Below are 72,089 nucleotides of genomic sequence, written 5' to 3'. Positions count from 1 at the left end.
CGTCGTGTTCATTGGGACACAATCATATTGGCTAGGTCAGAGTGCTTCCTATTCATAGGGAGCCAACCGGCTTAGACGGAACAAAAACAAAACGGGGTCCTATTCATCGACCCCCCACAGGGTTGGGGTGTGGCATACCACAAAAGGGACAAAACAGAATTATGTTCAACGGCCTAGGTTGAAATGGGGTCCTGTTCATTGGGAGGGGTGTGGCATACCGCAAAACAGGGTTCTGTTCAACCACCTACGGTCGAACCAGGTCCTATTCATCGATGGGTGTGGCATACCGCAAAACAGGGTTGTGTTCAACCACCTACGGTCGAACCGGGTCCTATTCATCGGGGGGTGTGGCATACTACAAAACGAAGGAAACGGGCTATTGTTCATCCACTTTAAACTTTCTCTAGCCTCCATGGGCTACTGTTCATCCACCGCCAACTGCCTACGGCCTCCACGGGGTCTTGTTCATCCACCCCAACCGGCTGGGTTGTGGCATACGGTGACATGGCTTTCTACGGGTCATGTTCATCCAGTGCCAACTTCCTACTACCACGGGGTCCTATTCATCCAAACCCAGCCCACTATGGTGGGGCATAGGAGTCGCGGCAGCAACGGGAACTGTTCATCCACAGCCAATCAACCGGCTTGGTCAACTCACCACGTCTCCTTCAAGGGGCTCGATCGATGCAAGACTCAACTCAATCTAGATATCGCGTGCCCTACAACAACATGCACTATTCATCTAAAGGGAACCAACCAGAAGCTAGATAGGTCAACTCACATCTGATGCGAGGGCTCGATACAACGCATCGATCAATCGGGCCAGCACATAAGCGCATGAGTTTAGATCGGGTTCAGTAAGAAGGGAAGGGAATGATCGGCTTCAGCAAGCAGGGCAAGGATCACTCGGGTTTAGTAAATGGTGAAGGGATTGCTTGGGTTCAGTAAGTAGCGAGCTTGATCTCTCAGGTTCAGTAGTAGTGTGAGGGATCGCTCGGGTTCAGTGCATAGTGCAAGGGATCGGTCGCTCGGGTTCAGTAAGCGAACTCCTCGCTCGGTTCAGTTAGTGAACGTCTCTCTCAGGTTCGGTTAGCGAACGCCTCACACACAGGCGCGTACGAGAGAAACGCACGAACCACACTACATCGCTCGGGCCCGACCACCCACTGATTGCTCATCGTAACCTGGAAATCCCCGAAAGATTTCTCGCCCTCACTTCTACCATGATTTTTAAAGTCATGGATGGGCCAAAGTATGTCATGCAAGTGCGCCTCTAGCCCGCCCAGGACAAAAAGCCAATTTTTGTCATAATTTTTTGGCATAGAAGTAGGATCCCACCGCATCTATGATGATACGTGTTTTTGTCACAATTATCGTCATGGAAGTGTCACATGCATGATAGAAGAAGTCTTTGTTCGGACCATAATGTCATGGAAGTGTCTTTTTTGTATTGTACGTACGTGATACAGTAAGTAAACTGACTCCAAGAATTCCATAAAAAATTATTTTTGATAGTTTTGGAATAAATAATGATGTTAGGAAGAAAGAAACAATCGAGGCGGTGCCTGAGGGACCCACGAGGGCAGGGGCATGGCCTACTCCCTGGCCACGCCACCTGGGATTGGGGGAGCCTCGTACACTGTCCTGACTGCGGACTACCCCCTATCGCACCACTTGGGCTTGTGGGAGCCTCGTACACCATGCCAACTCTGTTTTCCTCCCGTCTACTTGTTTCGCGAGGTAAAAAATCCTATAAAATCTGCATGATGTTCTGCCCTCCATATCACAAGTTTTCCTCATGTTTTTGTTTTGAGGTGTTCCCTGCTAGGGTTCTCGAGATTTAGATTGCTATGATGTCATCAAGCTCCTCCAAGGATCAATTCTTTGAGAAGGTCATCAAACCCTATCTCCGTGGGGTCATGAAGCATCCCCAAACCATGGAGTACCGGGATGGGTGTTTCGCATCAAGGATCTCGAAGGGCCCAGGAAGGAGGGAGACGAGACGGCCACACTCAAGTACGTGGAGCAAGAACTCTTCAAGTGCCAGAGGATAGTGGAGCGTGGGCTTGATGCTAACCACTCTATGATCAGGGATTTCATTCATGAGCAGAAGTGGGATAGTGACAAGATCTGGGACGCTATTGATTGTCTCCATGTCAGGATTGAGTATCTCCAAGAACAAGTTTATGACCTGCAGAACCAAAACTACGAGTATAAAACAAAGTTCAAAAGGATGAGTTTAGCTGCGGATTTCAGGATGTTGACGACCACCTCTTCTTTTGTAGATGGACAACCTATGCCTTCGATAAAGATGACACGTGTCTTGCTTCATCACCATCATCACCAAAGAAGGAGACTTGAATATTTGGGTATGGGCACCACCCTTGGCTTGTTCCGAGCTTGGGGGAGGTGCCCCGGTATCGTATCACCATCACTTTTACCATTACCATCTATTAAGTTTGATCCTTAGTTATTTCATGGTTTTGACAAAGTATGAGTATGAATTAGTTTTGCAAGTGTTTGTTTCGTCCCCGTGCTACCAGTGTAACCGTGCATGAGAGTTTCTATAAATAAATTTATTACGGTATCTTTTACTTTTTTTATGCATATCATCATTGCGAAATAAATTTCATATGTCTATCCCATGAGGAGTAGTAACTTCACATAGGGGTATAGAAATAAAATTTATTGGAATTTAACAATCATAGCATTGGTCACTAAAACAATTCATGAAAGAATAGTCAAGGAAGAGAAATTTCACATGCAAATATACTATCTTGGATATCTTTTCTTATTGTGAACTCTTATTAATTATTTTCACACTTGATAAAATAGTTGATGTTGGACAATGAGGACAACATAATGGATTATGTTTATGTACATTTGCATAAAACTTATATTGTCATGGATCCTTCAACATGTGATGCTTGTTTATAATCTTTGCTAGCCAAACTTTCCACGCTAAGTAGAGTTACTACTTGTGCATCCAAAAACCCTTAAACCTCTCCTCTTTCCATGAGAGTCCACTATAACTACCTATGGATTGAGTAAGATCCATGAAGTAAGTTGTGAAATATACTATCTTGGCATCTTTTGTTATTGTGAACTCTCATTAATTATTTTCACACTTCATAAAATAGTTGATGTTGGACAATGAAGACAGCATACTGGATTATGTTTATGTACATTTGCATAAAACTTATATTGTCATGGATCCTTCAGCATGTGATGCTTGTTTATAATCTTTGCTAGCCAAACTTTCCACAATAAGAGAGATACAACTTGTGCATCCAAAAACCCTTAAACCTCTCCTCTTTCCTTGAGAGTCCACTATAACTCCCTATGGATTGAGTAAGATCCATCAAGTAAGTTGTCATCGGTGCCTGCAATAAAAATTGCCTCCAAATAGGTGTGATCTTTTATTGTAAAGGAAATAAGCTTGGTACGAACATGTGGTTGTGGAGTAATAAAAGTGAAAAATGCTCAATAAAGGCCACTATCACAAGGGGCAATATTTAAGTGACGTTCTTTCATTAAATATTCAGACATCCAACTTGAAAGTGCATGACAACCTCTGCTTCCCTCTACGAAGGGCATGTCTTTTACTTTTTCTATCAACTTTACTTTCATGCTGCGTCAATTATCTCTAGCCTATTTCAACCTCAAATATTCTCCACCTGGCAAGCATTGTATGTTGGGGAGATAAATACACATATATCCAGTTGAATATATACGATCATGAGTTATTATTGTTGACGATTATCCCCATGGTAAATGAGTTGGGAGGTAAAACATTAAACCCACATCTTCCTTTGTGTCTAGTAGAAACCTTTTGCTCTTAACATATGCTTTGAGTGCCAAAAATCATTAGAAGACTATATGGTAGTTGAGTATGTGAAGTTTACTAAATAAAATCTCTTACATAGACTCCTTCGGAAAATATGATGGATTGCAATTATTTTGATAACTGAGAACATAGTTTATTGGATTTCATGAGAGTTTATTGTTTATACCTAGACTTGTGGATAGATTGTTACTTGATCATGAGAAGTTTTATGAATAATAATTGTTATTTATGATATAATGATGCTAATAAATATGATTTTTTCCATGTTCCTCTTCTTCATTATCGACACCTCTCTCCTTAAACATGTCATTACTGGAATCAGGGAATTTGCCATTAGCTAGTTCTTTGCCGTCCTCTAGCTGACGGCAAAGAAGGTCTTTGTCGTCTGCTTACAAAAAACAGACGGCAAAGAACAGGCCGATGGCAAAGATACTATTTGCCATCAGCCAGTTCTTTGCCGCCAGCTAGCAGACGACAGAGAGCTGGGTGGGGTCTACTGGACGACACTGCTGTAACGGCCCACCACCCACACCTCTTTGTCGTCTGCTCGTAGACGACAAAGCATCTTTGTCGTCCGTTAGCGGATGAGAAAGAGTTTAATACCTAACAGCTAATAACGGCGCACCCCCACGCCTCTCTCTCTTCTCTCTCTCCTCCCCCGACCCAACCGCACCGAGCCCCACCACCGACCATCGCCCCGCCCCCGACCCCCACCACACCCTCGCCGCAGGTGACTCCCCGCCCCCGACCCCCACTGTGCCCCCTCCGCCCCGCCCCCGACCCCCACCGCACCCCCGCCACCCCGACCCGCCGCCCGCCGTCCTGCTCCCCACCCCCACCGCGCCCCCGCCGCCCCAGCAACGTCGCCCCGGCCATGTCACCCTGCCACCCCGGCCACGACGCCCCTCCCCTGCGGCGGCCACCCGAGCCCCGCCGTGAGGAAGGCCGCGGCGCTCCCCCCATCCCTGCGGCGGACATCCTCCACCGGGCCACCCCCAACCCCTCCTCCACCGGCTGGCCCCTCCACTGCGGTGAGCTCCTCCTCCTCCTCTTTTTTCTGTATTTTTTAGTTTTAGGGTTATGTTTAGTTTATATTTAGTTTTAGTTTTAATTTTAGGTTTCCATTTAGTTTAGTTTAGTTTTAGGTTTTGGTTTAGTTCTGAAAAAAGAAGAAGAAAACAAGAATAATTAGAAAAAGAAGAAGAAGAAGAAGAAGAAGAAGAAGAAGAAGAAGGAGAAGGAGAAGGAGGAGAAGAAGAAGAAGGAGAAGGAGAAGAGGAAGAAGGAGGAGGATAAGAAGGAGGAGGAGAAGAAGGAGGAGGAGAAGGAGGAGGAGGAGAAGGAGGAGGAGGAGGAGGAGGAGGAGGAGGAGAAGGAGGAGGAGGAGAAGGAGGAGGAGAAGAAGAAGCAGGAGGAGAAGAAGCAGGAGGAGAAGAAGGAGGAGGAGAAGAAGAAGAAGGAGAAGAGAAGAAGAAGATGAAGAGAAGAAGAAGATGAAAAAGGAAAATTGGGTCGAGGATCACCGACGGAACCGGGTCGAGGAGCGCCGGTCGCCGAGGGGTCGGGGCAGAGGGTCGAGGATCGCCGGTCGCCGAGGGGAACCGGGTCCAGGCCGAGAATCCCCCAGTCCGAGTGCTGACCCGTCGACCGTGCGTCGCCATACCTGAGGGCGCCCGGGGATGAGCGGGTTAGGGGGTTCCTCAGCGTCGTTGAACCCTAAATGACGGCTATTTAAGTTAGGGGGTGCCTTGCCGTCGACGAAATCCTAAATGACATCTATATAGGTTAGGGGTACCTCATCATCGACGGAACCCTGAATGACATACATTTCGGTGGCATATTGTTGTAAATACTCGGGTGGGATTAGGACCTATATTTACCTATTAGAGTGTAGGCTGCATGTACATAACAAAATTGACAAACTAGATAAAAGCCAAGTGTTGAAACTTGAAACACCCAAACTCACTCATGATAAAAAATCAAAGCGTAGAAAAAGAAATCAAAGACGAAACAATACGTAGTGAGAGGTTGTGCAACTAGAATGATATTCTGTAATAGTTTCTTTAACGAATTTGAGAGGATGATGGTGAAGAACTTGAAAGCCATTGGTGTCTTGCGGTCGTTTCCATACATTCTGCTACAACACAATAACCCTTCTTCTGACCACCATTGGTGTCTTGCGGTCATAAGAAGGGTTGTTGCGCCATAGCAGAATGTATGGAAATGACCATAACACACCAATGGCTTTCGAGTTCTTCGTCATCGTCCTCTCCAATTAATTGAAAAAGTTGGTACAGAAAATCATCCTAGTTGCACAACCTCTCACTATGTACTATTTCGTCTTTTGTTTCTCTTTCTACGCTCTGATTTTTTTTCATGAGTCAGTTTGGTTGTTTGAAGTTTCAAAATTTACAAACTAGATTAACTGATGAATATACATGCTGATGGACCTATCTTTACCTATTAACTAATGAATTTACATTTTATTATTCATGTCGGTATTCAATTTTTTTATGTTGTACTAATTCTGTTTACTCTTCTGTCATGGCAGGTGTTGAAAGATGGTGTGCGCGGGTCCGGAGCATGGTGGGAGGGGCTCTTCCATTCCACCCACACCACTTCGGAGAGTGTTGTTAGACAGTTTGGGGACACTGCCGGGCGCTTCTTCGTCGGCGTCATTGCCCACCAGGAGAGAAGGTCAGGAGGGAAGAAGAGACGAGGTAGATCAGGACATGGCCGTGGGAGAGGTAGGCAGGCTCCTAGGCCTTCCTCGCCGCCACCCCTAGATGAGTCACCCGAGCACATGACTTCTAGGGGGGACCAGTCTAAGCAGGAGGCTATGTGGACTCCGGTCCACGAGCCTCGTGTCGACGGGGCTTCGTCCCACGAGACTCGGGTCAATGGGCCTTCGGCCCACGAGACTTCGGGCCAGGAGACTTCGGCCCATGTGACTCTAGACCAGGCTACGTCCCAGGAGACATCCGAATGGGGTACCTGGCAGGATCCACCTGAGGAGCCGAGTGGCCATGCTAATGGTGGCGGGCATCAGATTTCTGATAGCAGTTAGGGCGAGGTGGTTGAGGGGGCCACTGTCTACCAGCGTGGTAGTACACGGCTCCCGTCCCTGACGGCGACCCGGGAGCAGAGGTGGTTGATTTGGCCTGATGAGTAGAGATAAGTGCATTTACTCTTTTTGTACCTTTTGCCATCATGTTTCTTCAAATATCTAATGCGTGGCCTCGTCATACTGCAGGGGTTGGGAGCACGGTCAGGATGTCCGCAGGCCCAACCAAGTCCTTGGTGTGATTTGCCGGCAAAAGTTCATGGGTTTGTCACATTGCCCAGTGAGGGTCAGCTTCCACAGCTAGGATTGATCTGGGAGCACTACTTGGCTGCCCCGGCCCCGCCGGAGGAGATGATTGACGGTGTCTTGTGACACACGAGGGCCGACATAGTGATCAGAATATTTTGGGAAATTTCCCCTTTACACAATTAAAAATCTTCAAATAGCTAGTTATTGTACTAATCAATGTTGTCTCGTTTGATTGCAGACCTTCTACAGGTGTGAGGAGGGATACGAGGAGGCCTGTGCACATGTTATCGATGCCGAGTGCAGCGCCTACTATAAAACTGACAGCACGAGGCTCGAGTGTAGGCTGTTCGAGACTACTTCGCCTCGCGTGGTGTTAGGAGGGCCAAGAAGAAGTGCCGCGGAAAGTTTCTGAACAAGGAGCAGTACACGATGGTAATTTCCTATATTCTTAAGGCCTTGTTCTTAGTTTCGTTGATTTGATTCATAGACGTAGCGCTCAAGTTTCTCTTTACCAACTTAGGTGCCCCCGAGATGGTGTGTGGATAAGATGGATTGTTGGGAGGCGTTGGTGGATGAGTGGTGCTCAGACGCATGGATAGCCGTCCACATCAATGCCAAGGACCGGCGTGCCCAAATGAGAGGTGTGCCACACCATCAAGGAAGCACCAACTTATATCAGTACGGGCGGAACTGGGTATGTGGTTTGCTTCATGATTCATGCAATTCATTCTGTCATGCTAGCTTGAGCCCTTTAATTACTAATACTATGTTCCTCTCTTTTAGGCGGGATACAATATGGCACCGGTTCCAGAGGAGTTAGACCTCTATGCCATGGCCCATACTGCCCCATACAAGAAGGCCAAGGCACTCTCTACGTCTGACCTCGTTCATCCAGAGAACTTCACCAACATCTCCTCCCACAACAAGCTCGTGAGGTACAGAGATGTGGGGAAGGCGAGGAAAGGGGAGGACTTTAACTCGAGCGGGCAGTTTGATCTGGAGCTGGTGATGATATCTGGTGGCGGGAGGTCCGATGGCTCGATAGCCATTGGTGATGGACTTATACGTTGTACTCGCACTCTCCCAGAGATCAAGGCGCGCCAAACGAGCTCAGATCCTGAGATAAGGCCTCGTCCACGGCCAATCGAACTCGCCTTCGAGGTTAGTTATACAGACTCCAATTTCTTTCATGCATTACATTGTGTGTGCTACCATCAATGATTATAATGCTAACGAGGAGTGGTGTTGCAGGCTGCTCTTGAGAGAGATAGAAATACAACCAAGGCGCTTCTGGCGGAGAGGGACCGGCAGGCGGCGAAGAAGAGCGGGAGTTGGAGGAGAGGACGGCTAGGATGTTGGAGGAGGAGTGGGCATGGAATGACGTGCAAAACCGGGCCATGTACGAGCACCTCGTGGTAAGTTTCTTCTGCATATTATCCAAATCATGCACGTAATGTTTGTTTCATACTAATTAATATGACTGACTCGACAAAACCAAATGTACAGTCTGTGTGCCAGAAGAGCGGTCAGACCCCTCCACCGATGCCAGTCATTGCTTCGGGGACCACGGTGAGTTTCATTTGAATGGTCATTAGTTACTAGTCTTAACATTTCAGTGTCATCGTGCTAACGAGACATTGCAAATGATCATTGGTGCAGCGTAACTCCAGACAAGCATCGCACGATCCTTCTCCAGATGGTGCCAGCACGAGCAACCCCGATGCTTAAGCTCTGTGATGACGGTGTGTTTTCTCTAGTGTTTTGCTTAACAAATGCATAATGACCTAGACTTAGCTTTACTTCCTCCAAAATGATCCATTTTACCTAAGTTAGCTCATAAATGATCCATTTTACCTAGGTTAGCTCATAAATGATCCATTTTACCTAGGCTAGCTCCAAAATGATCCATTTTACCTAAGTTAGCTAAAAAATGATCCATTTTACCTAGTTTAGCTCCAAAATGATCCATTCTACCTAAGTTAGCTCAAAATGATCCATTTTAGCTAAGGAATAGGAAGAAGAAAAACAAGGAAGAGGAGAAAAAGAAAGAATAGAAGAAGAAAGAGAGGAAAAAGAAAGAATAAAAGAAGAAGAATGAGAATGAGAAGGAAAAGGATAAAAAGATATATAGAAGAGAAGAAGAAAGATGAGGAAAGAAGAAGAATAAAATATCTTCTTATTCTTCCTTTTTCTCTTCTTTCTTTTTCTCCATCTTCTACTCCTTAGTCTTATTCTTCTTCTTTCTTCTTCTTCTTCTTCTTCTTTCTTCTTCTTCTTCTTCTTCTTCTTCTTAGTCTTCTTCTTCTTCTAGTCTTCTTCTTCTTCTAATGTTCTTCTTCTTCATTTATGACATAATTAGCTTATTCGTTTCAAAAATGGCATAATAACCTTGGTTAGCTCATAATTGTCATATACTTAGCTTATTTTCCTCCAATATGGCATAATTACCTAAGTTAGCTCTAAAATGACCTATACTTACATAAGTTAGCTCAAAAATGGCATAATTACTTAGGTTAGCACAAAAATGACCTATACTTAGCTTATTTTCCTCCAAATTGCATAATAAGCTTAGTTAGCTCAAAAATGGCATAATTACCTATGTTAGCTCTAAAATGACACAAATAAGGAATAAGAAGAAGAAAAACAAGGAAGAGGAGAAAAAGAAAGAACGGAAGAAGAAAGAGAAGAAAAAGAAAGAATAAAAGAAGAAGAATGAGAAGGAAAATGGTAAAATCCTTCTTTTTCTTCTTCTAGTCTTCTTCTTCTTCTAGTCTTCTTCTTCATTTTCTTCTTATTTAGTCTTCTTCTTCTAGTCTTCTTCTTCATTTTCTTCTTCTTCTAGTCTTCTTTTAACTTTCTGGTTTCCCATTTTGCAGATTTCATTCACTTCACGGAAGCTTGCATTGATGGAGTGCTTGTTTTCCCTTTCTGTTTTTCTTTTGTATCGATGAACAATGTGAACTTTCTATATGAATGAACAATGTGAAACTATTGTAATATGTATGGATGGAACTATGTGTTGGATATGTCATATGTTTGCTGTGAAATTGCCCTGTGAATAATATATATATATATCATATATTTGCTGTGAAAATGCTTGGGTATAAGAAAAAACAGAAGAAAAGAAGAGGCAATGCGGCCTCTTTGCCGTCTGCCACCGACGGCAAAGAGCTCTTTATCGTTTGCCACAGACGGCAAAGAGGCCACATGGCAGCAACCTGTGCAACCTGGGAGCTGATACATCTCCAACGTATCTATAATTGTTGACTGTTCCATGCTATTATATTATCTATTTGGGATGTTTTATATGCATTAATATGCTATTTTATATTATTTTTGAGACTAACCTATTAACCTAGAGCCCAGTGTCGGTTTCTGTTTTTTCCTGTTTTTGAGCTTCGCAGAAAAGGAATACCAAACGGATTCCAAACGGAATAAAACTTTCGCGATGATTTTTCTTGGACCAGAAGACACCCAGGAGACTTGGAGTTCAAGTCAGAAGAGCCACGAGGAGGCGGCAAGGGTGGAGGGCACGCCCAGGGGGGTAGGGCGCACCCCTACCTTGTGGGCCCCTCGTGACTCCCCTGGCCTAGTTCTTCCTCCTATATATTCACATATATTCCCAAACCACCAGAAGCATCCATGAAAACACTTTTCCACCGCAGCAACCTTATGTTCCCGTGAGATCCCATCTTGGGGCCTTTTCCGGCATCCTGCTGGAGGGGGAATCGATCATGGAGGGCATCTACATCAACCCTATTGCCCTTCTGATGAAGCATGAGTAGCTTACCTCAGACCTACGGCTCCATAGCTAGTAGTTAGATGGCCTCTCCTCTCTTTTTGGTTCTCAATACCATGTTCTTGTCGATGTTCTTGGAGATCTATCCGATGTAATCTTCTTTTGCGGTGTCTTTGTCGAGATCCGATGAATTGTGGATTTATGATCAGCTTATCTGTCAATATTATTTGAATCTTCTCTGAATTCTTATATGCATGATTTGATATCTTTGTATTTCTCTTCGAACTATCGGTTTGGTTTGGCCAACTAGATTGGTTTTCTTGCAATGGGAGAGGTGCTTAGCTTTGGGTTCAATCTTGTGTGATTTCACCTAGTGACAAAGTAGCGGTAGCGAGACACGTATTGAATTGTTGCTATCGAGGATAAAAATATGGGGTTTACATCATATTCCATGAGTTTATTCCTCTACATCATGTCATCTTACTTAAGGCGTTACTCCGTTCTTTATGAACTTAATACTCTAGATGCATGCTGGATAGCGGTCGATGTGTGGAGTAATAGTAGTAGATGCAGGCAGGAGTCGGTCTACTTGACATGGGCGCGATGCCTATATTACATAATCATTGCCTTGGATATTGTCATAACTTTGCGCTTCTCTACCAATTGCTCGACAGTAATTTGTTCACCCATCGTATTATTTGCCTTCAAGAGAAATGCCTCTAGTGAAACCTATAGGCCGCGGGTCTATTTTCCATCATCACTACAGGAATTAGGAACTTTGCCGTCTGCCATGGCGGACGGCAAAGGCATGCCTGGCGGACGGCAAAGGCCTTTGCCGTCCGCAAGCAGACGGCAACAGGTCCGGCTGAACAAGCTACGGCATAGGCATCTTTGTCGTCCGCCAGCAGACGGCAAAGGACCTGGATGGTAGACGTGTCAGCTATAGGCCGTTAGTGGGTTAACGGCATGCTTTGCCGTCTGCTGGCAGACGGCAAAGACATTTGCATATTTGCCATCTGCTGGCAGGCGGCAAAGACCTTTGCATATTTGTCGTCTGTCGGCAGACGGTGTAGCTGTCCATGTGGCAGCACCTGGGGGGCTGGCCTATTTGATTTCTTTGTTGTCCGCTGGTTGATGGCAAGGATGCAATGGTCTTTGTCGTCTTCCCGCAAACGTCAAAGCATCCAAATAGCCAGCCTATTGCCCCAGGTTGAACAGGTAGCTGACACGTGGCATATTTGCTGTCTGCTGGTTGATGGCAAAGCTCTTTGCCGTCCGCCAGCAGACGGCAAAGAGCCTGTATAGCCCCTGTTTTTCTGTTTTTTCTTAAATTCATTCAATTTCACAGATATATATATATACACATATGAAAATACTTTCGACAAGCATACCAACACATATACGTACCAAATCATATCCCTGCCATATGGATATGATCATCCAACACATATATATAGCAAATCAAAAGTCCATATGCAACATATATAGCTAGCCAACATATCCAACAACAAGCATACAATGGTTTCATCCACACATAAATATATAGGTAGCAAGTTTCACATTGTTCATCCTACAAAATCAAAACAAGAAGGAAGCATTAAGAGAAGAGTAGACTCCATCAACGCAAGCGTCCTCATCTAAAGCAAATCTGCAAATTGGGAAAGAAGAAAGGAAGAAGAAGAATAAGAAGAAGAACAAGAACAAGAAGAAGAAGAAGAAGAAGAAGAAGAAGAAGATTTTTTTCTTCTCTTTCTTTTTCTCATCTCTTCTTCTTTATCTTCTTCTTCTCTAACTAAGGTAGGTAAAAATGACATTTTATTGCTAAGCTTGGTAAAAATGCCAAGTGTAGGTCATTTTAGAGCTAAGCTAGGTAAATATGTCATTTTGGAGCTTAGTAAGGCTATTATGTCACTTTCGAGGAAAATAAGCTAAGTCTATATCATTTTGGAGGTAACAAAGATTATCATGCCATTTTTGACCTACGTATGCTAAGTATGTCATAAATGAACTGAAGAAGCTAAGTATAGCTCATTTTTTTATCTAACTTAGGTAATTATGCCATTTAGGAGGAAAATGAGCTAAGTATCCATTTGTAAAGCAAAACACTAGAGAAAACTTACCCTCATCACAATAAATGTGATGAAGATCGCAACTAAGGTAACAATTGCTTCAATGGCATAATGATACCAAGCCTCATTATCAATGGCATATTTTCTAATCTTCTTAAGCTTCAGGTGCATTGCATCCATCTTCAAGCGCATTGCATTCATCTTCATCTTGTGATCATCGACGACATCGGCAACATACAACTCCATTGTCATCTTCTCTTCTTCAATTCTTTTAATTTTTTCTTTCACATACTCATTTTCTTTTTCAACTAAATTTAACTTCTCCACAAGAGGGTCGGTTTCAAATTCCGGTTAACATACCTCCTAGATTAAAAATGATCTCTATGTCAACTTGATGGCCATAATTGTCATAAATGTGAAATGCAACAAATAGTTATGAAAGAGAATTTACCACATCCAAATCATAAAGCGGGCGAGGGCCGACGGGGACGAACATCAAGACCATGGCACTATGTATAAGAAACAATCATACAAAGTAAGAAAATTATACATACCAACTATATAAATCATACAATCATACAAGTAACTATATAAATCAAGTACAACATAAAAAATTGAATACCTAATAATAATCTGGATCGTCGGGTTCAATAAATGCTTCGGGATCAATAAATGCATCATCATCATCACTATCGGTAATGACGTTCTCATCATCATCATTAATAAATGCATCATCATGTGGAAGGCCACCTTTACGTAACCGGTAAAGCATTGACAGGTCATCCGCAGCAGTAACTGCTTCTAGTTCAGGCTCTTCTTGTTCCGGCTCAGGGGTGAAGTCGGGTTCACTGTCGCTGTCTACTTCAATGTTCTGGGGTGAAGTAGAGCAGTTCTTGAAACGTTTTTTGGAAACACATGTTTCTTGGAAGAATTATCCTTCATATGTGTCTGGGTTAATGTGAGGTTCATAATCCTCTTCATTGGGGGGAGGTGGTCTAACACGTGGCGACACTTCATAAACGACGTCCCAACCATTGAGATTTGGATCACTTTGATAGGCCCACGGTAGATAGAAAACTTGGGTTGCCGTTTGAGCCATAATATAGACATCGGGAACATCCAAATGGGTGTTTTGTTTTGTTTCCACTAGCCCTAAGTGTTCATGAGTCCATCTAGTCTCCTTCGGCTGGAACCAATAACATTTGAAGACTACGACGTTTGGTGGGTTTGCACCATAGAATTGAAGTTCATAAATTGCTTCAACTCTTCCATAACACTCGGTATCTCCTTCGCCGATAGCAGAGACACAACAATTTGTAGACTTTCGGTCGGCCATAGATAGCTCTTTGCCATAGGTACGAAAGCGATACCCATCGATGTCGTATTTTGTGGACCTTAAAGTCAAAACCATTAGCGACTTGTCTCAATTCGGCGTCCATTAACTCTAAATTAGCCTACAAGGTTAATACAAAAGGGATTGTTGCATTAGCCACAAATTAGATGAAGAAATGAAATGGTCTAATGAAATTACCGTTTGTTTGAACCAAGAGATGAAACCGGGATAGCCGCCTCCATGCTTTGCCAGAAGATCATACTCTTCGACGGAATCCTTTTGGATCACCGCTCCATACGAGAATTTGGCAACGTATCGACTGTATCAAATTTATCTGGGAATAAGAGCAGTTCAAATGAATTAGAAGTTGTGAAACAATGTACCGAGCACTTACTCGATGTACGGCCACACTTCTTTTAGGTTGGTGAAGATATACCGAAATGATCTGCCATTCTTCGAAATCCAACGTTAAGGAATTAGAAGCACCGGCTGGTGCGAGATCCCCTTTGAATAGGCTGAGGTTGGATCCACCCTTTTTAGGGTCATAAACATTGTACCGAGGCTTCGGATTATGCAAATGACGAGTTTTGGCTTCGTAGTGTGCTGTCACAAAGTTTGCCGCCTCCTCAGTAATGAATGCCTCAGCCATCGATCCTTCAATTCTAGGTTTATTTTTACATTTTTCTCGTAGCGTCTTCTGCATCCTCTCAGTGGCGTAGCACCAACGTTTTTGCACGCCCCCCCAATCTTTCCTCGGTTGGGAGATGCAAAAGCAAGTGCTGCATTGGACTAAAGAAGCCCGGCGAAAAGATCTTCTCTAACTTGCAGATCAACTCTTGCGCCAACTCTTCCATTTCTTCTAGCAGGCCAAGCGATAGTTCTTTCACACAAAGAACACGGAAGAAATAGCTCACCTCTGCCAGTACTAGCCATTCATCCTCAGGGATGAAGCCATGCAACATCACCGGCATTACCTGCTCAACCCATATGTGCCAATCATGACTCTTGAGACCAAATATCTTCAATTTATCAAGACTCGCTCCCCTCTTTAGATTCGCTGCATACCCATCGGGGAACATCAACTGCTGTTGCACCCATAAGATAATTTCCCTCATAGTTGGCCTTCCAAGACTGAACCATGCCTTTGGCTTCGTCCAGTTCTGCTTTCCTTTCGGTTCTTTCATGTTTTGTAATGGCCTATCACATAGCGCCTCCAAATCGACTCTAGCCTTAGTATTATCCTTTGACTTCCATCTATGCCGAACAATGTACCAAAAAGTGCATCGGCGATATTCTTATCAGTGTGCATCACGTCGATGTTGTGTGGGCAAAGGAGGTCTTTGAAGTAAGGCAGATCCCACGAGCATGTCTTGTGAGTCCAGGCGTGTTTCGAATTATACCCCTTGAAATACCCTGGACGCTCTGGATCTGGCTCGAGAGCGTTTAACTGATCCAGGGTCTCTTGGCCTGCCAATGCAGGTGGTACAGAGTTTTTGATAACTCTACCTCTGATAAAGTTCTTCTTGTCTATCCTGAACTTATGGCGAGGATCCAGGAACTGTCTATGCATGTCGAAGCAAGAAAACACGTGACCGGCCTAAAGACAACGAAACTCAAGAGCTCCCTTGCATGTGGGCCACAGGAACCTTCAATGCACACACCATCCAACGAATAGCGCATACTAGTCATGCGTCCAGTACATGTACCAGACACGCATTATGAAGTTTTGTTTGCTAAAGGCGCCGTATCTCTTCAACCCATTATCCCAGGCTTCTTGCAATTCGTTCTTCAGCGGCTGCATGTACACATTCGTATTCTTCCCCGGATAGTTGGGCCCTGGAATTATCAACGTCAGGAAAATGTTCTTTCTTTGCGTAATCTGTCCGGGGGGAGATTGAGTGGAAAGACAAATACGGGCCAACAACTGTATTGGGCTGCCGTCAGACCAAACACACTGAACCCATCCGTGTTGATGCCGACTCGAGGATGCCTCGGATCTGCCGCTTTGTCATCATGTAATGCATCGAATCTCTTCCATGCTTCACCGTCCGATGTTTGCACCATCATCAGCTTCCCATCTGCATCTAGTTGGGTTCTTTTGCCCGTTTTGTGCCATGTCATCTGTCTCGCCGTCTCTTCGACCATGAAAATACGTTGAAGTTTTGGTACGATTGGCATATACCAAAGAACATTTTCGGGGATTTTGGTCTGCGTCTTCTCACCCATACTGTTGTCTACCACATCATACCTAGATGACTTCCAAATGGGACAATAGTTCAAGTCCGCATAATGAAGCCTAAATAAGGCACATCCTTTCTCACAGGCATGTATCTTCTCATAGGGCATCTTAAGAGCACGGAGGATTTTGTCTGACTGGTACAGATTTGCTAGTAGTACATGGCATGTGGGTAGAAAGCATCCAAATACTGTCATCATTGCATCGTAGCATTCTCTGCCCAAGTTGAATTGAGCCTTCAGAGCCATTATTTGTGAGATGGCATCCAGCTGACAAAGCTTAGTGTGCTCGTGGAGAGGACGTTTTGAAGACTCCAACATTTCATTGAAGGCCTTTGCAGATTCCTCCATCTCATCTTCCGAGTCCCGAGCATCATCAAAGTCTTGCACCATGTCTTGCATCCCGGTACCATGCTCGTCGGTGCGACGACGAAGCACCTCAGCTCTGGCATATTGGGCAGACTCGCCATGAAATGTCCACACTGTAGAATCTGGCGTAAAACCCCACTTTCTGCAGGTGTTTGCCCACTTCATCATCTGTCCTCTTGTGCCAATCGTCGCACCCGGCATAGGGGCACCATGTTGTCCTCTGGCCATTTGCAAATGCGGCTCTTAGAAACCCCTTGGTTTTTGTTAACCATTCAATGGTCATGTCTTTCTGACTAGTGTGACCGGTGTACATCCATGCACGATCAGTCATCTTGCCTAGCTACTGGACACATAAGAAATATATATATATATATATATATCAGCATGTATATATTCATTAGTTAATGGAGTTTGTCACTTTTATTACGTCAATGGAACCTAGACGCTAATAGGTAAAGATAGGTCCTAATCCCACCCGAGTATGTGTAGATTGGGTTCGTTTTCCCATGCTCTGCTCCGAATCCGACGCAAAATTTCGGCAACACCTCCCCGATGTTCTCCTAATACATGTCTCGGCAATAAGCAGAGAGGATGTGTACCCGGAGAACAACAGGGAGGCACTGACAAAATTCTGCATCAGATCCAGAGCAGAGCATATGGGAAAACGAACCCAATCTACGCATATACTCGGGCTGTCCATGGATAACATTGGACAATTCGAAAGAATCACAGTTATAAATATGCAAATGCATGCATATTTATAGACGTAACCCTTTCGAATAGGAGACACATAGTTGTCACGCATACTGATGATTGAAGACACCTATAGCTAGCAAGTTCCATAGGCACGAAGACCAGAACAGAGAAAATGAAGGGGGGGAGGAGATGTCATTTGTGCTCACCCACGAACGCAGGGGCAGAGCTCATCGAACACTAGAGCCTTGCAGCAACGAAAAAACTGCACATTTAAATCGAAAGATGAATAACATAGCAATTTTGTTTTTTTCGTCGACCTAACTAAATATTTACAACAGCACGAGCGGGTTAGGGGGTTCCTTGGTGTCGATGGAACCCAAAATAGCAAGTGTCATCAGTGCGAGATACATGTGGCACTCAGCGTTGAACACTAGATCCGCATCCCACAAGTGAAGCCGGCGCCCGGCATCCCATAACAATAGTTCTGGTGGCCGATGATGGTCAAGCACTTTGGCGAATTTGTTTGGGAGCCTTTGCGATGAGGATTAAAGCCAAGTTTTGAAATTTCAAACAACCAAACTGACTTGAGTCAGTTTGGGTGTTTCAAGTTTCAACACTTGCCTTTTAATCTTCATCGCAGAGGCTGCCAGACAAATTCGCTATGGTGTTCGACCGCCATCGACGCCGAGAACTGTTGTTGTGGGATGCCGGACGCCGAGAACACTTGCTTTTCAAGTTTCCGGTCTACTATTTTGCAATCTTTTACTTTCAGATCTACAAACCAAAAAACCAAAAAATATTTTCTTTTATTTAGTTTTGTTTATCTATCTCTATCAGATCTCACCTTTGCAAGTGACCGTGAAGGGAATGGCAACCCCTTTATCATGTTGGGTGCTAGTGTTTGATTGTTTGTGCAGGTATTGGTGATTTGCACGTTCTTCTCCTACTGGATTGATACCTTGGTTCTTAACTGAGGGAAATACTTATCTCTACATTGCTGCATCACCCTTTCCTCTTCAAATGAAAAACCAACGCAAGCTCAAGAAGTAGCAGGAAGAATTTCTGGCACCGTTGCTAGGGAGATCTACGCCAGGTCAAGATCTACATCAAGCCTACCAAGTACCCATCATAAACTCTCATCTCTTGCATTAGATTATTCGCCATTTTCCTCTCGTTTTCCTCTCCCCCACTTCTAAAATGATTTTCAAAAATATTTGCCCTTTTCTTCGCCCTTCTCTCGTTCGTCTTTCGTTTGATTTTCATTTGTTTTTCATTTGCCCGTGTGTTGGTGTGCTTGCCTGCCTTTATGGCTCAACCAAAGAATGTTGATCCTTACTATAGGAGGTTGGAAGAAATTGAAAATAATGTTAGGAGCTTCATGTCTTTACAATTTGAGCATAATAATTTCTTTAGAAACGAGCTTAAGGAGGAGAAAACTTTTATGGAGTATATGAATAAAGAGCTCGATGATATGTCTAAGGAATTTAATGGGTTGAAATCTCAGTTTTCTCATCTTGAAAATTTAGTAGGCCAAATTTCTGATAAACAAGCTACCTTAGTAAACAAGATGGCCGCAAAACTGGAGTCTTTAAATATTGATGAAGATCTTAAAGTGATTGATGTGAGTCCTATTGAATCTTTGTTTTCTAAAATAAATTTTGATAAAGATGGGACTGGAGATGAGTCAACTTTAGTTAAAAGGCGTCCCAATGATTTGGAGTTTATAGATCTTGATGCAAAAATTGATAAAAGTGGAATTGGAGAGGTCAAAAATTTAACTAGAATGAACCCACTCTTTTGGATTTCAAGGAATTTAATTATGATAATTGTTCTTTAATAGATTGTATTTCCTTGTTGCAATCCATGTTGAATTCTCCTCATGCTTATAATCAAAATAAAGCTTTTACTAAACATATCGTTGATGCTATGATGAAATATTTTGAAGAAAAGCTTGAATTGGAAGTTACTACTCCTAGAAATCTTTATGATGAGTGGGAACCTACTATTAAGATTAAGATTAAACATTATCAGTGCCATGCTTTCTGTGATTTAGGTGCTAGCGTTTCCATGATTCCAAAAACTTTATGTGATGTGTTAGGTTTTCGTGAATTTGATGATTGTTCTTTAAATTTGCATCTTGCGGATTCCACTATTAAGAAACCTGTGGGAATGATTAATGATGTTCTTATTGCTACGAATAGGAATTATGTGCCCGTAGATTTCATTGTTCTTGATATAGATTGCAAACCTACATGTCCTATTATTCTTGGTAGACCTTTACTTAGAACGATTGGTGCAATTATTGATATGAAAGAAGGAAACTTTAGATATCAATTTCCGTTGAGGAAGGGCATGGAATACTTTCCTAGAAAGAAAACTAAGTTTCTATTGAGGAAGGGCATGGTTTATTTATTGATTGTCTTCCTTATGAGTGGCGGTCGGGGACGAGCGTTGGTCTTTTCCTACCAATCTATCCCCCTAGGAGCATGTGTGTAGTACTTTGTTTTGATGACTAATAGATTTTTGCAATAAGTATGTGAGTTCTTTATGACTAATGTTGAGTCCATGGATTATACGCACTCTCACCCTTCCACCATTGCTAGCCTCTCTAGTACCACGCAAATTTCACCGGTACCATACACCCACCATATACCTTCCTCAAAACAGCCACCATACCTACCTATTATGTCATTTCCATAGCCATTCTGAGATATATTGCCATGCAACTTTCCACGTTCCATTTATTATGACACGCTTCATCATTGTCATATTGCTTTACATGATCATGTAGTTGACATCGTATTTTTGGCAAAGCCACCGTTCATCATTTTTATACATGTCGCTCTTGAGTCATTGCACATCCCGGTACACCACCAGAGGCATTTATATAGAGTCGTATTTTGTTCTAAGTATCTAGTTGTAATTCTTGAGTTGTAAGTAAATAAAAGTGTGATGATCATCATTATTAGAGCATTGTCCCATGTGAGAGGAAGATGGAAGCTATGATTCCACCACAAGTCGGGATGAGTCTTCGGACTTTACAAAAAAAAAGAGGCCAAAGAAGCCCACCAAAAAATGAGAGAATAGAGAGAAGGGGCAATGTTACTATCATTTTTCCACACTTGTGCTTCAAAGTATCACTATGATCTTCATGATAGAGAGTCTCCTATGTTGTCACTTTCATATACTAGTCGGTATTTTTCATTACAGAACTTGTCTTGTATATTCCAATGATGGGCTTCCTCAAATTGCCCTAGGTCTTCGTGAGCAAGCAAGTTGGATGCACACCCACTTAGTTTCTTTTTGAGCTTTCATAAATTTATAGCTCTAGTGCATGCATTTCATGGCAATCCCTACTCACTCACATTGATATCTATTGATGGGCATCTCCATAGCCCGTTGATACGCCTAGTTGACATGAGACTATCTCCTTCTTTTTGTCTTCTCCACAACCACCATATTCTATTCCACCAATCGTGCTATGTCCATGGCTCACGCTCATGTATTGCATGAAAATTGAAAAGGTTTGAGAACATCAAAAGTATGAAACAATTTCTTGGCTTGTCATCGGGGTTGTGCCTGATTTGAATATTTTGTGTGATGAAGATGGAGCATAGCCAGACTATGTGATTTTGTAGGGATAGCTTTCTTTGGCCATGTTATTTTGAGAATACATTATTGCTTTGTTAGTATGCTTGAAGTATTATCGTTTTTATGTCAATATTAAACTTTTGTTTTGAATCTTATGGATCTGAATATTCATGCCACAATAAAGAAAATTACATGGATAATATGTTAGGTAGCATTCCACATCAAAAAATTTGTTTTTATCATTTACCTACTCGAGGACGAGCAGGAATTAAGCTTGGGGATGCTTGATACGTCTCCAACGTATCTATATTTTTTGATTGTTCCATGCTATTATATTATCTATTTTGGATGTTTTATATGCATTAATATGCTATTTTATAGGACTAACCTGTTAACCTAGAACCGAGTGCCAGTTTCTGATTTTTTCCTTGTTTTTGAGCTTCGTAGAAAAGGAATACCAAACAGAGTCCAAACGGAATAAAACTTTCGCGATGATTTTTCTTGGACCAGAAGACACCCAGGAGACTTGGAGTTCAAGTCAGAAGAGCCACGAGGCGGCGGCAAGGGTGGGGGGCACGCCCAGGGGGGTAGGGCGCGCCCCCTACCTTGTGGGCCCCTCATGACTCCCCTGACCTAGTTCTTCCTCCTATATATTCACATATATTCCCAAACCACCAGAAGTATCCACGAAAACACTTTTCCACCACCGCAACCTTCTGTTCCTGTGAGATCCCATCTTGGGGCCTTTTTGGCATCCTGCTTGAGGGGGATTCGCTCACAGAGGGCATCTACATCAACACTATTGCCCTTCCGATGAAGCGTGAGTAGTTTACCTTAGACCTACGGGCCATAGCTAGTAGCTAGATGGCTTCTTCTCTCTCTTTGATTCTCAATACCATGTTCTCCTCGATGTTCTTGGAGATATATCCAATGTAATCTTCTTTTGCGGTGTGTTTGTCAAGATCCGATGAATTGTGGATTTATGATCAGCTTATCTATGAATATTATTTGAATCTTCTCTGAATTTTTATATGCATGATTTGATATCTTTGTATTTCTCTTAGAACTATCGGTTTGGTTGGCCAACTAGATTGGTTTTTATTTCAATGGGAGAGGTGCTTAGCTTTGGGTTCAATCTTGCGTGATTTCACCCAGTGACAAAGTAGGGGTAGCGAGACACGTATTGAATTGTTGTCGTCAAGGATAAAAAGATGGGGTTTACATCATATTGCATGAGTTTATTCCTCCACATCATGTCATCTTACTTAAGGCGTTACTCTGTTCTTTATGAACTTAATACTCTCGATGCATGCTGGATAGCGGCCGATGTGTGGAGTAATAGTAGTAGATGCAGGCAGGTAGGAGTCGGTCTACTTGACACGGACGTGATGCCTATATTACATAATCATTGCCTTGGATATTGTCATAACTGTGCACTTTTCTATCAATTGCTCAACAGTAATTTGTTCACCCACCGTTTTATTTGCCTTCAAGAGAGAAGCCTCTAGTGAAACCTATGGCCCCTGGTTTATTTTCCATCATATTAGTTTCCGATCTACTATTTTGCAATCTTTTACTTTCAGATCTATAAACCAAAAAACCCAAAAATATTTTACCTTTTGTTTAGTTTTATTTATCTATCTCTATCAGATCTCACCTTTCCAAGTGACCGTGAAGGGATTGACAACCCCTTTATCGCGTTGGGTGCAAGTGTTTGATTGTTTGTCCAGGTATTGGTGATTTGGGCGTTCTTCTCCTACTGGATTGATACCTTGGTTCTTAACTGATGGAAATACTTATCTCTACTTTGCTGCATCACCCTTTCCTCTTCAAGGGAAAAACCAACGCAAGCTTAAGAAGTAGCAGGAGTTGGCCCATTTGGTCACTTTGCCGGCTGTGGCAGACAGCAAAGACCTGGGTTGTTTGCCATCGATGGCGGGCAGCAAAGACCTGGGTGAAATGACGTGCCTCCTGACATCACAAGGTAGATGACAAAGCCTCCCATTAGCCATGTAACGTGGCTAACGGCCGTTTTCTACTCTCCACAATCATTGCCGTCTGCCACCGACGTTAAAATGTCTTTGTCGTCCGCTGTCGGAAAGCAGACGGCAAAGAAGCTCTTTGCCAGAGTTTACCGCGCCTGACACGTTTGCCGTCCGTGGCTGACGGCAAAGACCTTTGCTGTCCGCTGACTGGTCATTTGCCGTCTTCCCTGGCAGATGGCAAAACAGCTAATTCCTGTAGTGTGTGGTCATGTTTACTGAGTTCGGTACTCGCTTCGGGACAAGCAAAGTCTAAGCTTGGGGGAGCAGATGCGTCCATTTGGCATCATTATTTCCTACTGGTATTTATCTTGTTTCAATGTTATATTTCACTTTATGATGCAATTCTAATGCATTTTGTCTCTTAAAATGCAAGATACATCAAGAGAGAGGGATTACAGGCAGCTGGAACTTTGACCTGAAAAAGCTACAATGCATATAGCAATTCTCCGGAGCTAAAATTGCAACGAGATTCTTTGGAGAATTATTCTAAAATATATTAAAAATACAGGAGAAATAATGGACCAGAGGGGGGCACAACAACAGCCCACAAGGGCAGGTAGCGTGACCACCCCCAAGGCCGCACCACCTGGGCTTGCGGGCCCCCTGAGCCTCCTCTCCCGATGTCCTTGGGTCATATATCTCCATTTTCCCTAAAAAAAATTAAGAGAACACTTTTAGGACTTTCCACTGCCATCTCAGGGCAGAACCTGCCAAGGAGCACTTTGGCTCTCCGGCCGAGCAATTCCGCCGAGGAAACATTCCTCTGGGAGGGGGAAATAAAAGCCTTCATCATCACCAATGCTCCTATCATCGTGGGAATCATCATCTGCATCAACAACTTCATCAGTACCATCTCATCTCAAAACCCTAGTTGATCTCTTGTGTTCAATCTTTTTATCAAACCTCAGATTGGTACCTGGGGGTGCTAGTACTGTTGATTACATCTTGTAGTTAATGCTCAATAGTTTAATTTGTGGAAGACTATTATGTTTAGACTGTTAAATATATATTTATATCATCTAATTATAAGCAATATGATGAGTTGTGAGTTCTTCTATTTGTTCTTGAGGACATGGGAGAAGTCTTGTTATTAGTAATCATGTCAAGTTTATCACTGTTCAATGTTTTGGTATTATGGCGTGTTATTCTTCCTCTACTGGTGTTATGTGAACCTCGACTACATGACACTTCACCATCCTTGGGCCTAGGGGAAGGTGCTACATGTGAGTTGCGTTGGGATTTCCCGGAAGAGGAGAGGAGGAAGCAATACGGTAGAGATAAGTATTTTCTTCAGTTAAGAACCAAGGTTATCAATCTAGTAGGAGAACCAAGCGACACCTTGTTAGCAGTACCTACACACAAAATAGCAATCCCTCGGTGGTTAATTCCAAGGATCAAATCTCGTAGTGATAGATAGATAAATAAAACACAAAATAAAATAAAGTAAATAAAATTGCAGCAAAGTACTTTTGGATTTTAATATATTATAAAAGTATATACCCGGGGGCATAGTTTTACTAGAGGCTTCTCTCTTGAAAATAGCATATTGTGGGTAAACAAATTACTATTGGGCAATTGATAGAGAAGTGAATAATCATGATGATATACAAGGCAATGATCATGTATATAGGCATCACGTGAGAGACAAATAGACCGACTCCTGCCTGCATCTACTACTATTACTCCACACATTGACCGCTATCCAGCATGCATCTAGAGTATTAAGTTCATAAAGAACGGAGTAACACCTTAAGCAAGATGACATGATGTAGACAAAGTAAACTCATGCATGAATAAACCCCATCTTTTTATCCTTAATGGCAGCAATATAAATATGTGTCTTGTCCCTTTCAGTCACTGGGATATAGATCATCGCAAGATTGAACCCATTCCAAAGCACCTCTCCCATTGCAAGAAAAATCAATCTAGTTGGCCAAACCAAATCAATAGATCAGAGACAAATACAAAGCTATAATAATCATGCATAAAAGAGTTCAAAGAAGACTCAAATAATATTCAAGGATAATCTGATCATAAACTCACAATTCATCAGATCCCAACAAACATACCACAAAAAGTTATTACATCGAAAAGATCACCAAGAACATCGAAGAGACCAAAGAGAGAGAGAAGAAGCCATCCAGCTACTAGCTATGGAACCGTAGGTCCGTGGTAAACTACTCACACGTCATCGGAAGGGTGGCAAGGGTGATGTAGATCCCCTGTGTGGTTGATTCCCCCTCCGGCAGAGTACCAGAAAAGGCCCCCAGATGGGATCTTGCGAGAACAGAAGCTTGTTGGGTGGGAAAGTGTTTTGGGTAGCTTTTCGTTGGTTTCCTTATTTTAGAGAATTTATAGAGGCGGAATTAGGTCAAACTGAGCAACGAGGGCCCCACAAGGCACTAGGGCACGCCTACCCCCTAGGTGCACCCTGGTGGCTTGTGGGCCACCCCTTCATCTTCTGACCTCTCCCGAAGCTTCTAGGGACTGTTATGTCCAGAAAAAATCGTTAAAAAGTTTCGTGGCATTTGGAATTCGTGTGTTACTGATATCCTAGAAAACCAAAAACAAGCAAAAACAATAACTGGCACTTGGCACTAAGTTAATAGGTCAGTCCCAAAAAGTGATATATAATGGCATATAATTGCATAGAAGACATCCAAGATTAATACTATAATAGCATGGAACAATCAAAAATTATAGATACCTTGGAGATGTATAAGCATCCCCAAGCTTAATTCATGCTCATCCTCTGGTAGGTAAATGATAAAAATGGAATTTTTGATGTGGAATGCTACGTAACACGTCCATCATGTAATCTCTATTTTGTGGCATGAATGATAAGATCTGAATGATTCAAAGCAATAGTCTATAGTTTGACATAATAATAATAATAATAATAATAATAATAAGGCATACCAACAAACAATCATGTCTTTCAAAATATCAATGCTAAAGAATGTGATCCCTACAAAATCGTATAGCCTTGTCATGCTCCATCTTTTTAACACGAAGTATTTATCATGCACAACCCCAATGACGAGCCGAGCAATTAGTTCATACTTTTTAATGTGCTACAGCTTATTCAACTCTCACGCAATACATGAGTGCAAGCCATGGATATAGCACTATGGGTGGAATAGAGTATGGTAATGGAGATAATGTGGAGAAGACAAAAAGGGAGAAAGACTTGTATTGACGAGGCTAATCAACGGGCTATGGAGATGCCCATCAAGTGATGTCAATGCAAGGTGTCAGGAATGCCATGCAACGGATGCACTAAGAGCTATAAGTGTATGAAAGCTCAAAAGTAAAACTAAGTGGGTGTGCATCCAACTTGCTTGCTCGTGAAGGCCTCGGGCATTTGAGGAAGCCCATCATTGGAATATACAAGCCAAGTTCTATAATGAAAAATTCCCACCAGTTATATGAAAGTGAAAGCATAAGAGACTCTCTATATGAAAAACTTGGTGCTACTTTGAAGCACAAGTGTGGAAAGGATAGTAGCATTGCCCCTTCTCTCTTTTTCTCTCATTTTTTCTTTTATATTTTTTTGTTGGGCTCTTTTTGGCCTCTTTTTTTGTGGGCTCTTTTTGGCCTCTTTTTTCATCCGGAGTCTCATCCCGACTTGTGGGGGAATCATAGCCTCCATCATCCTTTCCTCACTTGGGACAATACTCTAATAATGAATATGATGATCATCACACTTCTTTTTACTTAAAACTCAAAAAACTACAAATTGATACTAGAACAAAATATGACTCTATATGAATGCCTTTGGTGGTGTACCAGGATGTGCAATGATCTAGCGTAACATGTATAAAAATGATGAACGGTGGCTGAGCCACAAATACTATGTCAGCTATGTGATCATGCAAAGCAATATGACAATGATGATGTGTGTCATAAAAATGGAACAGTGGAAGTTGCATGGCAATATATCTTGGAAAGGCAATGGAAATGCCATAATAGGTAGGTATGGTGGTTGTTTTGAGGAAGATATATGGAGGATTATGTCTGCTAGAGCGTATCATATCACAGGATTTGGATGCACAGGTGAAGTTGGCACCACATCTCAAGGTGAGAAAGGGCAATGCACGGTACTGAAGAGGCTAGCAAATTGCGGAAAGGTGAGAGTGTGTATAATCCATGGACTCACATTAGTCATAAAGAACTCACATACTTATTGCAGAAGTTTATTAGCCCTCGAAGCAAAGTACTACTATGCATGCCCCTAGGGGGATAGATTGGTAGGAAATGACCATCGCTCGTCCCCGACTGCCACTCATAAGGAAGACAAACAATAATAAATCATGCTCCAACTTCATAGCATAACAAGAGACTATACGTGCATGCTTCGGAAATTCCCAAATCTGAACACCAATATTCTTACTAAACCACAATTACTCACTAGCAGAACCCACATATTACCACCTTTATATCGCAAAACTACCGCAAGGAATCAAACTTATCATATTTAGTGATCTGCATGAATTTTTTTTATTATATCCCTCTTGAATACCTACTATATTAGGATCAAATTCATAACTTGTAGTAATTGCCATTACTATTATCAACTCCCAGAAATATATAAGTGAAGCATGCACTCTCTATTTCTTTAAAATAAAACCACCGCCGTGCTCTAAAACATATAAGGGAAGCACTAGAGCAACTACCTAGTTCAAAAGATATAAGTGAAGCACATAGAGTATTCTAACAAATCATGAATAATGTGCGTGTACCTCTCAAAAAGGTGTGTCCAGCAAAGATGATTGTGAAAAACTAAAAGAAAACAAAGCAAAGACTCATATAATACATGACGCTCCAAGCAAAACTCATATCATGTGATGAATAAAAATATAGCTCCAAGTAAAATTACTGATAGTTGGTAGAAGAAAGAGGGATGTCTTCCGGGGCATCCCCGAGCTTAGATGCTTGGGAGCCCTTGAATATTACCTTGGGGTGCCTCAGTCATCCCCAAGCATAGGCTCCTGCCACTCCTTATTCCTTCATCCATCATGATCTCACTCAAAACTTGAAAACTTCAGCACACAAAACTCAACCAAAACCTTCGTGAGATCCGTTAGTATAACAAAGCAAATCACTACTTTAGGTACTATTGTAAACCCATTCATATTTTATTATTTCAATATACCTATTGTATTCTAACTTCACCATGTCTTATACCCCCTGATACAATCCATATATTCATCAAAACAAGCAAACAACCCAACGAAAACAGAATCTGTCGAAAAAACAGTCTATAATAATTTGAACAATGACCATTCTTATGTAACTCCAAAATTTCTGAAAAGTTAGTACAATGTGTGAAATTTGTATATGAATCATGTGTAAAAAATTCAGAGTGTTATCACACACCAGCAAAGTTCAACAATTCTGCTACTGGACGCAAAAGTCTCTGTTTTTGCACAGAATCAAAGCAACAATCATCCAAATCATCCCAAAGGCTTTACTTGGCACAAAAACACAAAAACACAACCATAACAGTAATATAATTGTATGCACACAAAAAAACTAGAAAAAGAAATAAGAAAATTAAGATAACTATTGGGTCGCCTTCCAACTAGCCCTATTGTTTTACGCCCCTAGCTAGGTGTAATGAATAGTGATATGTCTCCAACGTATCTACAATTTTATATTGTTCCATGCTGTTATATTATCATTTTTGGATGTTTTACAATCATTTTATAGCAATTTTATATCATTTTTTGGGACTAACCTATTGACATAGTGCCTAGTGCCAGTTGTTGTTTTCTGCTTGCTTTTTACATTGCAGGAAATCAATACGAAACGGAGTCCAAACGCAGCGAAACTTTTTGTGGCTTTTTTCTGGACCAAAAGACACGAGATGGGCCAAGAAACTACCTGAGGGGCGCGCCCTGGTGGGTTGTGCCCACCTCGGTGGCCTCCCGCACCGCCTCTTTACTCTATAAATACCCCAATATTCCAGAAACTCTAGGGGAGTTAACGAAAATCAATTACAGCCGCCGCAAGTTCCAGAACCACCAGATCCAATCTAGACACCATAACGGAGGGGTTCATCATCCTCATTGGTGCCTCCCTGATGATGCGTGAGTAGTTCATTGTAGACCTACGGGTCCGTATTTAGTAGCTAGATGGCTTCCTCTCTCTCTTTTGATTCTCAATACAATGATCTCTTGGAGATCTATTTGATGTAACTCTTTTTGCGGTGTGTTTGTTGGGATTTATGATCAAATCTATGTTTTTATCCATGAAAGTTATTTGAGTCTTTTGATCTCTTATATGCATGATTACTTTTAGCATCGTATTTCTTCTTCGAATCTTTGGTTTAGTCAGGCCGACTAGATCGATTTTTCTTGCCATGGGAAGAGGTGCTTTGCGATGGGTTCGGTCTTACGGTGCTTGACCCATTGATAGAAGGAGAACCGACACGTATGCATCGTTTCTATTAAGGATAACAAGTGGGGTCTTTTTCTACATAAATAGATCTTGTCTACATCATGTCATCATTCTTATTGCATTACTCCGTTTCTCCATGAACTTAATACACTAGATGCATACTGGGTAGCGGTCGATGTGTGGAGTAAAAGTAGTAGATGCAGGTAGGAGTCGGTCTACTAATCTTGGACGTGATGCCTATATAATGATCATTGCCTGGATATCATCATGATTATTTGAGTTTCTATCAATTGCCCAATAGTAATTTGTTCACCCACCGTTTGCTATATTTCTCGAGGGAAGCCACTAGTGAAATCTACAGCCGCCGGGTCTCTTGTTTATTATATTTGCCTTCGCGATCTATTTTTAATTGCTTTTATTTTTAGATCTATTAATCCAAAAATACCTTGCTGCAATTTTTATTTATTTATTTTATCTCGCGTTCCCGCAAGATCTATTTATCCTATCTACTACAAGTTTACCTATCTTTTTACCCGTGAGGGATTGACAACCCCTCTCTTACGTCGGGTTGCAAGTATTTTTTTTCTTTGTGTGTAGGAGTTGTTTATGTGGTGTTGCATGATTCTCTTACTGGTTCAATAACCTTGGTCTCATCACTGAGGGAAATACCTACCGTAGCTATGCTGCATCATCCCTTCCCCTTTGGGGAAGTACCGACGTAGTTCAAGCCACATCAGAAGGAATTTCTGGCGCCGTTGCCAGGGAGACATCATCAACATCTACCAGGTTCCTAATCACAAATCTCATCTCCTTGCAATTTACATTATTCGCCATTTACCTCTCATTTTTCTATCCCCCACTTCACAAAAATTTGTCGTTTTATTCACCCCCTTTTTCATTCGCCGTTTTCTCGGCACATCTGTTTTTGAGTGCAATCTTGTTGAGTAGTCACAATGACTCGAGAGAACACCAAGTTGTGTGTTTTCTCCAATACCAACAACAATGATTTTATTAGCACTCTGATTGCTCCTCCCGCCACTAGTGCGGAGTCTTGTGATATTAATGCCGCTTTGTTGAATCTTGTTATGAAAGATCAATTTTTCGGTACTCCTAATAAGGATGTCGTGTCCCATCTTAACACATTCGTGGAATTATGCGATATGCAACAGAAAAAAGATGTGGACAATGATATTGTGAAGTTGAAATTATTTCCGTTTTCTTTGCGAGATCATGCAAAAAAATGGTTCTCTTCTTTGCCTCGCAATAGTATCAATTCTTGGGATAAGTGCACAGATGTTTTTATTACTAAATATGTTTAAAAAACTATTTTAAAAAACTTGAGCATGAACATGTTGCGAAAATCTTGGGAAAGAATGAAATTGATGCTTAGAAATTGTCCTACTCATGGTTTAAATATTTGGATGATCATACAAAAAAATTATGCGGGGTTGAATTTTGTTTCTCGAAATCTTTTGGACTCCGCCGCGAGTGGTACTTTTATGGAAACTAGATGATACCCCACGCGTTGCTGCGGGACTTCTAACTTTCACTTTTTTGCAAAAACAGCTTGAAAGAAAAACATACAATACTTGAAAGGAAAGAAGCAAAGTTGACGTCAGATAACGATTTGGTGGAACATTGATATTTGCATTTGAAATGTTGACTGAATACATGATATGGACATGGACTTAACACTAACATGACATAGTAATGTATTTTTGTCCTAGTTAGTGGCCGGCTTGTAACAGCATTGAGACAATTGAAGTTCATAAGTGGTACAGTTCAAAAGAAGCATTTAAGTTTACTTGTACCCAAATGTTTAATGTTGTATAATTAATCATGATTGATTAAAGAATAAAGTAGAGCGATATGAAATTGGAGATTGCGTTTTTGCTTTTGTCCCTTTCAGTTAAAAAATCAAATGGCCAAAAAATGCGAAGAATTCACACATGTAAATATTTCAATACCATGTTCACAAACAAATCGGACCACTTCTATTTGGTATTTAGCTCGGTCTTTTTTCTGCAAGCCACAGACGAATACATACTTAAAAAACAAATATATGGTTTCTTTTGCTTGAAAACACATCTCAGATGAGCAGCCACATGATATGATTTAAAAAGCTGAAGGCATCAATATGTAGCTAAGCTATTTACCTCTTAAAATTTGAAAGCAAGTGTGATATGAAACCTACATAATTTGTCGACTTACTCTATAGGAAGCAACGATTGGATATCAGAATTAGTACACAATGGAATTCAATGTTTACTGTAAATTCAGTTAGCTGATCCAAGATTACGATGACAGGATTGGGGTAGCAGCCTAGTACTTCAGGTTTACAAATAGCTAAAAAAACAATTGTCTGCTATGTACTTGGCTGCGCTTGAGGAGAAAATGCAGGTGCACCTTGAAACTGAAATAAGAGTAAACTCAAAAAGTAGGAGGGATATACCAACATGACACAATAGGAAAACGAGATCTTTGTGTTCACTTTAGGTACGAATTTGCCGCTGAATCTGCATTGAATATTGCAACATCTGATTTTCCATGCAGTATTGGATTCCTCTAAAAAGATTCCCTGTCTTCAAAAATGTGGAGAACTAATAAACCAAAAGATGGATGAATCATAATTATTGGTCCCTGTATAACAAATCATCAGTCCTCACAAATAAAAATAATAAACCAAATCATGGATACATGACCGCTCTAACTAAGAATTCTATTGATCATAATCAGTTAACCACCTCATCAAAGTTACCAACACGCATGCAGGCTTAAGCCACGATGATGAGGCAATAGGTGGTGCATGCAGGAGCATTTTACCATTCGCATGCTTAGAGGAGAAAAAAATCTAAGGGTTCAAGAGTAGGCACATATAACGACATATATAATCTGATGTACACTTACATAGAAACACCCGCACAAGGAATTTGGGCTGGCATACCTGTAACATCCCAAAATTCTAAATTTTGGAATGTTATATTAAATAAATAGTTTTTATTGATTGTGATTGTGGTGTGGTTTCTTGTGTGAAATTCAGTGAAATTTGAAACTTTTGAAAGTTAAATGAGAGGGAATAAAAGAACTTTCCCAAACTTTCACCTTGCATTTATGATCTTCATGAATTCAAATTCATTTCATCACAAAACCCTGGAGTGAAGATGATATGACTTCTTCCATTTAAATAAATGAAAAGGGTTTTTGAAAAGATTTGAATCTCATTTGAAAATGTTTCAGATTCAGAAACTTTATGCAACTTAATGAGTTTCATGAGAGAGGATAAAATGACTTCTTCAAATGCTAAGAAAGAGAGTTGCAAGTTTCAAAGAATCAAATTGAAAGTCCCTTTGAAGTTATTTCGAAACCCACTTTCAATTTGGAGTTATTTGGTTTATTCAAATTATTTTCCTCCGAAAATAAAATATATGGAAAATAGGGTAGAATGATTCCCTACAATAGAAAAATGGAGAGAAATAAATTTGAAATTATTTTGGTATTTTAAAATATTTTATTTGGTTTTTAAATAAACCAGTAGCACTGTTTGTTTTATTTAATTTTTTGGGATTTTATTTGACGCTAGAAAAATGTTCATGTTATAGAAAATATTTTTCCAAAATTTTTGATGTATAATAGGCCTATGTGAATTTTTCCGTTATTATACATATATATTTATTCTGGAAAATGTTTTAAAAAAATCTCATCTGGACCGAACTGGGCCGAAGCCCAGCCGGCCCTGCCGCAGCGCCGCCTTCCTCCTCCCGTGCGCGACCCCTTTCCCAAGGAAGCGCCCGCCCCCTTGCCTTTAAAAGGCGGGCCACGGACCCGACCCCCTCCACTCCTCACCAGTTCGCCGCCGCCCGAGCCTGCCGATCCCCCCGCCAGCGCCGTCGAAGCCGCCGGTGCACACTGCCGCCAGCATTGCCGCCTCCCGCCGCCTCTCCTGCTAGCTCGCGCCGCCACCGCAAGCCACCAGGGCCGCCGTCGATCCTGCCGTCGCCGCCCGATCTCCCCGCCGATGCTGGGGCCGCCGCCGTCGTCCGCCTCGCCGACGTCGAACCGCCGTGGACCGGTAAAAACCGCCCCCGGTCCGATCCGGTTTTGTTTTTCAGCTTTCGGTTTTCTTTTAAAGCTAGTTTATTTATTTAGTTAGGTTATGTAGCAAACATTCGCTTGTTAAGCTTCTGTAGAGGATGATTTCGTTCGTTAGTTTCCCATAGCGAACCATCGTCCAATAGGTTTTTTCTTTTTCTGTTTATTTTCGGCCAGGGACCCATCCGTAATTATTTTCCATTGTAGTTTAGTCCGTGTTCTTCAAACGGTCAAAACTTTAAACCGTTTGTCCAAATCCAATGAAAGCAACGCCAAATTCTTCGTTATGATCCCCTCTACCAGATAACCAACTCAAACATATTTTTGAAAGTATAAAATTTGGTTTGAAACAGGTTTGAATTTGAACTTCTTTTGTGCATAACTTGAGTTTTATAACTCCGATTTAATTGATTCTTTTTGCAAATCGTAGCTCCTGACATGTACTTTCTGTTAAGATCAAAATTACACAATTTTTCTACTACTAAAAATATGTTTCTATTTAGAAGCTTTATATGTTGGTTTTGAAGTTTTTCGAAGTGTTTTCTTCGTTTCTTTTTTATCTTTGAGTGATTGCTTATGTGTGGTTATAATTGCTTGCTTACGATAGATTGAACGGAGTGTGACGAGTAGGACTATTAGGAATTATGAGTGTGAAGAATCTTCATCAACAGTACAAGGCAAGTTCACAATTTGATCATATTTTTCATACCCAGTATTTATGCATTAGTTTCACCCTCAAAGATTTGTATGAGTAGGATTGGGAATTGGGGCATTGCTATGTAGTTCATGAGGTAGGAACCTATTACCTTTGATCAACCCGAGAATATATACGCTTTGTTACTTATTGCTTAGCCATGCTCGTAGACGTGGATTGGTATGTGAGATTCATGAAAGTTGCGAGAGTAATATTAACTAAGGAAAACTTAAGGTGGCTACTTTAATACACATCTGGGCGGAATGGTTGGGGCACCCTAGAGCACCCAGTGGTTTTCCCGGGCACCTGGAGAACCCAGTGCTTACCCAAGGGGATCCCGGAGTACCCGTGTGATCATCCTATGGAATGCCACCCAGGCTCAAAGGGACCATAAGATTATTCATGCTAGAAACTTCCGTGTGCAGCCACAAGCCATTATAGGCTCTGGCATAGTTGAGTAAGTTGTGTGACCTCTTTCAGTGGTAGGCTAGCAGATGTAGGGGAAAGTAGGTGTAACTGTCTACCCAGAGTAAAGAGTTAATGCTTCAGAAAGACTGTGTCTCGATCATCCGTTTCTCAAACATCATGTAGTGCGAGAAATTCAACGGAGGAGGTCGAGTCTTGTGGGTAAAAGTGCGCAAACCTATGTAGAGTGTACAAACTAATCATGATTAGCCGTGTCCCCGGTTATGGACATCTTGAGTATCTGGTATTTGAATTATTGGTTGATCTCATCATGTTACTTAATTAATATATTAGGTTATTAATAATTTGCGAATTTTTGGATTTGAGTTGGAGGAACCTTCTCAATAAAGGCATAAACTTGGTAGTGAATAAAATTTATTCGTTTGTTGTAGGGAAAAATTAGCTTTATGCAAAATTTAAACTTAGAGCCTCCACCAGCCAAATATGCATATAGAGATAGTCATGATTCATCATTGTTCTATGGTGTGAATTTGCAAGTACATTCAATGTACTGACCTACATGGTTGCAATGTCTCATGTTGTAGGATTCTTACGACGAGTAAGTGATACGTTAGGGTTATCATGTCTACACTCAACTTTGCCATTAGCGTTGTTGGGAACTCCACAACTTTATTGTTACTTCCACTATTTGGATTGAGGTAATAGTATTTATGTTACTTTATACATGTGATTTACCTCTGTTATAAATCCTCAAGTATTGTGTGTGTCAGCATACCGATCCAGGGATGACACTTAAGCACAGAGACTTCGATCCATTCGGGTCGGGTGGCTACAAGATGGTATCAGAGCACAAGTTGACTGTAGGATGTGACCCCTAGAAACTGGCAAGCCCATAGGAAAGTTTTTTCTCTAAAACTTTATTTCCAAAGGATCTTTTACCTCTCTTCTTTTCCGGGCTTTATCAAATATTCTATTTTAGTTAGACTATACCCCTTTCCCCTTTTGACCACACGAAGATTCGACTGATGAGACCACTCCAAGAAGTACAAGATATCGGACAACTAAGACCACTTCGGAATGAAGGGGATTTTACCGTGCATTATAATAATGGAAACTACAACGGTTGAAGACTCCGAAGACTAGGAGAATTTGAAGGCTCTGAAGAATTTCCATATTGGTATGACCTAGGAAGGCTACCTGTATGGAATTTCTCAGACTATTGAAAGCTATCAATACCCGAGATAAGGTGTGTCGGAGAAAGACCGGAACATCGAGCGTTAAAACTCAAAGTTTTTGTTAAGAAAACCCTAAGGCAGGAGATATCAACTATGGAATGATAGCTCATGACAATGACATGGGCATAAACACGACTATCCATGATGTTATCGCCCGCTTATGCTATTGTCAGTGTGCTAAGTTAAGCATGCATTTCTTTGGAAGGATTGGATGACAAAAGGGCTAATGGAGCACCTATCAGCAAAAGATGAAGTTTTAACCTTAGCTGGTGTATCACCAGGTACATCAAGAATTTTAAGATGGACCTTCAGGAAGCCGTATTTGGCAAGGAAGCATTTCATGAAGAACTCAGGAACCAGAAGCTGAAAGTAGCCAAGAGATACCGGAGATTCAATAGGAACTGAAGGACAGTAGGACCATGGTTCATGCCAAGGATGTTGAAACCGAGAAGTTTGGAACGAAACTCCAGAATATTAAAGGATGTCACGAGAGACTTCGCATCAACAGAAATGACCTGGCAGAAGAACTTGATAAGATCAGCAAGCACGATCAGAAGAAGACCAAACCCCTGTTGTATACTTACGTTAGATGCGGCAACTGTGAGCTGTCATTTGTTTGATGTTTTTCCAACAGCCACAAAATAAAAATATGTCTCTTCATAAACCTATTGTTTGTATTGTGTGTATCCCTCTCTATCCCCCTTATCTCCCCTGAAAACCCTTGGAACCAATAGAGGACGAATGGAGACGAACTCATATTTCCTGGACCGATGACTCAATTGGAGACATACCGATGGATTCAGAACAAGGAAGATCACATGAAGAATAACACTATAGCCGGAAAGGATATGACCCAGCATGCTCTTCAATGCTTTGAAAGAGGTGCTGCTACTTGGTGGAGGATGTACCAAACCATCAATGGATGGCAGAGGGTAACCACTTGGAAAGAATTTAAGTTGACTCTGCTAAGGTCTCATCTTGTGTCCTAGAAATTGAAGCCTTATGGAAATGATATGAAGAAACCTTGTGCATGCAAGCTCTGTGGAGAAATAGGACACAACCATAAAGAACACAAGGATGAATGCCCTCATTGTGAAGAAACTGACCCGGCTGAAGAATGCCCAACAAGGCAGATTACTTGTTTCTTGTGTGAAGGGACTACCCTCTACCCTGCTAAGTGTCACATTTACCCCATGGTACAAAGAACCATCCAGCAGAACAAAGAAGCAATGAAAGGAGCCGACGTGGAAATTTTAGAAGAACCTGTGATGAAGGAAGAGGTGGAGGACACACCCGAAGAAGACCCAATTAAACCCTGCATCAAGTCATGCTATTAATGTGCAGAAGAAGGACACATCCCCCAGAATTGTCTGAAGGGGGATCTAGTAGCATTCCCGCCAGTGGAAGTAGAGTATGACCCACGGGGAATAGAAGCCCTGATTGGTATGGAAAAGTCCAGGAAGAGAAATAGATTGGATTCCAGGAACAACCCAATTTCTACAAAGAAGGACCCGAGTCATATCACATGTTTCAGGTGCAAAGATTCAACACACTACTTCAATGGTTGCCCAAAAAGGAAGCCGAGGACCCAAGGAGGCTATGTAATCACAAGGAAACCACGAGACTTGTCAGAAGTAATAGGTTTCTGCTGTAATGAAGCAGGGCACTTTGCCAGAGATTGTCCCAATGAGAAGGAGATTAGTGCTAAATAGTTGAGCCAAAAAATAAATATAGTTGTAGTAGTAGTGGGAACAATTCTTTTATATTGAGGTGTTGAGTTGAGGCATGTAATGGAAATGCAGGAGATTGTAATAATTTGAGAAATCAATAAAGTTGGCATCGTTGGTACTGATTTCGATTTTATGAGTTGTTACTCAATGAAGAAAGATTTGGGCCATTTTCAAGGATATGAGAAATATGGTCTATGGAAGAATTTGTGCATTTCAAGGGTGGTAGTACCCTGTGAGGACATCTAACCCCTGGAAAAGTTAATGATATTCCACGGAGTGGACTTTGAACAAAAATGAGTTTTAACTCGATATGTGGGATACCCCAAGAATAGAAAGGGAGACAGTACTATTGGATGGATTTAAGACTGCTTGGAAGCTGGATGTTGGAATAATGATTAGTTGCAACCCGATGATGAATTCAAGGTTTACAAGTGATGAGATGGGCCATAACCCACAGGTTCCAGGACCTGCCAAGAAGCAAGCACACTCTTGCTGAAGGAAAAACCCTGGAAGAGGATATGCCTTTATCAATAGACGATCTTATAGGAGTAACGCAAAACCTGAGAGTTGTGAAGGAATGATAGATGTTTGTTTGGCTTGCAGAATCCATGAATTTATTCGAACTTAGTTCGTCGACAAGAGAAATTCTGCAATGCTTGTGAGGATGACCAAGTGTTAGCTTGCGAGATTCGCTAAACCACATGCAAGGTAATGATTTGGGTGCGGAATGGATTGATCACCAAGCCGACTTACTCTTATTATTCGCCTTTGCTATATGGGATGGTAAATCTGAGTGACTTACCCATAGTAGAGCGACGGCGATCAAAACCTAGTTTAAACCTTAGAATGGTATGACAATTTTCCCTTGTACAAGGCAGTTGTTGCCAATCATAGGTCATACGGTAATAATGAAGCCCAGACCCTTTTCCTGTAGGAGAAACCATAAATTGTTGACCACCATGAGATATCGATAGTTGTTTAGTATTGGCTCCAGACCTGTTAGCTAAGAAGACCCAGTCATAGAAGGACCGTACCAAGATAAATGTACAGAAGAATTGAGGAAAAGGTTATGCCACTACCGGAAGAGCCAGAGTAGGAATTTTCCAGAGAATCTGAGAATATCGATACTGCCAAAAATAAGAATGTACGACCAAGTTTTGATGGAACCGTAACCATGTTTCTAAGGGTGGTAGCACCCGAGACCCCGTGTGACGATCGACGGATTTGAGAAAACCCCCGAACCTAACCTATTTCTTTCTAGCCTCTTCGAATCTCGAGGATGAGATTCATTTTAAGGGTGGTAGGTTTGTAACATCCCAAAATTCTAAATTTTGGAATGTTATATTAAATAAATAGTTTTGATTGATTGTTGATTGTGGTGTAGTTGCTTGTGTGAAATTGAGTGAAATTTGAAACTTTTGAAAGTTAAATGAGAGGGAATAAAAGGACTTTCCCAAACTTTCACCTTGCATTTATGATCTCCATGAATTCAACTTAATTTCATCACAAAACCCTGGAGTGAAGATGATATGACTTCTTCCATTTGAATAAATGAAAAGGGTTTTTGAAAAGATTTGAATCTCATTTGAAAATATTTCAAATTCAGAAACTTTATGCAACTCAATGAGTTTCATGAGAGAAGATAAAATGACTTCTTCAAATGCTAAGAAAGAGAGTTGGAAGTTTCAAAGAATCAAATTGAAAGTCCCTTTGAAGTTATTTCGAAACCCACTTTCAATTTGGAGTTATTTGGTTTATTCAAATTATTTTCCTCCAAAAATAAAATATATGGAAAATAGGGTAAAATGATTCCCTACAATAAAAAAATGGAGAGAAATAAATTTGAAATTATTTTGGAATTTTAAAATATTTTATTTGGTTTTTAAATAGACCAGTAGCACTATTTGTTTTATTTAATTTTTTTTGGATTTTATTTGACGCTAGAAAAATGTTCATGTTATAGAAAATCTTTTTTCGAAAATTTTGATGTATAATATGCCTATGCGAATTTTTTCGTTATTTTTTATTTATATTTATTCTGGAAAAAAATGTTAAAAAAATCTCCTTCACACCTAACTGGCCCGAAGCCCAGCTAGCCCTGTCGCAATGCCGCCTTCCTCCTCTCGTGCGCGACCCGGACTCGCCGGAGTCCGAGCACGCCACGCCACCCCTTCCCCAAGGAAGCCGCCGCCCCTGGCCTTTAAAAGGCAGGCCCCGGACCCGCCCCCTCCTCTCCTCACCAGTCCGCCGCCGCCCGAGCCTGCCGATCCCGCCGCCTCCCGCCGCCTCTCCCGCTAGCTCGCGTCGCCGCCGCAAGCCACCAGGGCTGCCATCGATCCCGCCGTCGCCACCCGATCTCCCCACCAACCCTGGAGCCGCCGCCTCGTCTGCCTCACCGACGTTGAACCGCCGTGGACCGGTAAAAACCGCCCCTGGTCCGATCCGGTTTTGTTTTTAAGCGTTATGTTTACTTTTAAAGCCGGTTTATTTATTTAGTTAGGTTATTTAGCAAACGTTCGCTTGTTAAGCTTCTGTAGCGGACGATTTCGTTCGTTAGTTTCCCATAGCGGACCATCGTCCGATAGATTTTTCTTTTTCTGTTTATTTTCGGCCAGGGTCCCATCCGTAATTATTTCCCATCGCAGTTTAGTCCCTGTTCTTTACACAGTCACAACATTTAAACCGTTTGTCCAAATCCAATGAAACCAATGCCAAAGTCTTCGCTATGATCCCCTCTATCCGATAACCAACTCAAACATTTTGTTTAAAATTTGGTTTTAAATAGATTTGAATTTGAACTTCTTTTGTTCATAACTTGAGTTTTATAACTCTGATTTAATTGATTCTTTTTGCAAATCGTAGCTCCTGACATGTACTTTCTGTTAAGATCAAAATTACACAATTTTTCTGCTGTTAAACATATGTTTCTGTCTAGAAGCTTTATTTGTTGGTTTTGAAGTTTTCCTAAGTGTTTTCTTCGTTTCTTTTGGATCTTTGAGTGATTGCTTATGTGTGGTTATAATTGCTTGCTTATGATAGATTGAACGGAGTGTGACGAGTAGAACTATTAGGAATTATGAGTGTGAAGAATCTTCATCAATAGTACAAGGCAAGTTCACACTTCGATCATATTTTTCATACCCAGTTCTATGCATTAGTTTCACCCTGAAAGATTTGCATGAGTAGGATTGCGAATTGGGGCATTGCTATGTAGTTCATGAGGTAGGAACCTATTACCTTTGATCACCCCGGGAATATATACGCTTTGTTACTTATTGCTTAGCCATGCTCGTAGACGTGGATTGGTATGTGAGATTCATGAAAGTTGCGAGAGTAATATTAACTAAGGGAAACTTAAGGACGCTACTTTAGTACACATCTGGGCGGAATGGTTTGGGCACCCTAGAGCACCCAGTGGTTTGCCCGGGCACCTGGAGAACCCAGTGCTTGCCCAAGGGGATCCAGGAGTACATGTGTGATCATCCTATGGAATGCCACCCGGGCTCAATGGGATCATAAGATTATTCATGCTAGAAACTTCCGTGTGCAGCCACAAGCCATTATGGGCTCTAGCATAGTTGAGTAAGCTGTGTGACCTCTTTAAGTGGTAGGCTAGTAGATGTAGGGGAAAGTAGGTGTAACTGTCTAACCAGAGTAAAGAGTTAATGCTTCAGAAAGACTGTGTCTCGATCATCCGTTTCTCAAGCATCATGTAGTGCGAGAAAGTCAACGGAGGAGGTCGAGTCTTGTGGGGAAAAGTGCGCAAACTTCTGTAGAGTGTACAAACTAATCATGATTAGCCGTGTCCCAGGTTATGGACATCTTGAGTATCTGGTATTTGAATTATTGGTTGATCTCGTCACGTTACTTAATTAATATATTGGGTTATTAATAATTTGGGAACTTTGGGATTTGAGTTGGAGGAACCTTCTCAATAAAGGCATAAACTTGGTAGTGAATAAAATTTATTCCTTTGTTATTGGGAAAAATTAGCTTTATGCAAAATTTAAACTGAGAGCTTCCACTAGCCAAATATGCATATAGAGAAAGTCACGATTCATCATTGTTCTATGGTGTGAATTTGCCAGTACATTCAATGTACTGACCTACATGGCTGCCACGTCTCATGTTGCAAGATTCTTACGACGAGTAAGTGATACGTTAGGGTTACGATGTCTACACTCAACTTTGCCGTTCGCGTTGTTGGGAACTCCACAACTTTATTGTTACTTCCGCTATTTGTATTGAGGTAATAGTATTTAAGTTACTTTATACATGTGATTTACCTCTGTTATAAATCCTCGAGTATTGTGTGTGTCAGCACACCGATCCTGGGATGACACTTAAGCACAGAGACTTCGATCCATTCTGGTCGGGTTGCTACAAGATGGTATCAGAGCACATGTTGACTGTAGGACGTGACCCCAAGAAACTGGCAAGCCCATAGGAAAGATTTTTCTCTAAAACTTTATTTTCAAAAAGATCTTTTACCTCCCTTTTTTCCGAGCTTTATCAAATATTACCTTTTAGTTAGACTATACCCCTTTCCCCTTTTGACCACATGAAGATTCGACTGATGAGACCACTCCAAGAAGTACAAGATATCAGACAACTAAGACTACTTTGGAATGAAGGGGATTTTACCGTGCATTATAATAATGGAAACTACAACAGTTGAAGACTCCGAAGACTAGGAGAATTTGAAGGCTCTGAAGAATTTCTAGATTTGTATGACCTAGGAAGGTTACTCGTATGGAATTTGTCAGACTATTGAAAGCTTTCCATACCCGAGATCAAGTTGTGTCGGAAAAGACCGGAACATCGAGTGTTAAAACTCAAAGTTTTTTGTCAAGAAAACCCTAAGGCAGGAGATATCAACTATGGAATGATAGCTCATGACATTGACATGGGCATAAACACGACTATCCATGATGTTATCGCCCGCTTATGCTATTGTCACCATGCTGAGTTAAGCATACATTTCTTCGGAAGGATTGGATGACAAAAGGGCTAATGGAGCACCTATCAGCAAAAGATGAAGTTTTAACCTTAGTTGGTGTATCACCAGGATCTGAAGTATTACATCAAGAATTTTAAGACGGACCTTCAGGAAGCCGTATTTGACAAGGAAGCTTTTCGTGAAGAACTCAAGACCCAGAAGCTGAAAGTAGCCAAGAGATACCGAAGATTCAACGGGAACTGAAGGACAGTAGGACCATGGTACGTGCCAAGGATGTTGAAACCCAGAATCTTGGAACGCAACTCCAGAATATTAAAGGACGTCACGAGAGACTTCACGTCAACACAAATGACCTCACAGAAGAACTTGAGGAGATCAGCAAGCACGATCAGAAGAAGACCAAACCCCTGTTATATACTTACATTAGATGCGACGACTGTGAGCTGTCATTTGTTTGATGTTTTTCCGACAGCCACAAAATAAAAATATGTCTCTTCAAAAACCTATTGTTTGTATTGTGTGTATCCCTCTATATGTCCCTTATCTCACCCAAAAACCCTTGGAACCAATAGAGGACGAATGGAGACGAACTCATATTTTCTTGACCGATGACTCAATTTGAGACAGACCGATGGATTCAGAACATGGAAGATCACATGAAGAATAACACTATAGCCGGAAAGCATATGACCCAGCATGCTCTTCAGTGCTTTGAAAGAGGTGCTACTACTTAGTGGAGGATGTACCAAACCATCAATGGATGGCAAAGGGTAACCACTTGGAAATAATTTAAGTTAACTCTGCTCAGGTCTAATCTTGTGTCCCAGAAATTGAAGCCTTGTGGAAATGATATGAAGAAACCTTGTGCATGCAAGCTCTGTTGAGAAATAGGACACAATCATAAAGAACACAAGGATGAATGCCCTCATTGTGAAGAAACTCACCCGGCTGTAGAATGCCCAACAAGGCAGATTACTTGTTTCTTGTGTGAAGGGACTACCCACTACCCTGCTCAGTGTCACATTTACCCCATGGTACAAAGAACCATCCAGCAGAACAAAGAAGCAATGAAAGGAGCCCACGTGAAAATTTTAGAAGAACATGTGATGAAGGAAGAGGTGGAGGTCACACCCGAAGAAGACCCAATTAAACCCGGCACCAAGTCATGCTATTCATGTGGAGAAGAAGGACACATCTCCCAGAATTGTCTGAAGGGGGATCTAGTAGCATTCCCGACAGTGGAAGGAGAGTATGACCCACAGGGAATAGAAGCCCTGATTGGTATGGAAAAGTCCAGGAAGAGAAATAGATTGGATTCCAGGAACAACCCAATTTCTACAAAGAAGGACCCGAGTCATATCACATGTTTCAGGTGCAAAGATTCAGCACACTACTTCAGTGGTTGCCCAAAAAGGAAGCCGAGGACCCAAGGAGGCTATGTAATCACATGGAAACCACGAGACTTGTCAGAAGTATTATGCTTCTGCTGTAATCAAGTAGGGCAATTTGCCAGAGATTGTCCCAATGAGAAGGAGATTAGTGATAAATAGTTGAGCCAAAAAAGAAATATAGTAGTAGTAGTGGGAACAATTCTTTTATATTGAGGTGTTGCGTTAAGGCATGTAATGGAAATGCAGGAGATTGTAATAATTTGAGAAATCAATAAAGTTAGCATCGTTGGTACTAATTTGGATTTTATGAGTTGTTACCTTATGAAGAAAGATTTGGACCATTTTCGAGGATATGAGAAATATGGTCTATGGAAGAATTTGTGCATTTCAAGGGTGGTAGTACCCTGTGAGGACATCTAACCATTGGAAAAGATAATGAAATTTCACGGAGTGGATTTCGGACAAAAATTAATTTTAACTCGATATGTGGGATACCCCAAGAATAGAAAGGGAGACAGTACTATTGGATGGATTTAAGACTGCTTGGAAGCTGGATGTTGGAATAATGATTAGTTGCAACCCGGTGATGAATTCAAGGTTTACAAGTGATGAGATAGGCCATAACCCACAGGTTCCATGACCTGCCAAGAAGCAAGCACACTCTTCCTGAAGGAAAAACCCTGGAAGAGGATATGCCTTTATCAACAGACGATCTTATAGGAGTGATGCAAAACCTGAGAGTTGTGAAGGAACGATAGATGTTTGTTTGGCTTGTAGAATCCATGGATTTATTCGAACTTAGTTCGTGGACAAGAGAAATTCTGCAATGCTTGTGAGGATGACCGAGTGTTAGCTTGCGAGATTCGCTAAACCACATGCAAGGTAATGATTTTGGTGTGGAATGGATTGATCACCATGCCGACTTACTCTTATTATTCGCCTTTGCTATATGGGATGGTAAATCTTAGTGACTTACCCATAGTAGAGCGACGATGATCAAAACCTAGTTTAAACCTTAGAATGGTATGACAATTTTCCCCTGTACAAGGCAGTTGTTGCCAATCGTAGGTCATACGGCGAGAATGAAGCCCAGACCCTTTTCCTGCAGGAGAAACCATAAATTGTTGACCACCACGAGATATCGATAGTTGGTTAGTATTGGCGCCAGACCTCTCAGCTAAGAAGCCCAGTCACAGAAGGACTGTACCAAGATAAAAGTACAGAAGAATTGAGGAAAAGGTTATGCCACTACCAGAAGAGCCGGAGTAGGAATTTTCCCGAGAATCTGAGAAGATCGACACTGCCAACAATAAGGATGTACGACCAGAGTTTTGATGGAACCATAACCATGTTTCTAAGGGTGGTAGCACCCAGGACCCCCTGTGACGATCGACGGATTTGAGAAGACCCCCGAACCTACACTATTTCTTTCTAGCCTCTTCGAATCTCGAGGACGAGATTCATTTTAAGGGTGGTAGTTTGTAACATCCCAAAATTCTAAATTTTGGAACGTTATATTAAATAAATAGTTTTGATTGATTGTTGATTGTGGTGTGGTTGCTTGTGTGAAATTGAGTGAAATTTGAAACTTTTGAAAGTTAAATGAGAGGGAATAAAAGGACTTTCCCAAACTTTCACCTTGCATTTATGATCTCTTTGAATTCAAATTCATTTCTTCACAAAACCCTGGAGTGAAGATGATATGACTTCTTCCATTTAAATAAATGAAAAGGGTTTTTGAAAAGATTTGAATCTCATTTGAAAATATTTCAAATTCAGAGACTTTATGCAACTCAATGAGTTTCATGAGAGAAGATAAAATGACTTCTTCAAATGCTAAGAAAGAGAGTTGGAAGTTTCAAAGAGTCAAATTGAAATTCCCTCTGAAGTTATTTCGAAACCCACTTTCAATTTGAAGTTATTTGGTTTATTCAAATTATTTTCCTCCAAAAATTAAATATATGGAAAATAGGGTAAAATGATTCCCTACAATAGAAAAATGGAGAGAAAGAAATTTGAAATTATTTTGGTAGTTTGAAATATTTTTATTTGGTTTTTAAGTAAACCAGTAGTGTTTTTGTTTTATTTAAATTTTTTTGTATTTTATTTGATTCTAGAAAAATGTTCACGTTATAGAAAATATTTTTCCGAAAATTTTGATGTATAATATGCCTATATGAATTTTTTTCGTTATTTTTTATATACATTTTTTCTGGAAAAAATGTTTAAAAAAATCTCCTTCGAACCGAACTGGGCCGAAGCCCAGCTAGCCCAATCGCAGCGCCGCCTTCCTCCTCCCGTGCGCGACTCGGACTCGCCGGAGTCCGAGCGCGCCACGCCGCCGGCCGCCCCTTCCCCAAGGAAGCCGCCGCCCTGGCCTTTAAAAGGCGGGACCCGGACCCGACTCCCTTCTCTCCTCACCAGTCTGCCGACGCCCGATCCCGCCGCCAGCGCCGTCGCCGCTGCCGCTGCACACCGCCGCCCGTGCCGCCCCCTCCCGCCGCCGCAGCTGCACCCCACCGCCTCTCCCGCTAGCTCGCGCCGCCGCCGCAAGCCACCAGGGCCGCCGTCGATCCCGCGGTCACCGCCCGATCTCCCCGTCGACGCTAGAGCCGCCACCTTCGTCCGCCTCGCTGACGTCGAACCGCCGTGGACCAGTAAAAACCACCCCGGTCCGATCTGGTTTTGCTTTTTAGCTTTCGATTTTCTTTTAAGGGATAATTAATTTGGTTCCCTTAGTTGTGCCACTCAGCAGGTTTACCCCTGGTTTTCGAGAACACTTATTCCTGCCCAAACCACTTTGCTCCTCTTATGCTTTTTCCCTTTGACCGTTTGACCATCACTTTGAAAACTTCATAAAAAATTCATACTAACTCAGAAAAATTCAAATAAGATACAAAAATGTTCAGAAAAACATCACATATATATGCATGTCATTTGCATTCATGAAAAAAGTGTTGGCCAGTCCCCATCTCAGTTTTAGCTCATATGATCTTAGCATGAATAGTAAAATCTAAAAAAATCTAAAAATATTTGGTGGCAAACTTTCACCAATGTTTTCAGTGCTTGCCAAGTTTCATAAGGGAATGACATTCGTGGAAGTCATGGCAAAAAATGAAATTCTGGAGCATTGATTTTTTTGCCATGACTTCCACGAATGTCATTCCCTTATGAAACTTGGCAAGCACTCAAAACATTGGTCAAAGTTTGCCACCAATTTTTTAAGATTTTTTAGATTTTTTTATTTTACTGTTCATGCTAAGATCATATGAGCTAAACTGAGATGGGGACTGGCCAACACTTTTTTCATGAATGCAAATGACATGCACATATAGGTGATGCTTTTCTAGACATTTTGATATCTTATTTGAATTTTTCTGAGTTAGTATGAATTTTTTATGAAGTTTTCAGAGTGATGGTCAAACGTTCAAAGGGCAAAAGCATAAGAGGAGCAAAGTGTTTTGGGCAGGAACAAGTGTTTTCGGAAACTAGGGGTAAACCTGCCGAGTGTGACCCAACTAGGGGCACAAAATCAATTATCCCTTCTTTTAAAGCCGGTTTATTTATTTAGTTAGGTTATTTAGCAAATGTTCGCTCTTAAGCTTCTATAGCGGACAATTTTGTTCGTTAGTTTCCCGTAGCGGACGATCGTCCGATAGATTTTTTCCTTTTTCTGTTTATTTTCGGCCAGGGACCTATATGTAATTATTTTCCATCGCAGTTTAGTCCCTGTTCTTCAAACGGTCACAACTTTTAAACCGTTTGTCCAAATCCAATGAAACCAACGCCAAATTCTTTGTTATGATCCCCTCTATCCAGATAACCAATTCAAACGTATTTTTGAAAGTTTACAATTTGGTTTTAAACAGATTTGAAATTGAACTTCTTTTGTTCATAACTTGAGTTTTATAACTCCGATTTAATTGATTCTTTTTGCAAATCGTAGCTCCTGACATGTACTTTCTGTTAAGATCAAAATTACACAATTTTGCTGCTGTTAAAAATATGTTTCTATCTAGAAGCTCCATTTGTTAGTTTTGAAGTTTTCCGAAGTGTTTTCTTCATTTCTTTTGGATCTTTGATTGATTGCTCATGTGTGGTTATAATTGCTTGCTTACAATAGATTGAACGGTGTGTGACGAGTAGAACTATCAGTAATTATGAGTGCGAAGAATCTTCATCAACAGTACAAGGCAAGTTCACACTTTGGTCATATTTTTCATACCCAATTTTTATGCATTAGTTTCACCCTCAAAGATTTGCATGAGTAGGATTGGGAATTGGAGCATTGCTATGTAGTTCATGAGGTAGGAACCTATTACGTTTGATCACCCCGGGAATCTATACGCTTTGTTACTTATTGCTTAGCCATGCTCGTAGACGTGGATTGGTATGTGAGATTCATGAAAGTTGCGAGAGTAATATTAACTAAGGGAAACTTAAGGTGGCTACTTTAATACACATCTGGGCGGAATGGTTGGGGCACCCTGGAGCACCCAGTGGTTTGCCCGGGCACCTGGAGAACCCAGTGCTTACCCTAGGGGATCCCGGAGTACCCGTGTGATCATCCTATGGAATGCCACCCAGGCTCAAAGGGATCATAAGATTATTCATGCTAGAAACTTCCGTGTGCAGCCACAAGCCATTATAGGCTCTGGCATAGTTGAGTAAGTTGTGTGACCTCTTTCAGTGGTAGGCTAGCAGATGTAGGGGAAAGTAGGTGTAACTATCTACCCAGAGTAAAGAGTTAATGCTTCGGAAAGACTGTGTCTCGATCATCCGTTTCTCAAACATCATGTAGTGCGAGAAATTCAACGGAAGAGGTCGAGTCTTGTGGGGAAAAGTGCGCAAACCTCTGCAGAGTGTACAAACTAATCATGATAGTCGTGTCCCCGGTTATGGACATCTTGAGTATCTGGTATTTGAATTATTGGTTGATCTCCTCACGTTACTTAATTAACATATTGGGTTATTAATAATTTGGGAATTTTGGGATTTGAGTTGGAGGAACCTTCTCAATAACGGCATAAACTTGGTAGTGAATACAATTTATTCCTTTGTTATATGGAAAAATTAGCTTTAAGCAAAATTTAAACTTAGAGCCTCCACCATCCAAATATGCATATAGAGATAGTCATGATTCATCATTGTTCTATCGTGTGAATTTACCAGTACATTCAATGTACTGACCTACATGGCTGCAACGTCTCGTGTTGCAGGATTCTTACGACGAGTAAGTGATACGTTAGGGTTACGATGTCTACACTCAACTTTGCCATTGGCGTTGTTGGGAACTCCACAACTTTGTTGTTACTTCTGCTATTTGGATTGAGGTAATAGTATGTACGTTACTTTATACATGTGATTTACCTCTGTTATAAATCCTCGAGTACTGTGTGTGTCAGCATACCAATCCAGGGATGATAGTTAAGCACAGAGACTTCGATCCATTCGGTCGGGTCGCTACAATACCATATGTTGATTAATACGTCTTTGGGCAAGGCTGCATATGGGGACAAATGGTGGAGAGGAGAATTTCTAGCTTTTAATAATTAGCAACATGTCTTACCGAACCTACTCAAATGGCACATCATATAGAGAACTACAGATAAACATATCTGGCAAGAAAAAATTCCACCATGGAAATTATATCCGGAGAAAGAAGAAGCTTATAGATGAACCATCCTAATAACACAGCAGGCAGGATCCATAGTGTTCCATTCATAGTAAAGAACAACGCGAATAGTACGCAAAGCCTGGCAGACAAGGCAGTTAAACTCTCTACATAGGCATCGATGACTCCATGGGTGGCAGCAACCTGGCGTCGAATTTCAATGGCTACGAACTATCAGATCAACTGTACCTGCAGAGCTATCAATAAGAAAATCAGGCAAGGAAATAAGAGAATAATCAGATTAATTTTTCTAGGAACGCATGATCCAAATGAGGTGGAACTTGAAATGTTTAGGAATTAGGAGAGGAAGAGGAAGTGGATTCAACTTGAGGAAGAATAGAAGATTGAAAATGAGGAGAAGAAGTGAAGCGAAATGACATGTGTGGAATAATTAAGAGATGGGAACGGTGTTGCTTATCACCGGTAACTAAAGAGACGGGGCTGGCTTTCAATTGTTGTCTCTATAGGTAGGGGAAAACCTGACCTTTTTTTAAGGGAGAGAGGCTGAGATTTGATCAGCTGTTGCCGTTCGTGTAGATGACATAACTGCAATTGGACAACACAAATTTAGTGGATGAGCTGATTGAGCTGATGTGCAGTTAGCTCATCCTTCGGATTAGTTGGATTATACATCATCTTCTTCTTGTTTAATTTAACTGACATCTATGCATAATAACTAACAACATATATTGTAATAGAATTCAGATAGGTTGAATTACATAATATCACGCTAACCTTGTACCCTCAACATATACTTACAAATTTTTAGATATGAAATACTTGAAGTACCTTAAAGCTAACAGATGGCGTCGCTGTAGTCCTTGGCAGCAAATCCACCAGCAACAGAAAAGGGAAGAACTTCTCATGGCTGAATCAGCCGGCGTCGCACCCGCGGGAGGAGTTGTACTCTGGATGAGAATGGCGCGCAGTCGGGATGGGCAGCAGTCACGTCCAGTCCATATGGCTGAGCCCGGGTCGCCACCACAACATCTTTCCAAACTTGAAAGGAAGCCACACCCGGACCAGCTCCGGACGTCAACGCCGGTCCAATTCCAATGGAACTGGCTCGACCTAACCTCCCCAGCGACGTCAGAGGCACCTTGGCCAGAACAGAGACACAGAAGCGAGAAGAGCACTAGGGGATCGCAGAGGCATGCACCACATCGAGAACGGGAACACTGTCCAAGAGTTCATTAGAGAATCACGTCGTGGGAAGAATCCCATCTATTACTCCTCCAATTATTTGTTCGAGAAGAAGAAATGACAGCAGTGTAGAAGATGGAGATATTTGATAGAAAAATCAACCGACCGATGGGTTAATTAGGTAGCGCTCGCGCTGGTTCGATTCGCTAGCTGGAGCAGCCGAATGCGAAGGAGTGCGGATGAACGCAACGGGATCTTGGGCGGGCGATGCGCCAGAGTGTACAGAGAGGAAATTGGGGGTGATGGTTTGGGCTAGATGACGCAACCTCTCTCGTGGGTCCTATCAGTGGTAACCTAGCTAGAGCAGCCGAATGCGAAGGAGTGCGGATGAACGCGACGGGATCTTGGGTGGGCGATGCACCGGAGTGTACAGAGAGGAAATTGGGGGTGATGGATTGGGCTGGATGACGCAGCCTCTCTCGTGGGTCCTACCAGAAGTAATTGAAGCTAACATGGCTGGCTTCTATTGCTGTGGGTCCCGCATGTAAGCCTCTAACCAAACGCTGATTTGGAAGTGCCGCTGATGTGGATAGGCATGTCAAGAGAAATAAGATAGTGGGGATGAACTATTTCGGTATTATAGATTACTTTGGGTGAAGCTACCAAATTGCTTGATAATATTATGGCAAATTATTCACAATGGCATACCAAAAGAGCTCCTACTAATAAAAAAGTTAATTCGGTTGAAGAAATTTCTTCTTTGAGTGAAAAAGTTGATGCTCTTATTAAATTTGTTGCTAATAAAAGTGCTCCTATTGATTTTAATGATGTTCCTTTGTCTACTTTCATTCAGCAAAATAGTGATGCCGTAGATGTGAATTTTATCTTGCGAAACAATTTCAATAACAATGCTTATAGGGGTAATTTTAATCCTGGGCCTTTTCCTAGTAATTCCTCTAATAATTATGGTAATTCCTATGGTAGTCCTTCTTATAATAATAATAATAATAATAGGAACACCTCTGATCTTGAAAATAATATTAAAGAATTTATCAATATTCAAAAAGTTTTCAATGCTACAATAGAAGAAAAGCCGAATAAGATTGATGATATGTCTAGAAGTATTGATAAAATTTCTCATGATGTAGAAAAATTCAAGATGATTTTGTTTTCTTAAGGTTGAGGAATCAATTAAGGCTCTTTATGTTTCTATGGATGAAAGTAAGAAAAGAACCGCTATGCTTAGAGCTAGAAGAGAATTTTTAGAAAAAGTGTTTTCTAGTGATTGCTTTCATAAAAGTGATGAGGATCTTAAAATGATTGGTGTTTCTTCTATTGATTCTTTGTTTAGTAAAATTAATATTGATAATAAAGGGACTAAAGAAGAGTCAACTTTTGCTAGAAGGCGTCCCGATAATTTGGAGGGTGAAAATCTTGTTGAGAAAATTGATAAAAGTGGGTTTGAAGAGGTCAAAACTTTAACTAGTGATGTGCCCACTCTTTTGGATTACAAAGACTTTAATTATGATAGTTGCTCTTTGATTGATTGTATTCCTTTGTTGCAATCCATGATAAATTCACCCCATGCTTATGAACAAAATAAAGCTTTTACTAAACATGTTGTTGGTGCTATGATGAAAGCTTTGGAAGAAAAGTTGGAATTATATATTTCAATTCCTAGAAAATTATATGATGAATGGGAACCTACTATCAAATTCAAGATTAAAGATTATGAGTTTTTTGCTTTATGTGACATGGGTGCTAGTGTTTCTACAATTCTGAAATCTTTATGTGATGTGCTTGGTCTTACCGATATCGAAGAATGTTCTTTAAATTTGCACTTGGCAGATTACACTATAAAAAGCCTATGGGAAGAATTAATGATGTTCTTATTCTTAAAAATAGGAATTATGTGCCCATAGATTTTATTGTTCTTGATATTGATTGCAATCCGTCTTGTCCAATTATTCTTGGTAAACCCTTTATACGTACTATTGGTGCAGTGATTGATATAAAAGAAGGCAATATTAAATTTCATTTTCCACTAAGGAAGGGTATGGAACACCTCCCTAGAACTAGAATTAAGCCACAATATGAATCAATCATGAGGGCATCATATGGATCTAGAAACAAAGATGGCAATACTTGAATCTTCGCATTATGCCTAGCTAGGGGCGCAAAACGATAGCGCTTGTTGGGAGGCAACCCAATGAATAAATTTTATTTTTGTCTTTTTCTTTCTGTTCTTGAGTGTTTTCACAATTATGATATTGTTATGACTGTGTTTTTTGTGTTTTAATTACTGTTTGTGCCAATCAAAGCCCTTGGGATCATGTTGGGTGATAGTTGATTTGATCGTGCTGAAAAACAGAAACTTTTGCACTCACAAAAATAATTCTCATTTTTAACAGAAGCATGATAAATACTAATTATTTTTGTAGAACATTAATATACAAATTGCTCACGTTGTCCAAATTTTTCAGAATTTTTGGAGTTACAGAAGTATTCGAAATATCCAAATTGCTACAGACTGTTCTGTTTTTTACAGATTCTGTTTTCTTTGCGTTGTGTGCTTGTTTTGATGATTCTATGGTTTTCTTTGAAGAGTTTTTGCCATAGAAAAGTTGGAAAACAGTAGATATAATGCAAAAATAAAATATGAATGGGTTTGCAATAGTACTTATAGTAGTGATTTCCTTTCTTATACTAACAGATCTCACGAAGGTTTTGTTGAGTTTTGTGTGATTGAAGTTTTCAAGTTTTGGGTGATATTACGATGGATGAAGGAATAAGGATTAGCAAAAGGCTAAGCTTGGGGATGCCCGAGGCACCCCAAGATAATATTCAAGAAGTATCAAGCAACTAAGCTTGGGGATGCCCCCGAGTGGCATCCCCTCTTTCTTCTAACAACCATCGGTATTTTACTTGAAACTATATTTTTATTCGTCACATATTATGAGTTTTTCTTGGAGCGTCTTGTATGATATGAGTCTTTGCTTGTTTTACTTTTTATTTTAAGTCATGAATCCTTGCTGGACACACCTATTTGAGAGAGCCAAATTTATGTGTGTGCTTTATAATATTTGAAGAAATGCTCTCATGCTTCCCTTAGATTTATTTGAGAGTTACTAAAAAAATTAAGAAATTCTCCCTTGCTTCACTTAAATTATTTTGAGAGAAGAAATTTTTTATGCTCATGTTCTTCACTTATATTTGTTTGAGCTTATTAAAAGCAACATATGAAACTAGTCCCAAAGTGATAGATATCCAAGGAGGATATAAGAAAAAAAATTCATGAAGATCATTGGACAAAATAAACTTGATTCTTTGTAATAGTTTTGAGATTTGATGATAGTGATATGTGAGTCATGTTGATGAATAAGTATGCTTTAGTAAGAATATTGGTGTTAAGGTTTGTGATTCCCTATGCAAGCACGAAAGTCAATAGTTATGCAATGAAATTACATCCTACTTGTGGTGCATTATTCAGTGTTAGTTATGCTTAATGCTCGCTTATGAGATTTTTCATTTCTTGGTTGGATGCTTCTCAATCTTTTGCTAGCCTTCATTTGCACTAAGTATGATCACTACTTGTGCATCGAAAATCCTTTAAACGAGTTTTTGCCACATGAGTCCACTATACCTACCTATATGCGGTATTTTTTGCCGTTCTAAGCAAATTTGTACGTGCCATATCTAATTTTCAAAATAACTTTCTCTTTTGTGTGCTCGTACAGCTCATTAAACGGTAGGGGGTGGCTAGTATATTCCCATGCTAGATGTGTCTCAAGATGAGTGTTTATTCACTTGTCATTGCACGAGAGTACGGCAAAGGTATTAGGGATGCCCAGTCCCAAAATGAAAAATCAATTTACTTTATGTTGTCAAATAATAAATTCCTTGGAAAGTGTTGGTATGGAAGGCACCGGTGGATACGGTTGGCCACGGAAAGTGAAAGTATGGTAGAAAAAGGAATAGAATTTAATTTCTGTTTGGGAACCGCCTATGATATATCTAGCATGGAAAGTATTGGGAACTATTCGATCATTTTTTGTTGACAGGAAAAGCATGCTACCCAAAATGTTTTATCTCTATCTTTTTCGCTTTGAGCTTTGGCACCTCTACAAATCCCTACTTCCCTCTGCGAAGGGCCTTTTTCTTTTACTTTATGCAACATTTATTTATTACTTGAGTCTCCATCTTCTCTTATAAAGCACCAACTAAGGGGCACTATAATCGTACTTGAGCATTGGGTGTAGCTAATATGCGAGTGTGTTTCATGAATGGATCAATGATTCAGCATAATGGGCTAGGGATAACTTGTTTTAGTGTTGATATTTTGAAAGACATGGTTGTTTGTTGATATGGTCGAGTATTAAAGTCCTTGAGGGAGTCCTGGATTAGGGGGTCCTTGGGCGTCCGGGCTATGTGACATGGGCCGGACTCATGGGCCATGAAGATACAAGATGGAAGGCTTTCCCCCATGTCCGGATGGGACTCTCCTTGGCATGGAAGGCAAGCTTGGCACTCGGATATGAAGATCTCTTTCTCTGTAAATCGACTATGTACAACCCTAGCCCCCTCCGGTGTCTATATAAACCGGAGGGTTTAGTCCGTAGAGATAATCATAATGATACAGGCTAGAATTAATCTAGGGTTTAGCCATTACGATCTCGAGGTAGATCAACTCTTGTAACCCCTATACTCCTCAAAGTCAATCAAGCAAGAAGTAGGGTATTACCTCCATCAAGAGGGCCCGAACCTGGGTAAACATCATGTCCCCTGCCTCCTTTTACCCTCGATCCTTAGACGCACAGTTCGGGACCCCCTACTTGAGATTTGCCGGTTTTGACACCGACATTGGTGCTTTCATTGAGAGTTCCTCTGTGTTGTCGATAGAAGGATCGATGGCTCGCCAAGTCATCAACGATAAAATCACCTCTGGAAAAGCCCTAGTTCCTGGGCAAATCCTCCAGATCAGCAATTTCACCATAGGCGCCCGCTCGGCCATAAAGCCTCAGGCGGTCCCCCGGATTGCCAAAAATCATCTCCGCATCAACCCCGAAAGCGTCGATAAGATGGATCCGACAGATGTGTCGTCTTTAAATGAACTGCTAGATCGTATCGCCGCCCTGGGGGTCTCAACAGACTATGATCTGATTGGGCTTAAACCCGACCAGAGAAGAATCATATCCCCACCGGTCACCCGCCTAGTGACCGTCATGGAAGAGCAAGGTGAGGATACCGCTCCTCCTACGCTAAAAACAAACTATGTTCGGATCTCCGAACTCTACGAGCCGGACGCCCATCTTCGAGAAACTATCCGTCCTCCAAACATAGAACCAGGCTTCGAGCCCAAAAACTCTCAGGACACTCCGGATCCTGGGACATTAACCTCAGAAATTCTTCAAAACCCGGATTCCACAGTGGGCCACGGGTCAGATTTAGTCCCACCCGCCCTCCACAATCAATACTACCCAAGAAATTCCGGTCCCCCGGACATATGCAATTTAATGTATATACGACAGCAACCTCAGGAAACAGTCCATCACTTTTGGGCTAGATTCTTACTTGTTAAAAACAAGATTAAAGAGTGCTGCGACGACAACGCGATCTTAGTATTTCGCAACAACTGTATGGATGAGGGAATCCTTAATGCCCTCAACCGCTATCGCATACTGCACTTTGCAGATTTGGCACACATAGTGCAGAAGTACTGCGCAATGGAAAGCACCTGGAAAACTCAGACAACCTGCTGGGAACCGCAGGCCTTTAAGCCATCCCCCGGATGGGCAAAAAGGATGCACCCTCATGGGGCACCTAATCATCATCCCGTGGAAAAGAAAATTAAGCCCTATACGAGACATAAAACTTTCTTCAAGGAATGGCTCGATAGGCCATGTCAAATACACATGATGCCAAATACCGAACCAACGCACAGCCTACGGGCATGTTGGATACTCCGGCAAGTAGCCAAGAGCGGCGAGGGTATCCTCACCAATACTACCCCAGAGAAGTACTCTTCGGAGGACGACAAACTCAAAGTATTGACGGTCTTCGAGACCTTCTCATCAAATAATCGGCGCAAAAGGGCGCTCCGCGACCTTGCCGAAGTCTGACATGTAGCAGCTATAAACCCTTGGGACGATAAGGCGATCACCTTCAACACCGATGACGAACCAAGATCCCGCTCAGTCCGGGCACCAGCCGCTTTGGTCCTAAACCCAATCGTGGACGGTTTTCGGTTCATTAAAGGGCTAATGGATGGTGGCAGCGGACTGAACCTCATCTATGAGGACACGCTCCATAAAATGCAAATGGACAGGAGTCGCATTGGGCAGAGTAATACAACCTTTCGAGGCATTATACCCAGTCGGGAAGCAAGATGCTTGGGGAAAATCAAACTCGACGTGGTATTTGGCACGCCGGGGAACTATAGGTCCGAAGAGTTACTCTTCCATGTGGAACCTTTCAACAGTGGGTATCACGCCCTGGTGGGGCGACACACATTCACACACTTTCAAGCTATACCCCATTACGGGTATATGAAGCTCAAAATGCCCGGGCCCAACGGAGTCATCACTATCACCATGATCCGGACATAGCACTCCGCGCCGAAAACAAAACCGCTTCCCTGGCCTCGAGGCACTATCGGAGGCCCTCGCGGCCGAAGAACTAACCACCTTACGTTCCACAGTGGATAGGGACGACGTAATACTCGATAAGAGACCTAAGTCAACTTCCTTCAAACCAGCAGACGAAATAGTCAAATTTCAAGTTCACCCGACGGACCCCAAGAAGACAGCTTCCATTGGGGCATAGCTGGATCCGACGGTCAACGCTGCACTACGCGCGTTCCTGCGCGAGAATTGGGACATCTTCGCCTGGCACCCCTCTGATATGCCAGGAATCCCACGCGGACTGGCTGAACATAGTCTCAATATACTGAAGAGATACAAGCCAGTCAAGCAAACACTGCGGCGATTTTCCGAACCCAAACAACAAGCTATGGGGGAGGAGCTAGCCAGGTTACTCGAAGCCGGGTTTATCAGAGAGATCAAACATCCGGACTGGCTAGCAAACTTGGTCATGGTACCAAAGAAGGATAAAGCATGGCGCCTGTGTGTCGATTTCAAAGACCTTAATAAGGCCTGCCCTAAGGACCCCTTCCCACTACCTCGCATCGACCAGATTATTGATGCAACCGCGGGACACGATTCATTGTGTTTCCTCGATGCATACTCCGGATACCATCAAATTAAGATGAAGGAATCCGAGCAGGCCGCAACGGCATTCATCACCCCGTATGGGCCTTTTTGCTTCAACACTATGCCTTTCGGGCTCAAGAACGCCGGCGCCACTTACCAACGCATGATTCAAACGTGCCTGGAAAAGCAAATCGGAAAGACTATGGAGGCATATGTAGACGACGTAGTCATCAAAACCAAGCACGTTGAATCATTGGTGGATGACTTACGCCTTACATTCGACAACCTCCGCACATATGATATACGGCTCAATCCGGAAAAATGCGTTTTCGACGTTCCCGTCGGCAAACTGCTCGGGTTCATTGTATCCAATAGAGGAATTGAAGAAAACCCAGCCAAAATCTGGGCCCTATCACAATTGGCAACACCAACTAACCTCAAACAGGTCCAAAAATTAGCCGGGTGCGTGGCAGCTTTGAGCCGTTTCATCTCTAGATTAGGAGAAAAGGCATTGCCATTGTATCGCCTGCTCCGACGCATAGACCACTTTGCATGGACGGACGCTGGAATGGCCGGGCTGGAGGAAATAAAAACATTTCTAGCGAGCAACCCAATCCTGGCCGCGCCTAACCTCGGCGAACTGATGTTGCTCTACATATCTACAACCCACCAGGTGGTGAGTGCGGTGCTCATCGTTGAACGAGAAGAAGAGGGGCATAAATTCCCACTCCAAAAACCAATATACTATGTATCGACGGTCCTTACACCATGCAAATCCCAATACCCGCATTATCAGAAGATAGCATATGCAGTCTTTATGGCATCCCGCAAGTTGTGGCACTACTTTGAAGAGTGCTCGATCACGGTGGCCTCAGAAGTACCACTCAACGATATTATAAACAACCGAGACGCCACTGGCTGGATTGCCAAATGGGCCATTGAGCTCTTACCATTTGAAATAACGTACAAACCACACCGAGCCATTAAATCTCAGGTGTTGGCTGACTGCGTCACCGAATGGACAGAGGTCGAACTCCCTAAAGAGTACGACACGTATTCCAACTGGGAGATGCACTTCGATGGCTCCAAAATGCTAGCGGGACTTGGGGCAGGTGTCGTCTTGACATCCCCCATAGGAGACACAGTCCGTTATGTGCTCCAATTACTTTATACAGACTCTAACAATGCAGCCGAATACGAGGCCCTATTGCATGGTCTCCGGATGGCTGTCTCCATGGGCATACAACGCCTTGAGGTGCGCGGGGATTCAAACCTCACAATATCCCAAATAAACGGAGAATTCGATGCAAAAGACCCGAAGATGGTGGCTTACCGCAACGCTGTACTCAAAATATTAGCTCGGTTTGAGGGGCTCGAGTTTCATCACGTGGCTCGAGAGAGTAATCAAGCCGCAGACATCCTCGCTCGCATGGGCGCTAAACGCGACCCCGTCCCACCCAACACCTTTGTGGAAAGGCTTTTCAAGCCATCCGTAGTGTGGCAAGAGGGGAGCAGCAACACTGGTCCGCAGCCGATCATACCCCAGATTCCGAACACAGTTTTGGTATCGTCGGGGGCTCGGGCACCGAAATAACACCATCGGCCCATTAAATCATGGTTGTAATTGCCCCGTGGACCAAGCCTTTCCTTGCCTATCTTACCAGGAATGAGCTCCCCGAGGATCAGACTGAGGCCCGTTGCATCGTTCGACGCTCGAAGGCCTACAAAGTTCATGAAGGAGAACTGTACAAGAAAAGTACCACCGGAGTCCTTCAAAGATGTATCTCCGAAGAAGAGGGACGGCAGCTCTTGACTCAAATACACGCTGGTCTTGGTGGCCATCACACCACAACTCGGGCCCTTGTAAGTAAGGCCTTCCGTACGGGTTTCTTTTAGCCCACGGCCCGGGCAGATGCGCAGGACCTCGTACAGCGCTGCGTTGGATGCCAGCTTTTCGCTAATCAAAGCCATATGCCGCCCACCACCCTACGAACAATCCCCATCACTTGGCCCTTTGTGGTCTGGGGGCTCGACATGGTCGGACCTCTTAAAGGGGGAAGCCATAAGAAGAAATACTTATTGGTTATGGTCGACAAGTTCACTAAGTGGATAGAAGCCAAACCAGTTAAAACGGCTGAAGCCGAACCGGTGATAGACTTTATATCCGGTGTAGTACACCGTTATGGTGTCCCGCACAGTATTATTACTGACAACGGCTCTAACTTTACAGCTGATGAGGTGAAAACTTCGTGCGCCAATTTGGGCATCAAGCTCGATTACGCCTCCGTATACCACCCTCAGACAAACGGTCAGGTCGAACGGGCTAATGGCATGATAATGAGTGGCATCAAACCCAGACTAGTGCGATCCCTGCAAGAATCAGACAACCACTGTATTGAGGAACTCGATTCCGTATTCTGGGGGCTGCGGACCATGCCCAATCGCACGACCGGATATACACCTTTTTTTCATGGTGTATGGCATGGAGGCGGTCTTGCCTTGCGACATTATTCACGACTCACCTCGGGTCCGCATGTACGAAGAGAGAGAAGCCGAGCACGATCGGTAGGACGACTTGGATGGCCTAGAGGAGGAGCGCGATTTCGCGAAGGCCCGTTCTGCATTCTACCAATAGCAGGCTCGGCGATATCAAAGCAGAGAAGTACGAGCAAAGACTTACAATGTCGGTGAGCTTGTTCTACACCTACCAGAGAAGAAAAAGGACAAGCTCAAGCCCAAATGGGAGGGTCCCTTCATTATAGATCAAGTTCTCACTGGAGGAGCCTATCGCGTTCGCAATGCTTCGGATAATCGCTTGGAGCAAAACCCATGGAAAGCTGCAAGGCTTCGAAGATTCTACGCCTAAGTCCTCACATATACCTTTTTTTCCCTCGTTCCTTCTTTTCTCTCTTTCACTGTTTTCCTTTTTCTCGCTTTCATATGACTTCTAGCTTGTGTTCGGATAAAACCACACACTTGTGGTGTATACATCCTTAAATGTACATACCCCACAATACCTGGGGGCTTCTTTTTACAAAGCTTATTATTATTTCGAGCATCAAGCTCACCATATATATGTGTCGTCTACTCATATATGTATTTTCTTCGCCATTATATGCACCTTTATGACTTAAGTTTTTGCCAAGCTGGGTTGCCTGGCTCCTGTGCTTATGCCCTACGTTCCCGCTTGTTCGGCTGGGGCATTGATACGTCTCCAACGTATCTATATTTTTGATTGTTCCATGCTATTATATTATCTATTTTGGATGTTTAATGGGCTTTATTATGCACTTTTATATTATTTTTGGGACTAACCTATTAACCGAAGGCCCAGTGCAAGTTGTTGTTTTTTTGCCTATTTCAGTGCTTCGCAGAAAAGGAATATCAAATGGAATCCAAATGGAATTAAACCTTCGCGAGGATCGTTTTTGGAACAAACGCAATCCAGGAGACTTGGAGTGGACGTCAAGGAATCAACGAGGCAGCCACGAGGCAGGGAGGCGCGCCCAGGGGGTAGGCGCAACCCACACCCTCGTGGGCCCCTCGTGGCTCCACTGACCTACTTCTTTCGCCTATATATACTCATATACCCTGAAAACATCCGAGAGCACCACGAAACCCTATTTCCACCGCCGCAACCTTCTGTACCCGTGAGATCCCATCTTGGGGCCTTTTCCGGCGCTCCGCTGATGAGGGAATGGATCGCGGAGGGCTTCTACATCAACACCATAGCCTCTCCGATGATGTGTGAGTAGTTTACCATAGACCTTCGGGTCCATAGTTATTAGCTAGATGGCTTCTTCTCTCTCTTTGGATCTCAATACAAAGTTCTCCTCGATCTTCTTGGAGATCTATTTGCTGTAATTCTTTTTGTGGTGTGTTTATCGAGATCCGATGAATTTTGGGTTTATGATCAAGATTATCTATGAACAATATTTGATTCTTCTCTAAATTCTTATATGCATGATTTAATATCTTTGCAAGTCTCTTCGAATTATCAGTTTGGTTTGGCCTACTAGATTGATCTTTGTTGCCATGGGAGAAGTGCTTAGCTTTGGGTTCAATCTTGTGGTGTCCTTTCCCAGTGGCAGCAGGGGCAGCAAGGCACATATTGTATTGTTGCCATCGAGGATAAAAAGATGGGGTTTATATCATATTGCTTGAGTTTATCCCTCTACATCATGTCATGTTGCCTAATGCGTTACTCTGTTCTTATGAACTTAATACTCTAGATGCATGTTGGATAGCTGTCGATGTGTGGAGTAATAGTAGTAGATGCAGAATCATTTCGGTCTACTTGTCACGGACGTGATGCCTATATACATGATCATGCCTAGATATTCTCATAACTATGCGCTTTTCTATCAATTGCTCGATAGTAATTTGTTCATCCACCGTAGATTATGCTATCTTGAGAGAAGCCGCTAGTGAAACGTATGGCCCCGGGGTCTATCTTCCATCATATTAATCTTCCGTCAACTAGCTATTTCTGTCTCCATTTATTTTTGCAATCTTTACTTTTCAATCTATACAACAAAAATACCAAAACTATTTATCTTATCATCTCTATCAGATCTCACTTTTGCAAGTGGCCGTGAAGGGATTGACAACCCCTTTATCACGTTGGTTGCAAGGTTCTTGATTGTTTGTGCAGGTACGAGGGACTTGCGTGTAGTCTCCTACTGGATTGATACCTTGGTTCTCAAAAACTGAGGGAAATACTTATGCTACTTTGCTGCATCACCCTTTCCTTTTCAAGGGAACACCAATGCATGCTCAAGAGGTAGCAGGCATAAAGGGAGCACCTTAGTGATTGTTACAGACAGGTTATCTGGACGTGTACCTCAGACGGGTGAAGCCGAAAGCTAGCGTTCTTAAGGGAATAATCGGTCGGCGAGCAAAAGATGAACTGCCCTCATTGCAATACAAAACCGCCAGACTATAGTGTATACTGTGATTTTTAGCATCACAACTTCGGCATGCACAAAAAAATCGCATGCCAGCCCAGGGAAAGGAACCCTTAACGGAACTATTTTCTCTGGAAGATGTTTCTTACAATCAAATGTAATATAACATAACTCCCCGAATACAATTTGTCTGTTCAAGCAACTATGTCGCCTGATTTCCAAACATACTTTGGTGTTTACCTACGGTATAGTATTCGGAAACACTCCAAACCTCGGGTTTTCGGAGTTCGAAGCGGAAAGTCTGCCATGACAAAGGTTATACAAATTTGGCTGGAGACAAGTTTGTCAATAAAAGTACATCGCTACTTGGACTCAAAAACTTCTTCTTCCTCTAGACCCTCTAAAAGGCTGTCTAGTTTACAATCCTGTTGTGAATACTTGGCGGCCATCTTCACTTGGTCGTACACAAGGCTGACCGGAATTTCCTGCCCATCGGATCCTCGAGGCCCGACCCATGCCATATGATTCAGATCAAGTCCGATGTACCGTGTTTTCACCATGGCCGAGGCTTCCCGAGCACCTTCTCGGCAGGCTGATATCTTCCATAGCCCAAAGCAGCGCCGAGCTCCCTTGAACAAATTCACGAGTTCCTCCATACTTCCTGGAGGAGAATCGGTTGGCCATAAAGCCTTAGCGATGTTTCTCATTGCCTTCTGAGCTCGCTCATGCACCTTGGACAGGTCTTGTAGCAGGTCACCTTGAAACCCGGACACCTCTTCTTCGGGCCGCCCAGTCAGCACACCTACAGAAATATACTTGTTAAGACTCGCATTAGCGAACTGTACGAAAGTAAGTCAAAAGGCATATTGAATATGCCGCCTCTCAGCTTTCGGTTCTCCTTAAAGGCATCCGCCAGTTGGGCTCGCACGTCTTTCAGCTCTTCGCCTAGCTGGGTGTTGGCCTCCTGCAGCTTGTTCTTCTGATCCCTGGTCCATGTCAGTACACGTTGACCAGCGACCTCTTTCCTTTCCACATGTTGTTTATCCGGTTGCGCGGCCTTCAGTTTTTCTTCCAGCTGATTCGATGATCCTGCCATCATAAATACAACGGTGTTTTTTTTTTGAATAAACATGACGGGCACATGATTATATTTTCCAGACAGAAGGGGACCTTACCAGTCGGTGCCTCCTTGGACTTCTCCAGTTCGGCGGTAACAGCAGTTAGCTGGGTCTGACCCTTTTCCGGCTCCTGAGACAGCATGTTGTTCTTCTCCGTGAGTACCTGATTATGCAACGATCCTTAAAATCAGTTGCTTCAACTGTTTCAAGTCTCAAGGGCTACTGGTATATGATTATTAAATCTACATAGTATGATCTTACCCGCATATCCTTTGAAAGCTGGTGAGTGGCTCCAGCAAGCCCATCCCGAGCAGCTCGGATGTATGCATACGCCGAGCTGAAGACATTGAATGCCTCTTCAGTAAAGTAGGGGTCGCGCATAGTGGCCCTCCGGCGCCGATGGTTCATTGCGCTCTCCACTTCGGAGTTGGTGACGGAAACATTATCCGAATCTTTGGAGAGAGGACAGTCCGGCATTGCACCCGTATCAACTCTAGCCCTGGAGGCAGGGTCCGGGGTCGGATTGGTGGATGCATGTCCGGTGAGGTCTCCGGATGCAGTGCGGCGAACACTCTTCCTGATGTATGGTGCAGTAAGGAATGTTACAATTCGGTATGATTGCCAGGGGCATATTAAAAACCATACCTCTTCGATGAAGGCTTGGCGGTGACGCCATCCGCCTTTATCTTCAAAGACCCACCTCGCACAGGCTCCGCCCTTTTAAGGGATGCCACTGGTGCGGAGTGGTGACACGAGCGCCGCCCCTTTAAAGCACGAGACAGTGCAGTAGGTGAGGCACAGTGAGAAAACTCTTTTGTACTAGACGTCTTCGGGGTACTTATGTGAGAGGAGGGGAGAAGGCCGGGGTAATCGGCCGTAATGGCCACTTCTGTGCCGTCGTAGCTCGCCTGATAGAAGACCCCCTCCTTGAGCCTACAAATATATCTGGATCCTCCTCAAATCCGGGATCCAGGTCCCGAATATGATTCTCTGGCTGCGGAGCAGGGCTATAAATCCCCGCGACAGCCTTCCTCCATTCCTGTTGAAGATAGTCGGATTAAAATTTAAATAAGTACGACTCGGGAAGGAGATCGAGTAAAGTTACGTAGCAAAGGCTCACCCAGGGGAGGATTGTACATGGAAAAGCCTTCTTGGCATTTAAGGCGAGTGAACTCTTCTTTCTCCCCTTTATAAAGATCAGCCAACATGGCGGCCAGGGCAGCGAAGTTGTTCGGACCTTTGCGCCCGTAGCGAGATGTGTCATCCTCCCCATTGTAGTTCCACATGGGGTCCTCTGTATTGGAGTGGCTGAACACCTCGCGTTATGGCAATCGCCATGACCTCAATTATGGACAGTCGGGTAGGCCTCGTTGGATTGGGTCTGAGAGAACAACGTCGTCAATATAAAACCACTCCAAGGGCCACTCTTCGGATGCCTTCTTCGGAGTGCCGGAAAGGTATCCTGTCCTGGCTATGCACCACACTTCAGCGCCCCCACCTCGAATATGGATCCCTTTTGGGAGCGAGGGACGAGGCAGAAAAGCTTCCTCCATAACTCAAAATGGGCCTCGCAGCCTAGGAACAGCTTGCCAAGAGCGACGAAGCCCGCGATGTGCAGAACGGAGCCCGACGTGAGATTGTGCAGTTGGAGGCCATAGTACTCCAGGAGACCTTGGAGGAAAGGATGGATTGGAAATCCAACGCCTCTCAATAGAAAGGAAACGAAGCACAGTTGCTCCCCTTTTTGAAAGATTATGGAAATTTTCGGCCAGGGCTTCACCGGTAAAAGAAGTTAATCCCGCCCGAACGGGGGCTAGATCCGCAGGGCGAAATAACCCTGCACCTGGAGCTTGGTCAGCTGGGCGTGGGATACAGAGCAGCTCTCCCAATCACCTTTTTGAGGACCGTGGGGGCGGGAGGAAGAACTGGGAGCGCTGGCCATGCTTGCGTGCTTTCTTGTGGCAAGTTCTAAGATTTTCGCCTGGTGTGGAATGGCATCTGGGATTCAATCTCCTTAAATAGATGCCTTTCCTACATGGCCGGGTGTTATGTGCAAAAATACTTGGACCCTTCGTATTCGTCTAACACGTGGAAGATGGGGCGACAATGACACAGAAGCCGAAGGGTATTGTCGGTGTCAAAACGGGCGGATCTCGGGTAGGGGGTCCCGAACTGTGCGTCTAAGGTCGATGGTAATAGGAGACAGGGGACACGATGTTTACCCAGGTTCGGGCCCTCTCTATGGAGGTAATACCCTACTTCCTGCTTGATTGATCTTGATGAATATGAGTATTACAAGAGTTGATCTACCATGAGATCGTAATGGCTAAACCCTAGAAGTCTAGCCTATATGACTATGGTAATGAGTATCTCCCCTTCTGGACTAAGTCAGTTACAAAGAAAGGAATCTACATATCCGGTTGCCAAGCTTGCCTTCCACGCCAAGGAGAGTCCCATCCGTACACGGGTGCAGTCTTCGGTCTTCATGTCTTCACAGCCCATCAGTCCGGCCCATGACTAACAGGCCGGACGCCCGAGGACCCCTTAGTCCAGGACTCCCTCAGTAGCCCCCGAACCGGGCTTCAATGACGAGGTGTTCGACGCGCAGATTGTCTTTGGCATTGCAAGGCGGTTTCCTCCTCTGACGACTTCCAATTAATGTATTCGGCTTATAATTCAATGTCGCACCCCTCGGCTTCTGTGCATCTATGTCTTCAGCTTCCACGTGTTGGGCGAATGCTGACGGTCAGGGTATTTTTTGCAAATAACACCCCGGCCATGCAAGGAAGAGCGTCTATTTAAAAGGATTGGATCTCAGACCCATTCGGCACCACGCGGAGAAAATCCTCAGAGATTGCCAGGAAAGACCATTCCAACATGGCTAGCATCCCCCGCTCCTCCTCCCGTTCCGGCCCAGAGAAAGGCGAGTGGGCGAGGTGTTCCGTATCTCATGGCAAGCTAGAGAAGCTGCAAACGCAGGGGTTTCTCCCTCCTGCAGATCTGGTCCCTGTTCGGGCAGGGTTGGCTTCCTTCAACGGCAAGACCCAGGCGGAGGATTTTCCCAATCTATCCGTGGGGAAACGAGTGTGCTTTGTCCCCTATCTGCTAAGGGGCGTGGGATTTCCCATTCACCCATTCCTCCGAGGGCTTCTGGAGTATTATGGCCTCCAGCTGCACAATTTTACCCCAGCCTCCATCCTGCACATTGCGGGTTATGTCGCTTTATGCGAACTATTCCAGGGTTGTGAGGCCCTTTTTGATCTGTGGAGAAAGTTGTTTTGCCTTGTCCAGCGCAACCACGAGGGATCGATATTCCAAGTGAGCGGGGCTGAAATATGGCGTATTGCTGAGACCGGATACCTATCCGGCACACCGGAGAAAGCTTCCGAAGAGTGGACCTTCGAGTGGTTCTACATAGATGATGCCGTACTTCCAGATCCAGTCTGGAGAGGTCTCTCCGAGTTTGCGAGTGTTCCTCTGAAGAAGCACCACAGCTGGCGCCCTCGAAGCCCCGAGGAGGAAGATAGTGCGGAAGTTCGCCAACTCTTGAGCAAGATCAAGGCGCTTGCCCAGTCCGGGTATACGATAGTCGAAGTGATGGCGACCTCCATAGTACGGGAAGTTCAGCCACTCCAATACAGAGGACTTCCCATGTGGAATTACAATGGGGAAGATGACGCCTCCCGCTGTGGCAGGAAAGGTCCAGACACCCCTGCCGCCCTAGCCAAAATATTGCTCGAACTGTTCAAGGGTGAGGAAGAGGAGTTCCTGCGCATCATGCACAGAGAAGGATATTCCATGTACAATCCTCCTAGCTAGGTGAGCCCCCAACTTTTTTGCTCCACTCATTCCTCTCCCTGAGCTTTATTAACCCGTCGATTTATAACAGCACTGGCGAAAGACTTCCGAGGGGCTTTACAGCCCCGCCCCGCAGCCCGAGGGCCATAATCGGGACCTTGACCCCGGATTCGAAGACCTTGACCTTGACCTTGACCTTGACCCCGTGCTTCAAAGGGGAGGCGTTCGACATACCGTGCTACTCCAGGAGCGACTCCAAAGAGAGCGGCTCCCGCACCGGGCAAGCCTTCGAAGAGGAAGGCAGGCGAAGACACAGTCGGGCCCTCGTTAAAGAGGTATGGGTTTGCAAATATGTTTTTGAATAGTCGCATCCAACTGTGACTTTCATGTTGATCCCGTATCGGGAAAAGAGTCCGCCGGACTGTGTCCAGGGGTCCGGGCAGTAATACTCCCAGCAGTCAGGATCTAGCCCCAGCCGAGGGGGTGGGGGCCGATATGGGAGTGACGCCGGACTGTCCCTCGGCCGAGGGCTCGGAAAAATATGTCCGTCACCAACTCGGAAGTGGAGAGCGCCATGAATCATCGCGCTGGAGGGCCATTTTATGAGACCCCCGTTGTTCGAAAGAGGCGTTTGATGCCTTCAGCTCGGCTGACGCATACATCCGAGCTGCTCAAGATGGGCTTAGCAGAGCCACAAAGCAGCATTTAACGGATGTGCGGGTAAGATTTATTTTGTCCAAAAAGGATAAGCATGTGCTAGTAGCCCCCGAGACTGAAAGCAGTTGGCACAAGTGATTCAAGGATCGATGTATAACCAGGTTCTGACGGAGAGGAACAACCTGCTGGCTCAAGAGCTGGAGCAGTGTCGGACACAGCTAAATGCTTCTACCGCCAAACTGAAAGAGTCCAAGAAGGCATCTTCTGGTAAGGATCCCCTCCATTGAGGAATAACAATTATACATTAGTTGTGCTAATACTATTGCTTATCTCGTAATAGGATCATCAGGTCAACTGGAAGAGAAGTTGAAAACCGCTCAAGCAGGAGAGAAAGAGGCAAAAAGACTACATGCCGTAGGCGAGCGTATCCTGGCCCGAGTCAGAGAGGAGAAAAACAAACTCCAAGATTCAAACACCAAACTGGGCGAAGAACTGAAAGATGTACGAGCCCAGCTAGCCGACTCCGTGAAGGAGAACAAAAGGCTGCGAGGTAGCATATTCAGTACGTGGCGAAATTGACCTTATAACGTTTTGGAGGTAAAAGTAGCTGATATAGCTGTGATTGCAGGTATGTTGACGGGCCGTCCCGAAGAGGAGGTGTCCGGATCATCAAGTGATCTCCTGCAAGGGCTGTCGCAGTTGCATGAGCAAGCTCGGCAGGCAATGCGGAGTGTAAACAAGGCCTTATGGCCATCCGACTCCCCTCCAGGGACTATGGAGAAGCTTGTAGAGCTGTTCAAGGGAGCGCGGAGGCGTATCCAACTATGGAAGATATCGGCTTGCCGAGAGGGTGCGCGAGAGGCCTGGGCCATGGTAAAAACACGATATACCAAGCTGGATCCGAATCACATGGCCCGGTTTTGGACCGCTAGGGTCTAATGGGGAAGAAATTCCTATTAGTTTAGTATGTGGCCAAGTAGAGGTGGCTGCTAGATACTCCCAACAGGATTGTAAATTAGACCGCCTGTTGGACAGTATAGAGGAGGAAATTTTTAAGTCCTAAGTGACTATGTATTTTTCCTTCTAGATGGATTGTAAAACGATTGCCATGGCCGACCTTTTCGCTTTGATCTCTCGACCCGAAGGTGCAGAGTGTTTCCGAATACCTGAGCGGCAAAATAAACCGGGGTATGCGTGGAAACCAGGCGTAGGGGTCATAGGTGCTTGAATAGACAAGTTGTATCCGGCTAGTTATGTTATATTACCTTGAAGTTGTAAGAAACATCTTCCAGAGAGAATAGTTCCGTTAAGGGTTCCTTTCCTTGGGTGGGCATGCATCTATGTGCATGTCCGGACTGTGATGAAAAAATCATAGTGTGTATAACTTCTGGGGGTTCATAATGGAGCGAGTGCAAAAACATCTTTAGTTCGCCGACCGAATATTCCCTTAAGAACGCTAGCTTTCGGCTTCACCCAGTCTGAGGTACACATCTGGATGACCCGGCAGTAACAATCGCAGAGGTGCTCCCTTTATGCCCTAGCCAAACTAACGGGAATGTAGGGCATAAGCATAGGAGCCAGGCAACCCAGTTTGGCCAAAACTTAAATCATATCGATGCATATAATGGCAAAGAAAAGGTACATATGGGAGAAAACGCATATGTGATGAGGTTTATGCTCGGAAAATAAGAATAGCAAGCTTATGTCCAAGAGCCCCAAGGTATGATAGACGTATATACTTGAAGATATATGCGTTGGGGGTGCATGGTCTAACTGCATGGAAGCCTTTAAGGCTAAAGAGAAAAAACGAAAGAGAGAAAAAATGATGAAAACAATAAGTGGAAGGAGACGAACAAAGAGTTCGGTGCTAGGCATAGAATCTTTGGAGTCTGGCCGCGTTCCAAGGATTCGGCTCTAGTCGATTGTCTGATGCATCACGCAAGCAGTACGCCCCTCCGATGAGAACTTCGTCAATGATGAAGGGACCCTCCCACTTGGGCTTGAGTTTGTCCTTTTTCTTCTCCGGCAGGCGTAGAACGAGTTCGCCGATGTTGTAAGCTTTGGCCCGCACTTCTCTGCTTTGATACCTGCGAGCCTGTTGTTGATAAAATGCAGAACGGGCTTTTGCGACATCGCGCTCCTCCTCCAGGGCATCTAAGTTGTCCTGCCAATTGAGCTTGGCCTCTCTCTCTCTTCGTACATGCGCACTCGAGGTGAGTCATGAATAATGTCGCAGGGCAGTACTGCCTCTGCGCCGTACACCATGAAAAAAGGTGTGTATCTGGTAGTGCGATTGGGCGTGGTCCGCAGCCCCCAGAGTACGGAGTCGAGCTCCTCAACCCAGTGCTTGTCTGATTCCTTCAAAGACCGCACTAGTCTAGGCTTGATGCCGCTCATAATGAGACCATTGGCTCTTTCGACTTGACCGTTTGTTTGTGGGTGATAGACAGAGGCGTAATCGAGCTTGATGCCCAGATTGGCGCACCAGGCTTTCACTCCGTCGGCTGTGAAGTTGGAGCCGTTATCAGTGATGATACTGTGCGGAACACCATAATGGTGTACAACGCCGGATATGAATTCTATCACCGGCCCGGATTCGGCCGTTTTAACTGGTTTAGCCTCTATCCACTTGGTGAAATTATCCACCATGACCAGCAGATATTTTTTCTTATGGCTTCCTCCTTTAAGGGGTCCAACCATATCCAATCCCCAGACCGCAAAAGGCCAAGTGATGGGGATTGTTTGTAGGGCGGTGGGGGCATGTGGCTTTGGTTGGCGAAAAGTTGGCATCCGACACAACATTGGACAAGGTCCTGTGCATCTGCTCGGGCCGTCGGCTAGTAGAATCATGTACGGAAGCCCTTGCTAACAAGGGCTTGAGCTGCGGCGTGGTGCCGCCGAGACCGGCATGAATTTCAGCCAGGAGCTGCCGCCCCTCCTCCTCGGAGATACACCTTTGAAGGACTCTGGTAGCGCTTTTCTTATAAAGCTCTCCATCGTGAACCTTGTAGGCCTTCGAACGCCGACCAATGCGGCAGGCCTCATTCTGATCCTCAGGAAGTTCTTTCCTATTGAGGTAAGCCAAGAAAGGTTCGGTCCATGGGGCAATGACTGCCATAATGAGATGGGCCTACGGTGTTATTTCGGTGGCGGAGCCGCCGATGATATCTGTGTGTTCGGCCTATGGGCTTGTGCTCGGATCCAGACAAGTGTTGCCGCTTTCCCCCTGCCACACCACGGATGGCTTGAAAAGCCTTTCCAAAAATATATTAGGTGGGACGGGGTCGCGCTTGGCGCCAATACGAGCGAGAACGTCCGCCGCTTGATTACTTTCGCGGGCCACATGATGGAACTTGAGCCCCTCAAACCGAGCCGACATTTTACGGACGGCATTACGGTAAGCCGCCATCTTTGGGTCTT

Source organism: Triticum aestivum, chromosome 4D (genome assembly GCF_018294505.1).
Source record: "Triticum aestivum cultivar Chinese Spring chromosome 4D, IWGSC CS RefSeq v2.1, whole genome shotgun sequence".
NCBI lineage: Eukaryota > Viridiplantae > Streptophyta > Magnoliopsida > Poales > Poaceae > Triticum > Triticum aestivum.
This window is presented reverse-complemented; position numbering follows the sequence as displayed.